Below are 72,089 nucleotides of genomic sequence, written 5' to 3' on the forward strand. Positions count from 1 at the left end.
ACACACACACACACACACACACACACACACACACAATGGAATATTACTCAGCCATAAAAAAGAATGAAATAATGCCATTTGCAGCAACATGGATGGACCTAGAGGTTATCATACTAAGTGAAGTAAGTCAGACAGAGAAAGATAAATATCATATGATATCACTTATATGTGGAATCTAAAATAGGATACAAATGAATTTACTTGTGAAACAGACTCACAGACATAGAAAACAAACTTATGGTTACCAAAGGGGAAGAAGGTGAGGGATTAGGAGTTTGGGATTAACAGATACACACTACTATATATAAAATAGATGAACAAAAAGATCCTCCTGTAGAGCACAGGGAACTGTATTCAGTATCTTGCAATAACCTATAATGAAAAAGAATCTGAAAAAATATATAAATATGTATAACTGAATCACTTTGTTGTACACCTGAAACTAACTCAGCATTGTAAGTCAACTATACTTAAATTTTTAAAAAACGAATCAATGAAAATTGGGTGGCAATGAAAGATATAGGATGTGAGAGGAAGAGGAAATGTACTGTTGTTGTGGTTCATATGAAGGAGCTGACAGACACTGGCTAAAGAATAGAGAATTAAGTATCACATGTAGTTATAGTTCTAAAGACAACCACTAGAACAAAAACCCCCCAAACTTTCCAAAATATCACCAGAAAAACATGCCCACACAGTTAAAAAGAAAAGAAAAGAAATTCAGACTTTTTTTTTTTTTTTTTTTTTTTTTGCCGTACGCGGACCTCTCACTGTTGTGGCCTCTCCCGTTGCGGAGCACAGGCTCCGGACATGCAGGCTCAGCGGCCATGGCTCACGGGCCCAGCCACTCCACGGCATGTGGGATCTTCCCGGACGGGGGCACGAACCCATGTCCCCTGCATCGGCAGGTGGACCCCCAACCACTGCGCCACCAGGGAAGCCCCATCAATGGGTAAATATTTATCGAGCACTTAGAACAGCGTCTAAGGCACATGGCAGGTGCTTCATAAGTGCAGTTAAATGAATACATGGTTGAATTTTACAACTTCAGAGCAAAATTACAGCTAGTTTGTCTCTGGTGTGGCAGAAAACAAGGGTGTGGAAATGCAGGAACTGTAGAGTAGTCATCCTTCCATCTGTGTGCAGGACAAAGAGACAGCTATTCTGCAGAGGAAAAGAATGATCCAGGTAACACAGAGGTCAGCCGAGATGAGAAACTTTGGGGACACAGAGGACATTGACTTGTGGCCATCTTGCTCCCTGTTGCCTTCCCAGCTCCTGCTTCCAGACCCTTGTGGAGCCCAGTGACGTGATACTCCCTTGGGTTCTGTAACTCACATGTGTCTCCTCCTAATAAATCCTTTCCCATTTTATTTTTCCTGCTTAAGCTAATTTAAAGTGGGTTGTTTTCACCATCAGTCAAAAGACTTGACTAACCCAAGAGACGCTGGGGTCCAGAGCCGTTGGAAGATGCTTTCTAAGTTTGCAAAATTTTTGAGAATTTTGAGTCTGGTCCAACAGCCAAGAGACTTTGTAGAAGAGCAAGGGCAATTTTGTGGCAAGGAAGCAACCAGTGGGTTTTCCTCAGCTGACTGTGGTGGGTAGGTCTGAAGTCAAACTATCACAGGGACCATCACTTGGAGAGAAGCCATGGGCAGCCAGGAATATTAAACAAAACAAAACAAAGAAAAAAACCCACAAAGGCCAATATATAGCAGTTAAAATTCCAAACTTCCCACCTCATGAATCATCAGCAAAGTGTAGAGCTCCTGAATGCTAATCAGTTGGGTACTACATTAATTTTACTCTCTAATTCTCAGTTCTACCCCATCTCACAGATGGAGTCCAAAAACAAAATAACAGCCTGCTCTATTCTGATTCAAGAACTCATTTGCTTGTGCCCTGCTTTCCCGAGAGCCCAGGGTGACTAATTGCAGACCCTGGACTTCTGTGGGCTTAAACTAATAGGTATGGCAAGTGTCTATTCTGGGATGGTGATAACCAGGAAGTGGGCAACGGGATAGGAGGCATATTCATTACACAAGCTGGAACTGAGATGAGCTTCTGCACTGGGGGGGTAAATAATTCCAGTTAGTAAACAGATTCAAACCCTGGATGAATAAAGTATGGTTGTCACTTACCCACAAGTATCTGGCACAGAGCAGGGGCTCAACAAATACTTGTTGAATATTGAATGAAGTCTGGTGAACCTCTCATTTTTCTCATATTACATGTTTCTTTCTTTGGAAGCATTTACAACAATAATGTTTTCATTTACTTGAGTATTTATTCCATCAATGTCCATCTTCCCAACTAGAGAAGCATGGGTGAAGGGGCTACATTCACATTTGCTCACTATTGTTTCCCAAGTGCATAGCACAGTGTTTGTATATTTTTTAATCTTCATAAATATTTAGTGGATAAATAATATCTTTATTTATGAAGTATATGCTTGGCAAATACTGGGATCAGAAGCCTGAGTGTTTAATTTGAGTAGAGGTCAATGACCTTGACTATGGCCATTTGAATGATCTCTTGGCCTTGCCATGAGTTTTCTCTCTTCTCTCCTGCCCAGATGGTAAGGGACTGGCACGGTAGTATTAGGACTCTTTCTTCTCTTCTGCCTGGAATGAAACAGTCAATCTTGATCAAATCAGGATCTATCAAAACTAAATCCAGCTGTCTGCCACTTCAACAAGAGAAGATTAATGATGCAGAACCAAAGGGACACGTTTTACAGCAGGAATAATGCACACATTATCTGCAGGTAATGCCATCTGGGAAGTTCCCTTCCCTCTGTGGGCCTTACCCTTTGCTGTCACTCTTGTATAGTCAACTGGCTCTTCTCTTGGACTTCTGCAGTGAAGCTGGAAAAGGGATTGAAAGGCTGGGGTCCTGCAGCTCAGGAAACCTACAGCATCCAGACCAAGCAGTGGTGCCTGTCTCTTCAGAGGCTCTGTTGAAGTTTCTGTTACAGTAGAATGAGGTTCTCTGCCTTCTTCTTCACCTTTTGTGGTCCCTCTCATTCATCACTCCTGATTTGCATAATATGACATAATGAATTTATGCTCTGAAAAGTGATCAATATCACCATGCGAAGTTTTGTGTCTTGTTGATTCTTGCTCTGCATCTTGATGAGACTTGATGATGCAGATCCAGGGATGACAGCTGAGATGTCTGGCCTGAACACAAAGAACCACATCAGAATGAAATAGGGATACTTGAAGAAACTTGTAGAAAAACGAGGAGTGAAATGGAGAGATCGTGGACTTTCAGCTGTTCACGAAGCTATGAATTGGCGTTGATTGGAAGGTGACCTGTATTCACCAGAACTCCTTCATTGGCAAGTGGCAAAAACTTAATTCAAAAAAGCTTAGGAAAGAAAAAAAAGAGGATTCTATTGACCCAGATTCCTGGAAATTCCCACTGGTGAAGGAAGAATTTAGACATGACGGGATGCAGGCACTTGGAAAATATTATCAGGAATCAGTCTTTTTCTCTTGGCTCTGTTCTCTTCTAGAAAAGTTTCATTCTCAGGCACATTTTCTCCCAGGGTGTGGCTGCTGGGAGTTTGAATCTGACATCATAGAAATGCCAGATTTATCAAATAAAAATACAGAAGGCTCAGACTTGAATCTCAGATAGACAGCTAATACATGTTTTAGTATAAGTATGTCCCATGCCATATTTGGGATATACTTATACTAAAACATGTATTAGTCATTCCGTATTTTATTTGGCACCCCTACGGTACCATCAATCCTCTGCATAGCCAACAGCTTCAGAAGAAAGAGCATGGCTCCCTCTCTCCCACAGTCTGTCCTTAAAATGATCCTGATTGGACAGCCTAGGGCATACACTCATCCCTGTGATTGGTGGGTCCATGTAATTAAAGATCCCAGTGGGGAGAGGCAGTTTAGTCAGCCAATATGTGATAAACACCACTTTGTGCAGGCCCCATTCAAGGTGCTGGAGATTCAGTGGTGAACAGATAGAGAGGCACTCTGGCTGGAAAGATACTCAACTTTCTAATTGAGGATGGGAGTGGGCGACAATGAATATGCTTATAAATAAATAGGATAACTTCATGAACTGGTAAGCGTTATGAAGATGATAAAATAGGATACTGTGGTAGGAAATGTCTGGGGCTGTTGTGGGTTGAGATGCACCTCCTGCAAACAGGTGTGTTGAAGTTCTAACCCCTAGTACTTATGAATGTGACCTTACTTGGAAATAGGGTCTTTGCAGATGTAATCAAATGAAGATGAGTTCATACAATGTCGATGTGGGTCCCTAATCCCATGAGTGGTATCCTTCAGAAGGAAACATGGACACAGACACAGAGAGGACAATGCCATGGGATGATGGAGGCAGAGCCTGGAGTGATGAATCGACAAGCTAAGGAACGCCAGTGGTTGCTGGCGACCACCAGAAACCAAGAGAGAGGTATGGACCAGGTTCTCCCCTAGAACCTTCAGAGAGACATGGCCCAGCTGCCACTTTGATTTCAGACTTTTGGCCTCCAGAACCGTGAGAGAATACATTTCTGTTGTTTTAAGCCACCCAGGTGTGGCCATTGATTTTGGCACTCTCAGGAAATTAATTCAGGGGCAAAGGTAGGCTGAGTGGTCAGAGAAGACCTCTCTGAGGAAGCAGCATTGAATTTGAGACTGGGAAGGTGAGGAGGGGGCAGCTGAAGAATACTTAAAGGAGAACGAACAGAAAGTGCAGAGCTGTGGGATCATGCATGGTGGTATATGGGACTGTGTGGCTGGAGCACACAGGAAAAGGAACAGAGAGTTGGAGCGGGGCTCAGAAAACTAGGCAGCTCCCTGGGGACAGGGAGGCTGGGGACAGCAAAAGCTGGACTTGCCACTTCCTGACTGTATAATCTTGTTTCTTCACTTCTTAGAATGTGCATTTGAGTTTCCAAATGTAAAATGTCCATGGAAATGCTTTTGTATCCAAGAGCTAGCTCCCAAGCCTTCCATATTTGTTATTTTTGTGACCTTGGATGTCCTGTGAAATTTTATTACCATTCTAAACCCACATGGACTTGCATTGTCATTCGTAATCATTTGCAATCTGTCTTGGCCATACTTCCTAAAATGTTTTTGCCTTACAGACTGGTATCCTGCCCAAATTCTCTTGGCCTCTAAGCATATACTTGTCCATTCCTGGTTTTGTTTTTACTGCCTGCTTCTGGCTGCTGATAGCTCATGGCCCAAGCCTGGCTCCATGAATGAGCAAGGGCAGTGCAGTAGTAAATTAGAGCTGCCAGTTAGCCTTGAGCAAGGGGGAGATGTGCATTGAAGCATCCATAGTTTCTCTTAGGACTAAATAGCCTACAATTGCACAAAGGTTAAAATTAGAGTTCAGCATGTAGGTGAGAAATATCTATCACTTACCTGAATCCATGAGGTTGATCCCATGACCCTGTCCTCATCAGCATTGCACTGCAGCCAACTGGCCCAGATTCACAGAGGAAACTCTTCTCTGATATTGAATAAGAATGACTTTTCCTTAAGCCGGGGGTTCTCAGGCTTGAGCAAACATCAGAATCATCTGGAGGGCTTGCTATATCACACATTCCTGTTGTTCACCCTCAGAATTTCTGATTCTGTAGATCTTGGATGGGATCTGAAAATCTGCATCTCTAACAAGTTCCCAAGTGGTACTGAAGCTGCTGGTCTGGGGACCACACTTCCTTCTGCCCTGAACTGACACAGAAAGAAGTTGAATACCAGAAAACCATCAAACTAATGGGGAGTAAGAGTGAAAACCTCTAGGAGGATAAACCTCATTCAAGAAGCAAGTCTTGATGGGGAAATTAATGCACCCAAGTCCTTGAGAAGCTTCTACTTTAGAAGACAGAATGGAGAGAAGAACTTAGAAAGGCTTTGTGGAGGAGATGACATTTGGACTGAAGATGTGTAGGTGGAAAAAGATAAGGAAAGACATTTCAAGTGCTGGGATCAGAGTGGGTGAAGGCACGGAGGCAGAGAAGTGTGAGCAACCACTGGAGGGCCCTTCAGTTTGGTTGGAAGAGTGGGTTTCACACATTTCGACCTCAAGCCCCTGTAAGACACATTTTACGCTGTGCCCTCAATGTGACACACATTTTCTGTTATACTTGTGTGTATACCTATCTATTCATCTGCAACAAAACTTCATGAAACACTTACCCTTATGGATGCAGTGCACCCTGTATTTTTGAGTCTATTCCGTATAGTGCTATACCATAGGAGGCAGTATAGCATAGTGGTTAGGAATATGGCCTCTGCCCCCAGGGTGCCTGTGTTCAAGCTTGGCTTAACCACCTTAGGCAACTTATTTAAACTCACTGGGCCCCAGTGTCTTCATCTGTAAAACAGGGATGGCAATGCTGCCTATGTCATAGGGTCAGTGTGAAAAGTCTGTGAGTCTTTGTAAGGAGTTAGCACAGAGCCTGCTTTAAGGAAAAGCCAAGTAAATATTTGCCATTTTGCTGTAAACCTCATTAAAAATGCTGGTCACAATACACTCAGTTGATTTCAGGACCTTCTTAATGAGCCACTGCCTACAGCTTGAAGAGCTGGAATAGAGGTGGGTCAGTGGGGGTAAAAGAGGGGTAGATATGGTGGTTTGGATCCATAGCAGGGAGGCTCTTGAATCCCAGAGTAAGGACTCTGGATTTTGGTCACTGTGCAGCCAGGAGCCACTGAAGCTTTTGTTTGGACACAGGGATGTGGTGAAAGTTGCATTGAAGACCGTGAAGCTGGCTGTAGCGTGAAAGTTATGTAGGAGTGAAGACAGACGGGGAGTGGAGTGGAGGTAGATGTGGTCCAGGCAAGAGGCGATGTGGACCCCTAATGAGGGCAGAGCAGTGGGAACTGGGGGAGGGAAGGAACATGAGCTCCAGAGGCCATACTGATGGCCGCGACCATCAGAGCTTGATTGCTCCTTTGGGTTGGCAAGCGAAACAGAGCTCTGTTGTATCTTTCCCAACTTGAAGCCAGCATTTGAAGACTCATATTTCCCTTGTCAACCCAACCAAGAGAAACTCAAGTTGGGGGAGTTAGCTTCCTCTGAAGATGAAAATAGAATGGGAAGGAAATCCAACGCTAGAAGGAGAGCTCTTTTTAGCCCTCTAAGGGCTAAACTTGGGTCCACTTCTCAGCAGGTCCTTGAAGCTGGCAGCAGTATTCAAATAAGATAAAGTTCCTCAAAGGCCCAGGAAAGTAACCAAAGTGTCTCTGGATGCTGAAGAATAATCCTCAGAGATTAAAGCGGCATCTGTGACCAAACCTTCACAGAAGATCTTAAACCTGAATTCAAGTTGCTAATTAGATCCTTGTTTGTAATGTTAGATCCCCTCAGAGGCTTAGTTGGGTGTAGGGAACGTGAGCAGGGGAGGGGGTTAATACCTAAGAAAGTCAGTAATTAATCTTCTCTAAGGCTTAATCACATCCTGACAATTTAAATGCTGATATGAGTTTCAAGTTGGTCTTTTCAGGAACCTGGGATGGGGGAGGATGGAGTCAACCCTGAATTTAGGCAGAGGAACATAATGCATTTGTTCCAGGGAGCTGTTCGTGCATTCAGCAGTGGATTGTATCAAATGTTTCTGGAAACTTCAAGACAGCTATGGCATGGTCCAGAGGGCATTGTGCTGGCCTCTAAAAGCATGCGGTCACACCAGTGCTCTATCCGATGAAGTGATGTCACCATTCCTGTGTCTCCTCTTTGAGGTCTTCTTACTTGGTCTCGTGTTGACACTTGTTCATTCTTTACCATGGATAACCATAAAAACAGCAAAGACAAAGTGCTTACCATGTATCAGGTTCTGTTCTAATTTCTTTATTTGTATTACTTCATTTATGGCTCACAACAACCCCGTGAAACATATTCTGTTATCCCATTTCACTTGAAGGATGAGGAAATTGAAGCACTCATGATGGACGGGATTCTCCGAGATCACAGAGCACTCACTTGGTGGATTTGGGATACACACCCAGGTAGCCAGGAAACAGAAACTCATTCTACTCTGACTCTTGTCCAGATGGCCTTTGGCGTCTGACTGTTCCTCTTCAAGCCTCCATTGATTGCCGAGGTCCCCCACTACTTGGCTACCTTAGACAGTAGTTGGAAAACTGTTGATTTTGCATCTGCAGGTGACAGGATCACTCTAGGAGATAGCTCCAGGTCCAGGTCCCTGGAGCCTCATCTTCAGCCCTTTCGAGAATCAGAACATAGGGAAAGTCTTCCAATGTGGCTGCACCTAGGGGAATTAAGGTACCTCTTCTCAGGATGAGTCCCAGTAAACTGAGGTTGGAAGAGATTAGAATATGAATAATTCCATATTCGGTATTTCAACACTCCATGGATAGTTTTTTAGAATTGAACAGACTGTTTGAAGTTAGATGGATGCAAACCAGACAAAAGTCATACGGTGCTGCAAGTGATCTAAGAAGACCTTGCAGACCTAGAAAATCCCATCCATTTAGTCACACATTCAATACACATTTATTTAGCATTTATCATGTGCTGGTCACCGCTAGGCACTATGGAAACATTGATGAGTAGGACTTAATTTCTGCCCTCACAGTGTTTATAGTCTAGAGGAGAGATAGACAGTGTAAAAATTAAAAAAAAAAAGAAGAAGTATAAAATCACAAATTGTGCCAAGTGTAATGAAGCATCACTTTCCATTATTAATAATGATGCCTCATTTTTGTGGCTTTGTTAAGAAAAAAGGTGGTTCATGTTGTTATATTTTCCATTAAGTTCACTGATGTTTTTGTCCTCCATTTTGGATAAAAATGTTTCAAATTTTACTTGGTAAGAGGCTAAGTTTCCAAAAGCAACCCCAGTAGTTCATGACCCCACATTCAAGTCAGACATGGTCACTCAGTGTATGATGGTGAAATGAGGTTCTTCCAGGGGGAAGACCCTGAGGCTCAGCCTAGCTCTTCAGTCACTCTGGGGCACTGCGTATGTGGCAGTCAAGTGCTGAGAAGGCAAAAATGGACAAAATCAGAATAAAATATATTTTGTACCTTTGCATGCCAAGCTCTCCTCTGGGCACTTTCATGTTTATCATATATCTCACATTTTCTCATTAAATCCCAGTGACATAGGTATATTTTTCCCATTGAGAGGCTTGGGACTTAGAGATGTGAAGGACTTTTTCAAAGTTGCCTAGCTGGCAAGTGGATAAAAAACATCCAGATCTTCCTGACTGGAAAGTCAGATGCTCATATTATGGATTTCTCTCTGAGAAGAAAATACAGAACATAGAACTAAATCACCCAGAATTTTGAGTATGGAGCACACTATCCAGGTGCAAGGTTGTTTCCTGACATGAATGTTAGCAGCTGTCATCTATGTTCTGTTTTCTGCTTGACGGTGTCTTTCCCATTTTATAATTCTATCGCATCACATTGCAGGGTACCGTACTGCATCACAACTCTTTCTATTTCATTCCTTTCCATACCATATCATCTCTTCCCATCCCATTCCTTTCCATTTCATTCCACTCCATCCTACTCCATTCCACTCCAGGCCATTATAACCCATCTCATCCTATCCTGTCTCACCCCTTTCCATCCTTTCCCATTCCACTCCATCCCATCCCATCTTATTCCTCTTTGTTCCATCCTTTTCCATTCTATGCCACCCCATTTAATCCCATCTCATTCCATTCCAAACAATATGAATGAATTAGGAAGCATCATAATGACTGGAAAGATTATAGGGCAGAGAGCCAGGAAAAGAGCCTTCCAGTCCCTGTCATAGCATTTAATTATGTAAGACCTAGACAACTTCATTTCTCTTCTCCCCATTCCTCAATTCTGCACCTGAAAAATTTGGTTTGATCTCTGTTTCCAATCCTGGCAGCATGTTAGAATCACTTGGAGAACTTTAAAGATATATAGACCCTCTCCCTTCCCACATCCCCTCCCTAATCCCCAGGTATTTGGATTTAGTCAGTCTAAGGTGAGTCTTGGGCACTGAGATTTTTATTTATTTTTAATTAAAAATTTTTTTAATTGTAATTTTTTTTAATTAACTCAAGTCCATTTTTTAAAATCCAGACTTCCTCAGTTTTCCCCTAATGTCCTTCTTCTGTTCCAAGATCCCAGCCAGGATCCCACATGACATTTCGTTGTCATGTCCCCTCAGGCTCCTCTTGGTTGTGACAGTTTCTCCGACTTTATGACCTTGACGGTCTGGGGAGTGCTCATCAGGTAGTCTGTAGTGTCCCTCAATTTGTGTGTGTCTGATATTTTTTTCATGATTAGAGTGGAGTTTCAGGTTTTTCTATTTCTTTTTTGAATTTTTATTGGAGTATAGTTGATTTACAGTGTTGTGTTAGTTTCTGCTGTACAACAAAGTGAATCAGTTATACATATACATATATCCACTCTTTTTGTGGGCACTGAGATTTTTAAATAAACCTTCCAAGATAAATCTAATCTACGACCACGACTGAAAACCACTGGGCTAGATGACCACTAGGGTTTCATTACTATCTACTCAACAAACATTTATTATACATTAACTACATAACTGGTATTATACTAGGATTGGGGTAAATTCAAAACAAAATCTGCAAAGACCTTGTTGACAAATTTTTTTTGTCTAGTGGACAAGGACATAAAAGATGGCAATACAGTGTGGAAAACCACAAGTTCTAAAAGTGGCTCAGGTGAAATGTACAATTAAGAGGATATACTATAAAGTGTGCACTTTTCAGGTCTATAGCCTTGTTCTGTGTGCCTTTGGGCAAGCCATTTAATCTCTGGGCTTTTCTCATCTTCAAAATGGAAAAGGGACTTGTTCTTCCAAATAGACCATGGGTTATTGAGGATGATAAGCAGCTGCCCCCCGACCCTGATGTAGGGGATTTGAAATTTAATCCATGACTGGGTGGTATTGACAGTCCTCTGAAACACTGTGAACGAGTCACACAAGTTATTTAAGATGTCTCTGTGTGCCATTTCCTCAGATGTTGTCCTAGTCTGGGCACTGAGTCTAATGCACCTCACTGGCATCTTGCCACAGGCAGGGTCCCTGTGGTCTATCCATTTCGTTTGGGCTGAAGACAGGATGATTTTGGTTCTGCTGGGCCATCTCACTATAGCTAAGGTGAGAGACTTGGTGTTCAGCTCATGGGTAAGCTCCATTGTTTCAGTTATAAGAACAGCTTATTATAATCCTCAATGACTCATCCACATGGACCAGTTGAAATAAATGATTTTAACACTCATACTCCTAAGACTTAAGTCTATTTATTAAAGGAGTCATAAACAGCTAATTTCCCCTTATCTCTAATCCTTGGTTCCATGGCAAGATGTTCACATGGGTTAGGATGTCTCTCCAGGCAGGTGTGTGGCTGGAGATTCACTGTCCTCTACAGACAGTGACTTGTGTAGGAAAAATAATGCAGTCAAGTCAGGTCCAGCTCATTTTGGGAGCGAGCAATATACACTTCACGAGCCCCACCCATGACCATATTCAACCCTCTGCCTTCTTCCTGCGTCTTTGTCAGATGCCATGAGAACTTGCTTCAGATGTGCCCATCTACCCCAGATTTGCCCTATTAGAAGTGCTTATTTTCTTTCTTTTTAAACTTTTTATTTTGAAATAGTTTCAAACTGACATAAAAGTGGCAAGAAGAGCACAAAGAAATATTTTGTAATCTTTACTCAGATTTCTCAACCATCAACAGGCTTTATTATTTCATATCTATCCCTATATTTCTATGTCTACCTTTATATACTGATTGGCTTTATCATTCTCTCTCTCTCTCTCTCTCTCTGTGTGTGTGTAGGCCTTTCTCTCCCTCCCTCCCTCCCTCCCTCTTTCCTTCTCTCTCTCTCTCTCTGAAAAATTTCAGTGGCTAGTTTGATGCCTTCCTACCCCCAACACTTCAATATGTATATCCTAAAAACAAAAACATTCTTTTGTACAACTGGAGTACAGTGAGACGGTAAATAGGAAAGTAGTTTGCAAACTGTGATGAATAGAGAGGCCTGAGGGGTCCTGACTGTGATGAGGACTATTTTCTCAGATTTCACCAGGAAGAAAGGTTTTAGGTGGTGACCAGGCGGGAGCCCCCAACAAGAATCGCCTGGCGCTTTGCATACCTGGGGAAAATTCCATTTTTTTCTCTTTTTCCAGGTCCATGGCTCACCTTTCCATCTGCCTGTGATCCCAGAAGCTCGGGGTCTTCCAGAAAGAGTTCTCAGATTTTGTCTTTGCTTCATCTCCTCCAACTCTGGGAGCTTGGCTGACTCAGCAAATTTTTGCAATTTGCACCCGTGTCCAGGTTGTTAATATATAACAACTGTGTGCTGCTGGCCTCCGAGTGAGTGCTGGAGGGCATCAAAATATTAACTTCTGTTCATGCAGAGAATTTGCTATTAACTCCAATGCTTTATTTTTAAAAAGTTCATTCACAGAAACCTGACAAGATTTTTCCAGCTTTTTCCAGCTTATTGACCTGATTCAAATATCTTAGAGGTTATTTTACCTTTCCTCACCCTATATTTCCAGGATTGTTAAAAATAAATTTTCCGCTGATTAAAAATAAATCAGTCTCATGGTAGAAAATTTGGAAAGATCAGAAAAATATAAAGAGGAAAATAACTCCTTACATTTTAACTCCTTGAAGCATATACTCTCAACATTTTGGATATGATTCCAGCTCGCTTTTCCTCCCTCCCTCCCTCCCTCCCTCCCTCCCTCCCTTCCTTTTCTCTACATTTCTAATGGAGTTAGACTATTCAGTATTTATAATTTTGAATGTGTCTTCTTCAGAAGTAACTAACTCTGCCTCTTCAAGGTCCTGTTCAATTCTCTGCTCAACGTTGAAATTACCTGCTGGTCCCAAAACCGTGGAAGCTAAGTACCAACCTTACGCCCACCTCAAACTGAGGAGGAACTTACTTGCTATGTTGGTGGGTTTGTAAATGACACAACAGAAGGCAGAACACCGGGGAGTAGCACTTTGAGATGAGATGTATTTGTGGCAGGGTCCCCACAACTCTATTTACTAGTTTTGTGATGCTGGGAAAAGTGTCCTAAATGTTCTGAGTCTCAGTGTATTCTATTGTGAAATAGGGATAATGACATTCATCTCTGAAAGTGGTTGTGTAGATGAACGGCACAGTGCATGTAGCTTTCTCAGCACGCAGGACATGCTCAATTAATGGCAGTTCAAGAACCTTCCTTATCTGTAGAAGAAATCTGCTTTTTCCTACCAGGGATCCATCCCCCTTCTCCTTATTACAGCATCCTGATACTCCTCTGGGAAAGCGCTCCTAGCTTAGTCTGTTTGCTTCAGGTAGAGCTAACTTCACCCCTTGCCCCAGGGAAGGGTACATAGCTCTTGTGAGCTTGGCCATTCACAGCACAGCCTTCTCCCTTTCACCACAGCAGTTGGCTCAGGATGGGTATGAAGGACTGAATGTTTGTGTCTCCCATCTCAAATTTGTACACTGAAGCCCTAACCTGCAACGTGATGTTATTTGTAAGTGGGGACTTTGAGAGGTGATTAAGTTTAGATGAGGTCATGAGAGTGGGATCCCCATAATAAGATTAGTGGCCTTATAAGAAAAGGAAGAGAAATTGGAGCCCTCTCTCTCTGCCATATGAGGACACACAGTGAGAAAGTGGCCATCTGCAAGCCAGGAAGAGGGCTCTTATCAGAACACGGCCATACTAGCATCTTGATCTTCAACTTCCAGGCTTCAGAACTGTGAGAAATAAATGTCTGTTGTTTAAGCCACCCAATCTACGGTACATTGTTATAGCAGTCTAAGCAGACCAAATCAAGGGGCATGCAACCCAGTCTGGGCATCATAAGATGCAATTATAAAGCTTTTGTTGCGACTTCTAGAAAGGAGAAGCTTTCTTTCCTCTGGCCTTGAGGCTGGAATAGTGCAAGCATGGAACTTGTAGGAGCTTCTGCCGTTTATCCCCACTCCTCCAACCGTTATGGAGAAGGTTTGACTGAAAATTAAGCCAAAACAATGGAAAGCAGAGTCAAGGGACAGGGAGATTGATTTCTGTCAATATTGTCTGACCAAGTGGATTCAGCCTTGCTTAAAGCTAGAATACCCAACTTTTCCTTCGAGTGAGCCACAAACAGCTACCCTTCATCCTTTCAAAGCTGGTTTGTGTTGGGTTCTGTCATCTGCGAAAGAGATTTGACCAAGATACTTTTCCAGCCACTGCTTTTCAAAATTTGAAGGTCCTGCTACTGCCTTCCTCAGATTAGGTTTACTTGTGTATCAAGAGTGGTCTATTCAGGAGACTCCTGGGGCCAAATGGTTAATATTCACTTGGGGCACCTTTCAGCCTGGATCTGAATGCGCATCTTCAGCAAATGTAGGAGAAACATACACGGCGCTTGATAAATCCCAGTGCAAGTTAACTTCTGATGGTTTGGGGTAACCAAAGTTGATGAAGTTCAATACGGAGTGTGACTTATCTTCTTATTTATTCCTAATTAGTACTGAAGCAATCCTTTTACTTATCAAGTACCCTCCCCCCCAATCTTTTCTGCCTTGCTCAAGAAATCCAGCTACTGATGCACATCTCTTCTGCTTCATTTTTAAATCTTATCCTTTTATAATTAGAACAGACATGCTCAGAAAACTAATGAGAATGTAACTTTCCTTGTTTTGATAAAACTCTGTGATGATATATATATTTCTAATCAGAACCATGTTTCAGAGTCATTTAACCCCTTCTTATTTGAGGTTGACTAATTATATAGGAATTATGTTTCATAGTTACAGTACTATTTATATATTCTTCTTCTTATGAACTCATTTCAAGTCTTCCAAACCTTATTTTGTTTCTTAATATACAATTGATACAATTGTATCAAAAGGGATTTTAAATCTCGATAAGTAGTAGTTTAGGAATAAGTCTCTTTGAGGGTGGCTATTATTAATAGCATAAAACCTAAGCAATGATTAAACAATACCCATCTTTTTTTTTTTTTTTGCGGTACGCGGGCCTCTCACTGCCGTGGCCTCTCCCATTGCGGAGCACAGGCTCCGGAAGCGCAGGCTCAGGGGCCATGGCTCACGGGCCCAGCAGCTCCGCGGCACGTGGGATCCTCCCGGACTGGGGCACAAACCCGTGTCCCCTGCATCGGCAGGCGGACTCTCAACCACTGTGCCACCAGGGAAGCCCCAGACTTTGAATCTTTTTATCTTTCTGCTCCACTATCCTTAGCACATTGGCTTTTCATAATCATAATTATTACCTAATAAATGCAAAATGATTTCTTCTGTGCCAGATACCACATCCAAATCCAAGGAGAAGGAAGGGGGGAAGGAGAAGCTTCAGTGATCCGTCTCTACTCAGAAGAGCAAAACCTTTCTGAAAAGTTCCCAGCACACTTTCGTTTTTACCTCTTGGGAAGAAACAGACATGTGGCAAGGAGAAAAGCCTAAGAAAATCATGATTCACCACTTGGTGTTGGGTATATTTTTTGCCCAGAATAAAATTGGGTTCTGTTAAAAAGGAAGAAGAAAGAAGGAGAGCTGGTGAGTAAACCACTAACATAACAGTATCTGCCACAGGTAACTGTTCCTGAATAAATAAATTCTTTTATTGGATAAAATGCATATGTTGTGTATATTCTTTTATCTTCTTACAAATATGCAAATGAATATTTAGAATGAATTCATATACAGGTAAAGTGTTTAGAGCAGTACCTATTAGTAGGTACCATGTAAAGATTTACTATCTTTTTTTTTTTATTGTTTAGGTATCTATTTATATGTAGATTCCGATACAGTTTCTAAATGTACTCTCTTCTCTCCACCGTGATTACCAACGTCTCTTCTCTCTAATTCCTGGGACACAAATTGGCAACGGGGAGAAATGAATCGTGCTGTAAGCCAGCTGTGTCCATCACTGATTGCCAGCGATACTTAAAAGTTGACTCTCCGGGACACACGTGTGGTCCTCGGCGGGGGCTCCTCTGCTGCGTGGTGCTATGATGTAGCGTCTTCTGCTCATTTCCTGTATTCCAACTCATAGACTTTTGCGAAGAAAGTCTCCTCACCAATGACCAGCTCCCTGGTCCCAGCCCGCGGCTACATTCTTCAGTGTCCACTAGCCCACCAGAGACCCCTCCTCCCCACCACAACTGCGGGAGTGCAGGCTTTATGCTGCTTCTTCCTCTTTGTCCTGGCATTTCTTCCCAGCCCTCTCCTCCCTCTGCCCAAATAGGCATGGAACCCGGGGAGATCAGAAAATGCAAAGTACATCCAACATCCCACCAAAGAATGAAGTGTCCCCAGTCTTTACTGGTGATGCCCTCAGAGCCTTCCTTTCATGTCTTGGAGGAAGGAGTGACCCTTTCTTTCCCCTGCGGGGAGAGGGGAACAAAACCATACTCACATCTATGAGGACCCTGCCGGCATCTTGGAATCCCTTCCCTTCCCCTAGACTCTGCTGGTATCTTGAAATTCCATCCTTTCCCCTAGACTCTGTTACTAACTTGGAATTCCATCCCTTCTCCTAGACTCTGTGGCTGTCTTGGAATTCCATCCCTTCCCCAAGCGATCTGGTCATACAGAAGAGAGGTTTGGGGGTTCAGTCTCCCCTTGACACTCCGAGCGGGTGTGTGGCTGCCCAATATTCTCAGTTCCCTTTAGAATGTGGGCTACTTGATGCTACTTTGCCATTTGCTAATTCTGGGTCAACAGTAAAAATTCCATTTAATATCCTGCTACTCCTGTTACTTTAACCTAATTAGAAATTATATAACTTGATAAAATGTGCATGTAAAAGGAAACAGAGCATTTCCATAAAAATGAAGTTAAATTAATCAGAAAAATTTGAATAGCCAAGTCATTTAAAAATGCTGTTCCATCAAGTATATGTGAGGTAATAGTAAGTGGTTGGAAAACAGTAGCGCAAATGGAGAATGAGTCTTCACTCTGATTGCTTCACGTGGGTTTCTACACTCTCATCCCATTTTAAAGGATTGGAAACTAGAAGTTGAAACGTAAAGGAGGTTTATACCGGAAGATGGAGGGTATCCAATCTGCAGGATGCTGTGGAAAAAAAGATATGGGCCCTATGGCTAAAGGCAAACAAATATGCATGAGTATGTTTCAGGTTGGAACACAATTTTTAAGATGGGCATCTTTCATTTTTAAAGATTTCTCTTCTTTAACCATCTTTTCAACTAGCTGGTTCTAATCGTTCTGGATTAGGGCTTTTACAGCAGCTCCCCAGCTGCCAGCCTCCAGGCGCCCTGGCAGACAATCTCCCAGCCTGTGAAGAATGTCAAGCAGATTCCTGCCTTTCTCACAAAGCCCCCTCCCCCCTTTCCCAGGCCATCATCCTTCCCCAGCAGTGATCAAGGGTTCAGCCTCCTTCTGCATCTCAGGATGCTTGCATCTATTTCTGTTGCTGGGTAAGGGCAGATAGAAAACCACGGAGGTGAAGTGGGATTAGGGGAAGACTTGGGAACCATCTGCCCTGGGTTCACTCTTGACTTTTTATTCCCCAGTTTTTCTTCAATAGCCTGGAGGAGTTAAAAAAAAAATCAGATGCTTTGTCCCTCAAGGTTTAATATTCTGTCAAAAGTCCCCCCACCCCCCACCCCAGGGCAACATAGAAGATTCAGTTTCTCACTAGCATAACTTTTCAATCTGATAAGAGTGCCTGTGTGTCTTTCTTGCTCAATATAAACTTTTTTTTTTTTTTTTTTTTCGGTACGCGGGCCTCTCACTGTTGTGGCCTCTCCCGTTGTGGAGCACAGGCTCCGGACGCACAGGCTCAGCAGCCATGGCTCACGGGCCCAGCCGCTCCGCGGCATGTGGGATCTTCCCGGACCGGGGCACAAACCCGTGTGCCCTGCATCGGCAGGCGGACTCTCAACCACTGCGCCACCAGGGAAGCCTTAAACTTTTTTTTATTAACTTTGGAAGCACTTTGCCCAAGTATGGCTTCGAAGTAATTAGATTTTATCTACTGATCAGAGGCAACAGGACACAGACAGTACTGCTATCTATCTACCTACTCACCTAGCTATCTAACTGTGTGTATGTATGTACGTAAGTGTGTATGCATTTGTGTATCCATCTTCTGTAAATTGTTGTGCCCAGCACATAGTAAGTGCCTGATAAACGCACATTGTGATTATTAATGGTGATCTTTGATAGTGTCATCAATTGATAACAATAGTTATCATGTTACTAATGATAACAATCATTATCAACTAACATCGATAGCAGTGTTATCAATTGATTGATAATTGGTGATGTTCAGTGCCTGGTAGTTTGGTCCAACCTGTTCCTGGGATTTTGTGGTTTTTGTCCTTTGGCCGACTTCAATTTTTTTTTTTTTTTTTTTTTTGCGGTACGTGGGCCTCTCACTGTTGTGGCCTCTCCCATTGCGGAGCACAGGCTCCGGACGCGCAGGCTCAGCGGCCATGGCTCACAAGCCCAGCCGCTCCACGGCATGTGGGATCTTCCCAGACCAGGTCACGAACCCGTGTCCCCTGCATCGGCAGGCGGACTCTCAACCACTGCGCCACCAGGGAAGCCCCGACTTCCATTTTTGATGTTTTTGGCCCCTTTAATCTTTTCCTATCCTAGTTCCCTAACTCCAGGCCTGCTCTGATCTCTGATCTCCATGAATTCCTGTTTATCCTCACCTTGAATCCTCCTGAGAGCTCTGTTCCTCTGCTTTGCCCTGAATCTGGATAAGAAATAACAAATAACTGCCCCGTTCCTCCATTCTTCTATCCTTTAGCCCCCAAAGAAGCTTGTGAGACAAACTCTAAAATTTCAAAGCTTCAAAAAACAAAAAAGGCAATCCATATATCTGTGACAAGTATTAATGACAGAATCCACCTGGAGTGGCTATTGGGCCATGCTTGATGGAGCGAGGGTGTTTCTGACCATAGAAAGCTGAAAGCAGCTTTGCCCCATCACTCTGGCTTCTTCTTCAAGGGCCCAGAACACCCAGCTCCTGGTTCACTGAGGCTTTAAGTATTTTCCATTTACTCTGCTGGACCCATTTTGTCTTTTCCAGACTGTTTCCTTGGTCAGAAGATTTGCAGATTGCAAAGAGCAGAGATGGTGTGTGTTGTAGGTTTTGATGGCACTTGCAGCCAGGACCAGCCTTAACTAGAGTGTGAGTAGTGATGGACTCTCCCAGTTCCTGCGAGCATGATGTGCCAGGTCCTGAAGTCCACACTGTAAGGGGCAGAAAGGGGAGAGATACACTTCAGCCAGATACAATGCAAATGATTAACACGGTTTCTGGTTGCTTCCCTGGTTCTTGCACGCTCTAGCCTCCGCCTGCTCTGCCATCTTTAGCTCTCAACCCTCCTCACACACACACCCTGCCTCACTTCCTTGCCCACTGCATCACACTCCAGAAGAAATGAATTACTTGCAGGTCCTGGGACAAGCCTCACTCTCTCTTGCCTTCAGCTCTTCATTTTGCCTAGAATACTCTCCTCTTTTCTACCATGCCTTCTCACTCCATCCCCAACCTCCTTGGCCTGAAACTCCTACTTACCCTTCAAGTCTCAATGTAGATGTCCCTCTTCCCAGAAATCCCTCTCTATACCCCAAAGATTGGTGAGATGCCCACCTAGGTGTCCTGCTTTGCTCAAAGCCTCTTTCACAGCACCACAGGGTGTTTAATTGTCTTTCCACTTATTGGTCTCTCCCACTAGATAGTATTGATAATTTCGAAGCAATTAAGAACCATGTTTATCATGATACCTCCACTGCACATCGTAGGAGCCCCATAACAATTCATGAAAGGAGTGATGGTGAATGAATGAGAAGCTACAACCTGTGCTAGGCTTATTCTGGTCCCTGCAAATTGGATCCAACCCAGTGGGGTGAAGGCCAGTCTACTGAGGAGGAGGACTGTCCAAATCAGTGCAGAGGGCATTGTTCAACTTCATCAAAGCTGTTCACCCAGGAGAGGTTCCATCTCTGAGGCCAACTTACCCTCCCAAGAAAGGGATCCCAAGTCAGAGAATAAGCACCTTACCAGGGACGGCCGCCTGGATTGAGCAGAGTAAGGAGAGGAGAGGGAGAGAAAAAGACTTCAGCACTACAAGGGTATTAGGCTTCGAGACAGCAAATTTTAGAGAATTAAGAAATCTAATCAGCCTGGTGCACTAAGAGGGAGGCTGCAAACTCCCGGGTGTGGAAGAAAGCCGGAATATCCTGAGGGAGATCCTAATTAAAACGCAGCCAATTACAATTCCTCTGACAAAGGAAAATGAAAAGACTAAGGAACATCTGCTGTGGATTCATGAAGGACTGCTCAAGGATGCGGAGTGTGAGAAAAAGAAATTCTTGACAGCACTGAAGAGGTACAAGGCATGTTTGTTTGTTCTCCATAGGGCAACACTGGTAGGGGAGGGGGCCTGGCAATGCAAAGACGGTGGTTTAGGATTGTTTTAGCCTATGGGGCAACGTAAAAGCTAAATGGGACAAGCCTCCCAGTGCAGCCTAGAATGGCTGAAGGACCCCTCCATCTCTCTTCAAGCTGCCAGGCAACCAGTGAGCTGGGTCTTAGCCCCGCCCCCTAGTGGGAGGGACTATGCCTGACACTCGCTTTCCAAGGTCTCCAGGTGTTGAGCATCTGGTCATCCCCAGGGCTCGTCTCAATATCTAGCATCCCATCTCAGTCTGCCTGGTACACAAGTCCAAAATGTGTATTTCCCTTTGCAAGGTCACGTACATGCTCGCCCAGTACAAAAGGAGAAAAAAAGGTGGGGTCCCTTCTCTGGAGCCCAGGCCCACTGGTTCTCCAGCTGTGCCCAGATCAAAGTACTCATCACTGCAAGGTGCAGAGATTACAGGACACCCACGAACCTGTTGCCCTTCTGCCTGTGCATCGAGTAATCCCCAGCGGTTTGCTCCAGGCTTCATCCCTGCTATATCACTAAAGAGAAGTTTAAAGCTGGCTAACGTATGAGCTCAGCTATCCTAGATGTGACCTTGGAATTGCTGAGCTGAAAGAGAACTCAGAAGTCATACAGCCCAATCTCCCACAAATATAGGAACATAAAATGTAAAAACCCAGGTAAGACTTAAACAACAATTTTACATAATAGTGATGGAAGTATTTCCAAAGAGTGGTATAGGAAATACATACTATCTATTTGTAGAGAAGAAAGTGTTGACCATGGCCTGGAGGAGTCCAGAAAGACCTTTCTTTGGGGATCTGTGGGATTGGTCTAGATCCTGAAAGCAGGATTTTCAAAGGTCATCATAAGCTGGGAAAACCCTCTGGAAAAGTGAAGGATGGGACAGGAAAATTCTAAGGCTGCCTGGAGGAGACTGCTTCTCAGACAGTGGTACCCAGAGACACAGATAGAGCTTACCTCCTTGATATAGTTACATCTCCAAGAGTTCCAATAATTTGATGCTGTGTAACAAACCATCCCAAAATATAGTGGCCCAAAACAACCACCATTGTGTTTTATCTCATGACTTGGTCAGGAATTCAGACAGGGCTCAGTTGGATGACTCTCCTATTCCACGTTGCATCACCTAGAATCACTCAGTCTTCAACCCATAGCTGGGCTGGACTCCAGGGTCTAATAAAACTTGTTTGCATCCCTGGTGCCTTGATGGAGGGGACTGGAAGGCCAGTCTTAGGTCACTCTTCTTTTTCATGTAGTCTTTGCACCTGCTTCTCCAAATGTTCTCTTTTGCAGAGTGGTCTGACTTCTTAAATAGCTACTCAGGACTATGAGACAATGTTTCAAGAAACCCAAGCAGAAGCAGTGAGATTTGCTATGTCACATCTTCAGAAGTCCCCCTCTTATTACTGTCACATCCTCTTAGTCAAGTAAGTCCTAAGACTGTTACAGATTCAAGAGAAAGGGTATTAGACCCCATCACTCAAGCATTCATTTCTGCAGTCAGTATGTATAGAGCTCCTATCCTGTGCCAACGTTTGGCTAGCTACTACTGAGGGTTGCAGAATTGAATCACTCATGCTCCAAAACTGGAGAATTTTATAGTCTAGTAAAGGAGGCCTATGTGCCTACTCATAATGTCCATATAGTGTGATAAGGACTAGAAAATGCAGAAACTAAATGGCAAAGGGGCATAGCAAAAAGTAGCCTACTTCAGAGGTTGGCAAACTATGGCCTATGGGCCAAGTCCAGCCTGCTGTCTGTTTTTATAAATAAAATCTTATTGGAGCACAGCCAGGCTCAATTATTTACATAGAGTCTGCTTTTGCACTGCAATGGCAGGGTTGAGTAGTTGCAACAGAAACCATATGATCTGCAAAGCCTAAAATATTTACTCCCTCGTCTTTAACAGAAAAAAGTTGCTGACTACTGAGCTACTTTAATAAGTGTGGCTGAGTGCCAGGAACTATCAATTCAAATTTGGGGCAGTTGTTCAAATTTTTTTTTTTTTTTGAGTGTGTTTGGATAGTGATCCTTCATTTTCTACTTTACTTCATTTTCAAATATATTTTATTTTCCTTATATTGTTATGTTTTATATTATGTATATATATAAAATTCTATTTATCCAAAACCCTCTCTATGCAAACTTATTATTATTGCTTGTGAAGAACTTACAATCCAGTAGTGGAAAAGTCAAGTATAAGAATAACTACAATACAAGGCAAACCCCCCCCCCCCAAAAAACTAGGCAGGCGTGTGGAAAATGAACAAGGTTGAGATTAACCATATGCCAGGCTTTATGTATATTATTCATTTAAATGTCACAATAATCTTATGTGATAACTATTCATAGACCATTTTATAAATGTAGGAACAAAGGCTTGGAGGAATAAAATAATTTGCCTAACTGATGTTAATCAGTAGGTTGTAGAATTGAAATTCAATTAAAGATTTACCATTCAATCTATTTACTGAGGTTTTATTTGTTTTCTATTGCTATATTTTTCACTTCCTCAATTTGTATTTGGTTCTTTTTCAAATCTGTTGGTAATTTTTTTGTAGTTATTATATTATTGACTCTCTTCCTTCCTTTATCTCTTCGAATGCTGTAAACATACTTAAGTTGGAAGCCCCATACCCAATCTGGCCTTGGCTCCAAAATGTCAGAATGTTGGGTAAAAGGTAACATACTGAATACTAGAAAGACTGCTTAACTTCAGTAAAACCGAGTCCTATGTTTACAGAATAGTGCTTTATTTATTATTATTGTTATCATCGTCATTATCATCATCATGATCATCATCATCATCCTTGGTTCTTGGGGTGTGACTCTGACATTTGCTATGTCTACTGACTCTCACTGACAATTATTCCTCATGTAGTTTATAATTTTCTTTTTACTACAAGCTCATCTTTAGTTGCAGCTGTTTTACTTTGTGAATCCTGTATGTCCTAACTTAAGGAGTCATTCTGTGGAGACATCTTCCTCCAGCTCAGGTGATCGGCAAAGTTCATTGCTCCTTCTTTAAGCAGTGGAAGGGAATAAAGATAATATGTTTTACTTTTGTTTGTTTTTAATTTATATGTTTCTATCAATGTCATCTCCTTTGGTGTCATCTTGTGAACAGAGATCTTTCATATTATATTTTTCTTACTGTTAGTCTTAAAGTTAGCTATTTCTATTCTTTTAGTGGTTAGATGTCTAAATATGTATATTTAACTTAAAGTAACCTAAAGTTTATCTTTGTTATCTTCCTGAACACTAAAAGGACCATAGAATGCTTTTATGCTTCTTACCCTCCAATAATAAAAATAATGCCTATTTTTAGTTCCTTTTTAACCTCACAAACAAGATGTCATTTTATTGCTGTGTACAATTCTAAATTATTTAGATTCACCCACATTTACTTTTCCCACATTTACTTTTTTTTCCTTCATCATGTCTCCTTGTATCTTATGCCTTTTTTGAGGCTCACATTTTTTTCCTTTTTAAATATATAGTTTATGAAGGTCTCTTGGTAGTAAATATTATTTTTTTCTCTGAAAATGTCTTTATTTCACTCTTTTTCTTAAAAGATGCTTTCTCTGAATACATACATTCTAGATTGACAATGATTTTCTTTCACTACTTTTGATATTATTCAATCACCTTCTGGCTTTCATTTTTGTGGATGAGAAGTCCTCTGTCATTCTGTAGCCCCTTTGACAGTAACGTGCATTTTTGTCTTCTGGGATTTATTAGATTTCCTGAACCTGTGGAATTATGCCTTTTAGTGTTTCTGAAAATTTTTCAGATAGTAATCTTCCTAAGTATGACCTTTGTCTCTCTAGTCTTTCTATTGTCTTGTGTGGAAACCAATTGGTTGATTATTAGACCTCCTTGCTCTATCCTCTATGACTCCTTTTTTCATATTTCCTGTCTTTTTGTCTTTCTTGATTACAATCTTGGTAATTAATTAAACCTATCTTCCAGTTCACCGAGACTTTTCATCTCTTCATAATCTGCCATGTAATCTACTCATAGAGTTTCTAATTACAGTAAGTCCCCTACACACAAACGAGTTCCATTCTGAGAGCATGTTCATAAGTCCAATTTGTTCATAAGTCCATCAAAGTTAGCCTGGGTACTCAACTAATACAATAGGCTATATAGTACTGTACTGTAATTGGTTTATAATACTTTTCACACAAGTAATGCATAAAAAACCACAAAAAAATAAAGAAAACATTTTCAATCTTAGACTAAAGTACCTTGAAAAGTACAGTAGTACAGTACAACAGCTGGCTTGCAGGGGCTGGCATCAAATGAACAGGCAAGAAGAGTTACTGACTGGAGGAGGGAGAGGAGGTGAAAGATGGTAGAGCTGAAAGATTGTCAGCAATAGGAGATGGCGGGCAAGCTGCAATTTTACTCACGCCTGAAGTTGATGGAACACACGTTCACATCTTTGAAAGTTTGCAACTTTTAGGTTTGTGTGTAGGGGACTTAATGTATTATTTATTCAGTTATTATTTTTAAAGTTCCATTTGGTTCTTTTTCAAAATTTCCTGATCAATTTTGATAGTTTTTTTTTGGGGGGGGGGGAGTTGATCTTTTGTCTTACTTTTAATACCATATTTTATTTCTTTAAATATGTTATTTATACTTATTTTAAAATTTCCCTTATGTTAATTCTAATACTGAGAGTCTTTATGAGTCCAGTTCTGCAATTTTGTTGCTGTCCATGTTTTAAATCTTAATCATAATGACTTGCAAAGTATGTAATTTGTTGTTGTGAGTGCGTATTCTTTGCAACATCACTCCTCAGGGACCTGAGTTTAAATTGCATTCCTCAAAAGAGGATTTGATTTATATTCTGCCAGGACCCTGGGGCACTACTACAGCACTGGACTATTCACAGCTACATCATTTTTCTGAGATATTTTCTGGACTATATAGCACATGTGAATTCTGGACCCAAACTCATGTGTGGATAGGTAGAGATTAGGGGTAGAGAGTCCTGGGGAGGCTTTAATTTGCTTTACCCAGAGAAAAGAAAATATCCCAACCATGCCTTCTGGAGGGCAAGTTTTTAAAAATTTATTTTTCCTGAATCACTTTGAGAGTCTTGTCTTTACATAGGGATTCCTAACTCAACTTTCATCCTGAGCAAGTCCTAGGTTATGTCAACTGTCCCCTGGGTGCATGATTTGTTAAAACCTAAGTTCTTGGTCACTAGAGATTGAAACTCTAGGGAAAACAATAATTTCCCTTCTGAACCATATTTCTTTATTTTCCCATCATTTTTAACCTCTGGGGAATTTTCATTTTTTTACAAATACTTTACTTAGGATTTTTATGAATTCTATGACAGGAAGTTTCTTCTGGTCACCTAGGAACTGAGGTTTCAGTCCCTGATCCTGAATGGATATCAAAACCCCATGTTTTGTTCTAATACCAGTTTGGATATTTACTTCAGCTCCTGCTTACCTCTTTGCTTTAAATTCGCTCTTTGTGGCATCTGACAATCATCCCCATTGTTTAAAAATGCAACAGCATTTTAATTTTCGTTGTCGTTACTTCTGTCCAAGAATTCTGTATGAGAAGCAGTGAAGTGTAGCAGTTAAGATCACAGTCTCTCACATGTGACTACCGGGCTGTCCTGGCTCTACCACTCTCTGCTATGCAAATTTGGACAAGAAATTTAAACCCTCTGTGCCTTAGATCTCTTCATTGATAACATAGACATAATAATCGTGCTTAAATCACAGAGTTTCTATGGGGATTCAATGAGTCAATCTATATAAAACACTCAGAACAGTCCCTGGCAAATGATCAGTTCTATCTAAGTGTTAACTAGTATCAACAGGTTATATTTAGACTAAGAGGGAATCTTCCTGCTTCAGCTCAGGTTTTCCTAAACAGATTTAACTCCTTCCAAAGTCCATGTTCTTTCCATTACACCATGAAGTCTAGCCAGGGATAGGAAAGGAGCTGCATGTGCCTAGCGAGATAAGAGACACCTACTTCCTAAATGTGGGATATAATGTAGAGGCTTAGCTGTTAAATGATAAAGCAAAATGCCACTTCATTTAATTAGGGAAATAAAAGCTAAAGTGTGTGGCTGGGCAGATTTGGATGTCTTTTGCAATGTACCCCTTACTTGAGTAATAAAAATTTGTGGCAGGATGGGTCTATGGATAGGTGTTAATTGGCCAATAAATTTAATTTAGAGGGAGGGCAGAGCCTCAGCAGCTCAACACATGTGTCCTTGTGTCCTTGGCAAAGACTTGTACAGTGTCTCACACATCATAACAACTTACTGAGCACTTGCCAGTCAAATATTAAACACCATTTGAACATTCTCCCTTTTCTAGGGACCAGATGGCTTTTTTTTTTCTATACTCAGATTCTTGTGATTAACTAGAAGAGCATAGGCACAGTTAGACAAACTGTCTTGTGACATTCACCTGGGGGTGGAAAAGAACTCTGTTACTCAGTTTCCTCAATGCTTACCATATAGGAAATCTAAACTAAAAAGTGGTAAATAACAAGATATCCAGTTGGGAGATGATCTCTTGTTGAATGACACCAGGGAGGTGTGGGGTAATGCTCTATTTTAGATTTTAATTAATTACCTGGAAGAGAGATTCAGGAGTGCTATAGGGACTTGCAGGTGTGTTCCATCAGGAGGGAAGGCAAATGCCACAGAGGAGGAATGGAACAAATGGGCTGGAGCTATGGGTGGGACTGACAGTAAACCAGGGAGGGGAAGTGAGGCAGCTTCTTTCTACCAGTTGTGGTCAACATGTGGCCCTTAATGGATGAGCTAATCAGTGAAGTGGAGTCTTGTTTCTTTAAGATGTCTGGTTTACCAGTTGGGCCCAGCTCTTTTAACGGACCTCCACCCTGTTTCCATGGTACCTGCCTGCATCACGCATACTCAAAGCAGCAACATCCAGTGTTTAAGGGTGAGTTCTCTGGAGTCAGGCAGACTGTCAAATTTCAGGAATGTAATTTTCCATAAGTTACAACCTCTCTGATGGTCTCATCTATACAGTGGTGATGATCAGGGCCAGGATGAAGCTAAGGTGAATGGGAAGCCTACAGTGCAAAATTTAAGGAGGTACCCACTCTCTAGGTTATGTCAGTTCAGGGAGGTCACTGGCTCAGCCCTGAGAATAAGTGCCTCCTTAAAATTTTAGTCCTAGGCACCCAACTTGTTCACCCTAGTCCCCTGGCTCTGCTGATGATCATATCTACCTCATATAGTTGATATGAGAATTAAATACAATTATGCACAGAAAGTAATTAGAAGAGGGTTGGCTACATGGGGACAGTGAATATTCAGATACTAAGCTACCGTATCCCCCCTTCTCATCTCCAATGTGCCAATCTTGCCAGGCTGTGGAAAGGTGACCCAAAGAATTTGTTAGAAATTTCAAGCCTTTCGAAGGGGAAAAAAGCATCTGTTAGAATGAATAGAGCCCTGTCTTTCTGGGAGCAAAAATGAAAAGACGCTCACAGTGTGAGCCCTCTGGGTAGCTGACATTTGTAAACAATAATCTACATAGTTGTATAGAGAAATGGGGTGTTTTATTTGAATAGTAGTAACTCATGAATAGTAGTAACTCATGATGACAAACACTGATTGAACCTGAACAACAGCCATTCCCCTCCCTCTTCTTCCTTCTGGAATAGACCACTTCCCACGACAGATGCTGAAAATGATAGGTGCTCACTTCCTCAAACTCCCTTGCAGCTATGGCAAGAGGATATGAACTTATTTTAAGAATTTTCTTCCCTAATGAAGAGAGATGACTCAGTATCACACAGCTGGTAAGTGGCCCCAATCTATATTTGTTAAATACCCTATCTGTTAATATCACAGCATCACTCTGTGGAATAATGGAATTGCAGAGTTGGAAGCTACCTTAGAAATTAAGCACTCATCTCTAGAAAGCAAAATGGACTCAGAACTTATTTTTGTTTATACTTTTGTGCTTGTTTTATTCTTCCCAGCCAGCTTCTGAATTCTTCTTAAGAGAGAACTTTGTCATATTGTAACTGATCAAGATAGAGAGGAGTTTTGATAGCTGGTGAGTGTCATGGCGATATCTACAGGAAACCAACCAGATCTGGAGCCACTAGTGGGGATGGAGGGAAAACCAAGATGGAAAGGGATGGTCAACTGTGGGCCTGCCTGAGTCTATTCCCTTTGAATGTGAGGCTGGTGTCATTTCTCCAATCTGGAAGCTGGCAGCTGGGCTGTCAGAAAGCTTCAGAGGGCAACTTTGGCAACAACACTGAACAGCCCTGGGGAGTCTGTCTGTAGAAGGACATGCTGGAAGCAATTGTGAGACACCTGCAGATTGACAACATGAGAGATGGTGAAAATTAATAGCATAGTGCCTTCATCTGAGGGTGCAAGGGGGACAGTGAGAAAAAGTAATCAGCAAAGCCTGAACTCAGTGAAGTCAGTTACAAAAGATAATGTGGAAGGGGTGAGTTTGGAGCTGGGAATTCAGAAAATCACTGGATGTATTTGAGCCAGGAAAGGATATTGGAGATCTTCACATTTAGTGTTTTCTAATTCAAATTATACATGAGAGGTAGGCAAACCTTTTCTGTAAAAAGCCCAATAGCAAATATTTTTGACTTTGTGGGCATCAGTCCCTGTTGCAACTACTCAACTCTGCTACTATAGCATGAAAGTGGTCATTGGCAATGACTAAGTGAACAGGCGGGGCTGGGTTCCAATAAAACTTTATTAGCGACAATAGATGGTGGGCCGGGTTGGCCTGTGGACTGTAGTTTGCCAGCCTATGCTCTGGGGGTCCAGAAAGACAGAGATATGGCATCTCTATGCCAGGCACTGTCTGGACTATGGGAATATATAGAAGAAAAAAAGCACTGACCTTTTCTCTAGGATTTTACAGTTTCTCCTCTCCTGGTTTTTCAACTCCTCTTTTATCTTGGTCACCACCACCACCATCAGCTCTCTTCATGGAGCATCTTCTACGGGTCAGACTTATTCTAGGAGATGGAAATATATCTAGATATATATGTGTGTGTGTGTGTGTGTGTGTGTGTATACACACACACATATATATATGTTATTTTAAAACTTCAAACAGTCCTGCAACATAAGTATTTTCATCTCCATTTTGCTAACTAAGGAAATGAGAGATCCAACTTGCCCAAAGCTCTGGAGCTCATAGGTGCCAGAGCTGGAATGTAAACCTAGATCTTTCTTGTTTCAAAATACCTGCTTATTTCCAGAGGCATTATGGATTTAGAAGAGGGATCTGGAGACATACTGCTTGGGAGTGAATTCTGACTATGTGACTCTGGGCAAGTTATTTAACTTCTCTGTGACTCTTATTTTCCTCACCTATAAAACGGACACAATAAAAGTACTTACTTTAGGATAGGTGATGATAAATTAACATAAGTAGATCTCTTAAGGACAATGTTAGGTGCAAAATGAGTGCTACATAAGTATTTGCTATTGCTGATTTATTGAAAGAGGAACTAGACACGTGAAGAGGAAAATTACAGTATCCCAGGTAGAATATTACAAATGTTCTTATAGTCAGTGTGATGCAACGCTTCTTAACTGTAGGCAGTTTTGCTCCCCACGGGACACTGGACAATGTATGGGTACATTTTTGATTGACATGACTGGGGAAAGGGGACAGTTACTGGCATCTAGTGGGTAGAGGTACAGAATGCTCCCAGTCTACACTGTACAGGGTGCCCGCCCCCACCCCCCGCCCTGCCCTTGCCCCAACAACAAAGAATTGTCTGGCCCTAAATGTCAACACTGTTGCAATATTTTGAACAATGAGGAAGAACAGGAGGACCATGGAGTGATGTATTTGCTCTCAGCAAAGAATTGTTTAGGGACAAAAATAGGATAAGAACCCTTATCTATAGAGTCCATGTCCTGAGTTCTTTCTCCTCTCCCACATTGCTACAGGGACAATTGTGGAGTGAGCAGTGGCAATCTGGCTGGTGGCAACCTCATGTGCAAAAGCTTATAAGCAGGGAAAATGTGAGTCTGGGACAGAACATCCTGATTCACTTGATTTAAATGGTCTCAGTGTGGGGGAGTCATGAGAAGCAAGAGAGGGAGGTGGGAAGGGGCCCCTGTGAGGAGCTCAGAGTTAGTGGCAGAGGTGATAGGGCTCCATGCTGGGCGTTTGAGCCGAGGGATGATGACTAGCTATTAGGACCAGGGAGGATCCATGCAGGAAAAGTCTGGAGTCTGGCGGGTCAGCTGACAGGTGACTGAGCCCCGAGCCCCTAGATAAGATGGGCAAGAGGAAGAAGAGGTGACTCTCAGAGACTTGGAGGAGGGGTCTGTGTGGAACTTGTCCATAACACGTGTTCTGCCTTCAGTCAGAGAAAAAAGGGAGCTAACGACCTCTGACCATGCATGCAAACCTCCTTCTGCACAGCCCCAAGTGATTCGGTGCCTGCTAATGAGGTTTTCTGGAGGGCTGTTGAAGATCATTAAAAAGCAGTTTTTGCAAACCCAATATTAGTTTTTAAGTAGTTAGCAAGGGTAAGCCCTCACTACTCAGTGTTAACCAAAGCGAGTGAAGAGTTGCCATTCAGGAAACAGAGAGAGGCAATGGTAATTCTTCAGGTCCCATGGGCAGTGGGCGGTGCTTCTGAATCAATTTTATCCCATTTATTTCCATTTGAGTCACAAAATGTTTTTTGAACACTCTTTCCATTACTAGAACTGTGCTAATCATTGAAGAATTATTAGTGATAATAGTAATAATAATAATTGTAAAAATAGAAATTTATTAAGCATCTATTATAGATTAGGAACTGTGCTAAGTGCTTTAAATAAACAGAAAACCTTCTCTGTAATCCTTCAACACAGCTGCAAAGTAAGAATTAACAACCCCATTGTGCACATGAGGATTTTGAAACTGAAAAAAACCAAAATCGAGATCCTTTGAATCTCACGATCTAATGGGACAAATGCTTAAACAAATGAATGTTATAACATTTGATAAGACTGGAAACACAGTAATAATTGTTAACATTTATGAAATACTGTTAATGTTCCACGTGCTGTTCTACTTTCTTTCCATGTGAGAGCTCATTTATTTCTCACAAGGCATTATGAGGGAATTACTATAATCCCCATTTTTCAGACAGGGAAAGTGAGACACAGAGCAGTCATAAGAAACTTGGTAAAATTAGACAACTAGTCAGAGGAAGAGCAGGATACAAGCTCGGGTATCACGTTAGTTACTCTAACCAACACTCATTTTATTCACCTATATAACAGACTTAACAAAAATATTGATCTCACAGACGTTGCAAGGATTCAACCACCCAATGGACATAAAATATTTAGCGGAATGCCTGGCATATATCGCATGCTCCATAACAGCCTCATCCAGGTGTTTTTTCACGACCTTATCCTCAACGTCTAGAACATTGCCTGGTACAAAATAGGCAATCAACAAATATTTGTTGAATATACGTTAAAATGTCGGCTATCAAGCAATCAGTATTATTGTTATTGAGGAGAGATGAAGGGTAATTTTGCATCACAATGTCTGAAGGAATTTATATGGCAACAAAGAATAAGGTGTGCTGGGAAAGATGATTTGGGGAAACTCTTCTGACATATAATCATAAGATGACTGAGACATTGCTGGTGCAAACCAGCATCCCAGGCTTGGAAAAATGCTCTTGAGATATCTGAGGGAAGAGATGTGGCTGTAGAGATGAGTGTGTAGCAGAGGTAGTTGCCATAGAAGCCAGTACATTCCCCAAACCAAGAAGGTGGACACCTGGGGAAAAAGAGCTCTGTGCTGAGAACAAAGGCCAGCCTTCCTCTGCAGCTGTAGCTCCTCCCCGTGTCCTTAGGAGAAAGGCAGCCCATGAGAGGGGAGGAGAATAAGTAGTTTGTTTCAGAAAATGGGGAAGTAATCTCAGAAATCCAAGGTGAAGAGTTTTAAGAAGGAGGTCATCAACAATATCGGACACTGTGGAATTCTATTTTAGGACTCAACTGGACAAGGGAAAACTCACAATAGGTCCTGTATAAGCAAACATACATGTTGAATGAACTTGCTGAAGAGCAGAGTCTAAGTGAACATCCAGGACTTGGACTCCAGTGTCTGACTCCCAAGCCATAACTTTGTGCTATCCCTATGTCACCTCTGAATGTTTCCCTTTCAATCCCCCAAGTTTCATCTCACACATCCCTTGAGCACACCTATGTTTATGTCCTTAATTTTTCCTGGCATGCCTATCCTCCTCTACCTATGTTGGTCAAAATTTTTGCAATGGTTTAAAAGATCCCTTATTCTTCCATCATGAAGTTGTATCTGATCCTTCCCAGCTATAACTCATCACATGTTTTTTATTTGGCTTCTCATCTATAATTCTCTTGTAACACTGATCTTATTGTGCTTTTTTTTACACAACTGATTGTCTCTTGTTCTTTTTTGACTCACTTGGGGCCCCTTAGGGCAAGATGGTTCTCTTTATCTTGGTGTCCCCTGTGACACTTAGCACAGTGCTTTGGACATAGCACAGGGTCAATAACACTCGTGAAGTTGAAATAAGACATAAACAGGGTGTATTTCTCTCCATCTATTACCTCCCAACTTATCTTTAAAGATTCGTGTTGTCTGTAGAGTCAAAGATTTCATAAAATTTAAAGAAGAGCCTAAAAATACTCTTGGGCAAAAAGAAAGATGCATGAAAGAGTGGAAAAACTTAAATGCAGTACATCAACAAGGCATTAGCTGAATAAACTTTGGTATGGCCACATGGCTATAAGAAGGAGTATGTTTATAAACAGCAGAGGAGTGATCTCAAAATATATTCTGGAAGTAAATTAAGCAAGTAAATTAAACAAAATGGACAAAAACATGTGTAATTTAAGAAAATATGGGTGAGGATATAAATTATATATGTATATATATGTATATATACGAATATTTATTTTTTAATACACCTTTATTGGAGTATAATTACCTCACAATGCTGTGTTAGTTTATGTTGTACAACAAAGTGAATCAGCCATATGCATACATATATCCCCATATCCCCTCTCTCTTGAGCCTCCCTCCCACCCTCCCTATCCCACCCCTCTAGGTGGTCACAAAACACCAAGCTGATCTCCCTGGGCTACGTTGCTGCTTCCCACTAGCTATTTTACATTTGGTAGTGTATATATGTCCATGCCACTCTTTCACTTCGTCCCAGCTTACCCTTCCCCCTGCCCGTGTCCTCAAGTCCATTCTCTACGTCTGCGTCTTTATTCCAGCTCTGCCACTAGGTTCATCAGTAACATTTTTTTAAGATTCCATATATATGTGTTAGCATACGGTATTTGTTTTTCTCTTTCTGACTTCACACTGTATGACAGACTCTAGGTCCATATTTATAATAATGCTGGGAAGATAAACCAAAAATGCAAATGAAAAAGGTTACGCATACCTCTAAGAGCAATGAAGAAACAAGATGAGGGACATAGGGGGTGAAGTTAAGTATCTCTGAATTAGAATCAACTCTGGAACCAGAAAGACATTTTACATAATTACAAAGCAAAATCAAATTTAGAAGATAGCAATCTCTAAAGATTGAAAGCAAAGTGAAATAAATGAATCTTAACTGTGTGTTCAATAACCAAATAGAGAATTATTTAGAGTGACTTCAAAACACAATAATTTGACGGCATCTCTAGTGGCATATACTCTATGGATAAAAATAGCTATAGAATACACTTAAACATCTGCAGTAATGGTAATGTTGGTGTAGTGTTAGTATGTTTATTCTGAGACTTTTGTGTGTACATTGTGGGATAAGTTGAGTGCTTATATTGATTTCTTGAGAACTAGAATTATTAGTGTGGGGGGAAAGATGTAAAGGTGTCAGGTTGAAGAGAATAAGTGAAAACTCCTTAGTCCTGAATTTGATTTAGAAGTTTGAGTATGACTCATAATGAATTTCCTCAAACGAAAAAGAAAACAAAAACCTTATTTTCTAGCTTAGTCCACTGAAAAGAACTAGATACAATGCCCAATCCTGTAGCAGTGAGTACCCCTAGCACTCACAGTGTGGTCCCCAAATCCCACTTCCAAATAGAAGAAACTAGGGCACTCTGTAGAAATGTCTGACTCCAGATCTTGAACAGACAAAATAATAAGATGAGCCTGGACCATTTTCCTAGAACCCAGAAAGTGGTTATAACTTAATGGGAATATGTCCAAAAGATTTGGAAGCCACCTTTATTAGACAACTATTGGCAAAAAAGAGACTACAAAATATATTTAAATCTGTCTTCATAAACATACTTAAGCCAAACAAGATTTTTATTTTGGCTATAATGGAATAACTGGGACAAGTCTAACCCTCCTGCTGTAAATAGCTAGAAAACTGGACAAAATATACAGGAAAAAACCTAGGTTTCAAACATTGAATAAGAGATAGTACAGAGTCTGATTCCTGAAAGATCGTGAGCTCAGTGAGTGCTCTGGATTCCTCCATGGAGGCACTGTTTAGACCCTGATGCAGCGAGGGGTATCTCAGGAAAAACATTATGGTCTTACCAAGTTGAGAAGACAAAGATCGGAGCTTGAGGAGGTGAATGGCTGGAATTTGCGGGAAAGAGAATCAGAGAAGAGAATGCAGTAAAAAGAAAGCTCCAGACATCTGAACACGGTTTTCTTGAGTCTGTTGACAAATACTAAATCACTGATACATTACACAAATGCATACGGTATAACTGCAAGGTTGGGCAAAGAACAACCAGGGAGCTGTAAGTTAAATAATTCCCAGATCCCATACAGGGCTGGAGACGTTAGAGCTCCCACCAGCTTGAGTGGAGAGTCCTTGTTGAACATCAGGCATTCAGTAGAGACCTCAGAGGGGTCTTTAGTACTAAGAATCCTTCCTTACTTTAGTAGTAAGGATAAACCAGCCTGGATTAAACTCTACTGTAAACGCAACCTAATGAAGCTTCAAAACAAACCTCAGAAAGAATGGGTAATTATCCAGTAACTTAAACACTTGCTAGAACAAAGTCCAACACTCTTTGAAGGAAGGTTACAGATGGTTTCACAGGTTATCTGTATATCAAAAGTTATCAGGTTACACACTTTAAGCATGTGCCATTTATTGTATATTTATACCACAATAAAACTATAGATTTCCGTCCTTCAAAGGAAGATGAGTGAATTGCCAACAATCACATGAAAAGATACTCAACAACACTGGAGATGAAGAAAAGGAAAATTAAAACCATAATGAGACAATACTACATACCTGCAGAATGCCTGAAATTGGAAAGATTGACCATACCATGTGTTGTCAGGGATATGAATCAACTGGAAATCATACACTGCTGATGAGAATATAAAATGATACAATCACTTGGAAAATTGTTTGATGGTTTCTTAAAAAGTTTAGCATTTACTTACCACACTACTCAGCCATACCACTCCTAGACATTTTCCCAAGAGAAATGAAAACATATATCTACACAAAGACTTGTAAATCACTTTTCCTGGGAGCTTTATTCATAATAGCTCAAAACTGGAGATAGCCCAATTGTCCATCAACTGATGACTTGATACATAAATTATTTGACATCCATATAGTGGTGATACTTAGCAATAATATAACTACTGGTACATTCACTGATGTGGACGAATCTCAAACACGTTTTGTTGAGCAAAAAACACAAGACACAAAATGCAAATCTGATCTACAGTGATAGAAATCAGGATTGTGATGTGCTGGGGACAGCTGTGGGGGTCGATTGACTGAACATCCTGTTGGCAATACCTTAAAACTTATTCGGAACCTAAACCTTTCTCACCACCAACCCTGCCACATTCTGATCTAAGTCACCATTATCTCTCTCCTGGATCGTTTGCATAGCTTCCTAACTGATCTCCTTGTTTCCACCCTGACTCTACTTTAACTTATTCTCTTTGCAGAAGATGGAGTGATCCTACTTCCTGTGGAAGTCACATCAAGTAACCCCTCTGTTCAATGCTCCCCCTTTTACTCAAACTTACTGAACTTTTTATAAAACTACAAAGCCAAGTGTGACCTGGCTCCCACTGATTCTCTGAACTCATTGTGTGCTATTCCCCTTGCTCACCCTGCTCCAGCCACACAGGTCTCCTTGCTCATCACTGAACATGTCAGGCATGCTCCCATCTCAGAGCCTTTGCACTGGCTGTTCCTTGTGTCTGGAATTCTCTTCCCTCCAGATATCCACATGGGATGCTCTCCCGTTGCTTTCATAAATATCCTCAAATGCCATTGCATTCATTGCCTACGGCTGCCATAACAAAGTCCTACAAAATGGGTAGCCTAAAACAACAGAAATTGTTCTCTCTCCTTTCTGGAGCTTAGAAATCCAAAATCAAGTTGTTGGAAGAGCCACTGTCTCTCTGAAGCCTCTAGAAGAGGATTCTTCTTTTTTACCTCTTCTTAACTTCTGGTGGTTTTTGGTAATCCTTGCAATTGCACCACTCCAATCTCTGCCTCTGCTGTCACATAGCTGCCTTTCCCGTGTGCCTCTCTCTCTTCGCATGCTGCTCTCTTCTCCATGTCTATGTCCGAATTTCCTTGTTATAAGGACAATAGTCATCAGATTGTGACTCACTCTAACCCAGTAGGACCTCATCTCAATTTGGTTACATCTACCAAGACCCTATTTCCAAATAAGGTCACATTAACAGGTACCAGGGGTTAGGACTTAGGCATATCTTTTTGGGGGGACACAATTCTACCCTCTACAGGCACTTTCAAGTGAGACCTTCTCTGGCCACCCCTCTCTAAAATTGAAGCCCTTTCCCCACACCTCCCGTCACTCTTTCTTCCTTATTTCCTTAACACCTACACTAAACAGATCACATATGTTGCTCACTTAAAAAAGATTTCTGCCTTCTTCCAGTGGAATATAAGCTCCATGAAGGCAGGAGATTGTGTCTTTTTTGTTCACTGCTCTATCCTTAGTTCTACTAGACACTCAAATATTTGTTGAACGAACAAAAGAACGTTGTGGAAAATTAGGTGTTTTGGCCACAACGCAGAACTTAATTTCTCCTGACTCTTTGCAGATTCATATTGACCTAAGCACAATTTTTCCTACATGAGAAACAACTTTGGTATATACCTAAGAGTCTCCGCAAATAGCAAAATCATCTTACTCTACTGCCTTCTCACAGGTCAGTGTGTTTGGTTCCTGCCTAACTACTATCCTTGTTCTCAATTCATTTTCCCCAAGATTGTTGGCTATTGTAGGGGATTCATAACATCCATTTCATGAAAGGGACTAGACAATCATCGCTGAGACAAGAGGAGGAAAGGATGTTCCATTATATCTTTTTTTCTGATCAATACTAGTCACTTGCTCTCATTGCCCAAGCTTTGATTCTTGAGTACTTTTATTTCCACTATCATCACCACACTAATTCTTCCACACCAATGCTTTTTGCAATCCATTGGTGGGTGGAAAAACCAATTTACTTGAATGTGACTGGATTCTTAAAAAATATACTAAAAATATAGAAGAAATTCAAGTTGTGTCAGGAAGTTTTTGTAAGTATTATTTCCAGAAAATTTTGTTTTGGTTAAGTGTGTATGTTTATGGGTATGTGTGTCAGATCTTGATGTAAAAAGTGTTCTATACAGACATTCACTCTCTCTATCTCTCTTTAATTACAGGAGGAACTTGTTAAGAATGGATATTCAATGCACCGTTTCCTCACATTTAAGTCTCCTCGCTGTGCTGTGCTTCTTGTCATTATAGCACAGTCATCACCAGGGCTACACATTAGTGTGCACAAGGGGCATCTGGGGAGATCATTAAGAGGAGCTTCCCAGGCCCCACCCATCCTAGGGGCACGGACTCCATACATCTGGGTTGAACTCAGCATCAGAATTTTTAGTGGGCTCCCTGGAGATTCTGATGCAGAGTCAAGGATCATATGTTACAAATATCCAGGATGCAAGAAGGACAGATTAAGTCAATGCAGGTGTTTATTGATACCAACATACTATGCCCAACTTGTTCAATGGTACTCATTCTTATTGGGACCACAGGTGACTTGAGGATGATATGCCTCATGTCTGAGGAAATGAAGAAGACTCCTTGTATTGAGGAAGCTTCCTCTTTTCATGGAATTACCTATTCATCCTTCCTCTGTCTATAGGGAAATTCCACCTGTGCTGGCTTATGGAGGACTCATTTCCAGATTTTGTCTCATGCAACAATGTTGTAACTTTGCCTTCAAAGATACTGTGCTGCTTCATTGTCCAGGGATTTGATAAAGGTCTTTTGAAAAGCAGTGTCCTCACACCACATGGTAGATTCTATCAAGAATGTGGGATATGAGTATCTGGAGGCTCCTCTTCTCAGCCTTGGCCAGACTCTGATGGTACAACAGGTGTTTTCCTGTTTTCTCTGCATAGGAAGGGAGATTCTAATAATAAAATACAGCACTCATGTGTAAGAAGTCACCTACCCATTTTTAAGCTTAGAACTTAACAAGGCAGGTGGCAGAGATGGTTGTGATAGTGGTTGATGAACACTCCCAGATCCTCAAAGGAAAAGTGCTGTACAAATACCTTATACTGACAACATTATGAATATATTACATCTATTATTCACTGCCTCATAGTCTAATTAATCCCTGGAATTCCCCACATCTTTGATTAATGATTACTTATTTATAGATATGTGTTACCAATCAAAGCACCAGGAAGTGAGGGGCATTTGGCATTGTCTAAAACTCATCTTGGACCTCAAATAATGGAAACACATATAACTCACTATCAGTAAGTGCCAGGCACTATTGTCAGCAGATAACACATATTACTTCATGTAATTCTCCCACAGCCCTAGAGGTGAGTAATATTTTATCCCAATTTTAGGGCTAAGAAAATTGAGTACAGTGAGGTCACATGACTTACTCAAAGTCACAGAAATTGCAGTCATGAAGTTGAGTGTTGAACCCAGATAGTGTGACTCCAAATTATGTGCAATTAACCACTATGCCGTATTTTTTGGTAAAGAAGTTTACAGTCTAGATAGGGAAGAGGTGAAACTTTTCTCTGTAATAAATAAAGGAGGAAACATTGCTTTGAATGGATGAGGGGAGTGGTAAGTACATGGTATAGATGGAGCATGTTTAAAGTGTCCAAATTAGAATATATATAATTTATTCCAATGGTTTTATGGTACCATTTTAATAAGGTGGTTAACAGTAGATCATAGGTATTTGGAGGTATGTCAGTTTTTGCTCACATTTCTTATGGGTAGATCTTCTGCATGGGCTGGGATCAATGAATCTCAGCAGAGTTTGCTCATATGTTTGCATTCACTTTTTATTGTTTGGTATTGGTAGGTTGACTTAGATGGCTTCACTCAAATTTCTGGTGGTTTTCTGTCTAGGAGCAGCAGGGGCAGCTGTGCCACACATCTATTATCATCCAGCAGGCTAGCTAAAGCTTTTTCACACGTCAGGCTAGCCCATGCTTATTCAAATGATGGCAGGTTCCAAGAGAAGCAAGAGAGTGAAAACCCCAGTGTGCAAGCCTTTTTAAGAAGAATCTTTGGTTACCTTTACAATCTACCACAGTCTGCCCTGTGCAAAATAAATTACATTCCATCCACATGCAAAATATGTTTGCTCCATCTCTGGATCCTCTAAAATATCATCCAGTTAGAGCATCAGGATTAAAGTCTAGGATCTCCTGAACTACATGAGGTCCAGATATGGATGAGGCTCCATGGGTGCAGTTCTTTGAATGTGGGTCCCCTTGATCTAGAGATCTTAAACTAGAAAAGAGATAACTGACCCACAAAATACCATACTAACACAGGGAAGGACAATCATAAAAATGAAAATAATGGGAGGCACATAGCAATCATGGTCCATAGCAATTCTGAAACCCCTCCAGGCAGATGTTGCCCTGTATACCTACTGTGGAGACAATAAGTGTTCCTTGATCAGGACTCAGTTTAACATCTTGAGAGGGACTCCAAGTCTATTATTTTTCAAGGGTCCATTATCTTGGCTCTCAACACTACCTTTGAGGTATTCTTTCTTTTCCATAAGAAATGACCTGTGTTGGCAGCTGAGTAGATTTTTTTGCTTGCTTTATGCCCACTTAAAGTGGGAACCCTAGAGGTCTTTTAGCAATTTGAGCAATATCAGTCAACTCCAGTCAAAGCTGATGGCCCTTTTACTGATACAAGTCCCTCAACACTTTGTGGGTTTTCTATGTATCAAATTGTAAGACCTCTCTCTTGCAAAAATATATAAAGCCTGTCTCTATTCTGGGACAATTGCTGTAAGATTCTTCTAAGCCCTTTTCTCTAGCTAAGAATGTCCTACAAGTAGCACATTAAATTTTTCAGAGGTCTTTATGAAATTTCTGAGAGCCACATGATTAATTCACCTTTACTTTGAAGTTACCACTTACTTTGAGAATCTTTTACTGGGGTTGAAAGACTGGGACTGGGATTGAAAAACACATTTATGTTATGATCCAGCAAATCCAGACCCTTCTGTGCCTTCAAAATTCTACTTGAAAAATGAACAATTCTTCCATTAATTACCTTCTCTTTTTCCTGTATCTGATCACAGGCATAAGCCAATTGACTCTTTCAACAATATGCTTGGAAATAATTTTGCTAAGGTCCTAAAGTACGTTGGCTATCGTGTATTACCACAGATGTCAGTGTTACTAATTGTTCCACCACTATATATCATAGGTAATTGTTTTGATATTTCTATTGCAGTTTCCTCACCACATTTCCAGTTTCCACTAACTGTTTGCTTACCACTTTCCTAGTCTTCACTCACATTTCCCTTGCCTTTTCTCCAGGCTCCATCCGTTGGTCCCAAAGCCAATGCCACAGTTTTAGATTTTAGTTATAACAGCTCCCAAATTTTAGGTATCCATTCCCATACCAGTTAGCTTTTGCTGTGTAATAAACCAGCCCAAAACTCACTGGATTAAGATAACAACCATTTTTTCCAGCTTCTGATTCCATGCAGCAACTATTTCTTTTGGTTTGGGCCAGCCAGCTTGGCTGACCTTTGCTAGGCTTGCTCATGAGCTTGTTGTCACCTGGTAGAGTGACTGGTGACTGAGTGAGTCATCTGTGACCTCACTCATACACCTAGAAGTTGAAAGCCCATCAGTTGGGGCAACAGGGGTAACTTGGCTAGGCTTGCTCACATGATAGCTGAGTTTTAAGAATAGATAGAGCAAGCCCTAAATACATAAACACTTTTCAATTCTCTGCTTGCCCTGCATTCTCTGTTGTCTTATTGATCAGTCAAGTTATATGGCTAAGCCCAGAGTCAGCATGGGAGGGGGCCACCCAAGGGTGTGGTCACAGGGAGGGTAACTATGGCAGCCAGTTTTGCAAACAATTATCACAGATATAAAGATGGAGAGAAGGAAAGATGGAAGGATGTATTTAAAATCCTATTTGAAGGACATTGTCACTGTCAGAGATTTATTTTGTGCTTAGAAGAGGCAACCAGCTCCGAGAAAGTGAATGCTTTGAAATCTTGTCCCTTACTAAGTGAAATAAATCAGAAAGAGAAAGACAAGTATCATATGTTATCACTTATATGGGGAATCTAAAATATGGCACAAATGAACTTATCTATGAAACAGAAACAGACTCAGAGACATTGAGAACAGATTTGTGGTTGCCGAGGGAGAGGCGGGGAGAGAGGGATGGACTGGGAGTTTGGGGTCAGTAGATGCAAACTGTTACATTTAGAATGGATAAACAACAAGATCCTACTGTATAGCACAGGGAACTATATACACTGTCCTGGGATAAACCATAATGGAAAAGAATATAAAAAATGAATGTGTATATGTGTATAGCTGAACCACTTTGCTGTACAGCAGAAATTGCACAACACTGTAAATCAACTATACTTAAAAAAAAAAATCTAGAGAAAAAAAAAAGAAATCTTGTCCCAATGGCTTAGCAGGTGGTACAACTCACTGTCACTTGCTCTTGGAAGATAAGAAATATAAAGCAATGGAACTCTAGTAACCTGAGGTGTAACACTGACTTTTGGACATTCAGGACATCTTGAGGAGTGAATGGCCTAGAGAGTTCCTTTCCTTTATTGCAAATACACAGAACTGATTTCAATTTACATAGAGTGATTGAGAGAGTGACCAGGCTGGGCTATCTAGTCTGTTCTACCTGTGAAGAAATGAAATGACAAGGACAGTGAAAGAAGAGGTCACATTTTTGCAGAGAAGTCAGGGAATGCAAACTCTCGCAATCCAGGGCTGAATTTAGGTATGCATTTCCTTACTGATGCACTATCAGAAGTGGTGTGGTGAAAGTGAAATTGAAGCCAGCACTCTACTTCAAATATAATGGAAAGTTAATAGATGTTGAGGGGATGAAGGTGCTACTCTAGAAACCTACAAATCATTACAAACATTGTTTCTCTGGGTAAAAGTGTTCTCTGTTCCAAACAAATAAATGACTTGGAAAGTAACATTTTTAGGTAGAACAGCCTCCTAAATTGGTGAAAGTCTGTCTTAAAATGTTCTCCCAAGGAATGGGATATTAAATTGTTCCTCTCCTAAACAATGGAATGCCTAATTATTTCTCTTCCAAATAGTTTCATGCTCAATTGTTCCTCTCTCAAGCAATGGCACATTCAATCCATCCTCTCCCAAACAATGGAGAGCACTCGGTTGTTCCTCTCCCAACAGTTGAATACTCAATTGTTCCTCTCCCAAGCAACGAACCATTCAATTATTCAGGTGAATGCAGTTGGAAAGATTTCATTTCTAGCAGTGTAAAGCAAAGCTCTGCCCACAGCACTGTTTTGGGCCCCGATTGCTTCGTTGGAGTCAGGCAAGTTCATGGTTATTATCATGATCCTTTGGGATCATTTTGAAACTCTCTGAATAAGAGATTTTCAGTAACTTATTGGAGCTTCACATTCTCCTGCCAACCAAGCAAAGTAGACAAGAATGGTCTCTCCGGGGCTTCCCTGGTGGTGCAGTGGTTGAGAGTCCGCCTGCCGATACAGGGGACACGGGTTCATGCCCCGGTTCGGAAAGATCCCACATGCCGCGGAGCGGCTGGGCCCGTGAGCCATGGCCGCTGAGCCTGCGCGTCCAGAGCCTGTGCTCCACAACCGGAAAGGCCACAACAGTGAGAAGCCCGCGTACCGCAAAAAAAAAAAAAAAAAAAAAAAAGAAAGAATGGTCTCTCCATTTAACATTTGAGCTTGTGGATACCATTACGGATATGTCACAACTGAGGGGAAACTGAACAGAATACTTTAATATCAGATCTGTATTCATTGAGCTCCTGCTACAAAGCTGAGTACCATCCCTGCTCTCAGGAAGCTCACATTCTAGTTGTCTAGGGAGATACAACACGAGAGAATCATTTGGGTGGTTGCCAACTGCCCGGGCAACTCAGACGATGCAGAGCTCCACTCTGCCTGGAGAGTTGGGAAAGGCCGCCCAAAGACGACAGTCCTCTTTGGGCCTTGAAAAATGGGAAGTATTTTGACAAATGCAGAAGACTAGGAAGAATACATCTGGGCAGAGAGAAAAGCACAAGCATGGTGTGAACATTCCCAGCTTAGGATGGTGGAAAGCTGTAGCTGGTATTGGTTTTGGATGCAGGCAGCAGTAAGCGGCAGCTTGAAGCAAGCAGCAGCGAGCAGTAGCAGGAAGCAAGATCTTAGGTCCCGGACCGGAAGTCCTAACCACTGGACCACAGGGGCCAGCAGCTAGGGCCTGGGTCCGTAGTTCTTACCTGCCTTGTCAGAAAAAAATTCAGGCAAGCAGGCAGAAGGTAAAGACCAAAGTAAAAAGTTTATTGGAAAAGCAAAGTACATGCGGAAAAACGCATGGGCGAACTCTGAGAGTCGCGCCTTTGCGAAGTTTAAATCCTTTATGAGGGGGCAGTCTTCCGGGTCTTTGTCTTCTTTTTGGCCAATCGTATTGTTTTGACCCCATGGCTAATTTGCCTCTGGACCCTCCCCTGGGTGTGTACGCACCCTTTAGTTAAGATGGATCCCACTGCAAAGGCCTCGGGGAGGAGATAGCAGGACTTACTATGGTCTGGCATCTCCTGCCTTTTTGACCCCGTGAAGGCTTCTGTGTATGCGTAGTTTTTCCCTTGTCCCAAGGATGGGAAGTGTGTGACCTGTTGATCCTTTAATAAGGTTTAGTCCCACTCTGTCCCTGCCATAAAAATGCCCAATATGTATGTATATGTATGTGTATATATATATATATATATATACACACACACACACACACACACATATAAAACAAATATACTTTATCTATCTATCTATCTATGGAAAGAGATCTATTATAAGAAATCAACTCCTGTGATGATGGAGGTTGACAAGTCCAGAGACCCGCAGTCAGCAAGCTGGAGACCCAGGAGAACCAATGTTTCAGTTGAATCTCAAGGGCTGGGAAAACGCAATGTTCCAGCTCATAGGGAGTCAGGTAGGAGGAATTCTCTCTTATCTGGAGACCTTTTTCGTTCTATTCATGCCATAGATTGATTGAATGAGGCCCACATTAAGGAAGGACAATTTACTTAAATTAGTCTAGGCCCCCCCAAAACACCCTCATAGAAACACCTAGAATAATGTTTTAGCAAATATCTGTGTGTTCTGTGTCCCAGCCAAATTGACACATAAAATTAACCATTACACATTTTGAGGTAGTTAATATTATTATATCCATTTTACAGATGAGGAAACCAAGGCAGAGAGATATTAAGTGATTTGCCCACAGTTATGCAGCCAGCAATTGGCACAGCTGGGATTTGAACTCTTCTAAATTAGAGCAAAAATCACTCCTCTTGTCCTCTATACTATATTGAATTCACTAAAATATGTGTAGCCCCTCTCCCTACTGCTCTGGACATTTAATTTGCAGTTAGCTTTTCAACATGAAAAAAAACACTGCCTCAGACAAAATTGTCCATGTGTGTGTTTCTATTTATTTTATTAGGATTAATTTAAAAAATAGAATTAAGAAGAGAACGGAGCATGAACATTTTAAGGATCTTGATATAGACACTATTGCATGTTACCCTCCAAAATGTTTTTACCAATTAATCCTCCACCAGCTGTAAATGGGGGCACTTATTTCACGATGCCCTCCTCAACACTGAGCATTTGATATTTAAATCCATCATTGACAATTTGATAGGTTAATATGATTTTAATTTTTATCCTTCAAATTATTAGTGAAGTTCAACATTTTCTTCCTAGTTATTGGACAAATGTAATGCTCCCACGTGTTGATGACCTGATTTCTCTATTTTTCTAAATGGTTTCTGAGACTTTTGCAGGGACGTGTAGATGACAAAGGAAAAATAAAAGGCAACTTCCAGCAACAAGCCTCCTCAGGATGAAACAATATGCCCAGAGAATCTTCATAATGATCCCTGTCACTTGGTGGGGAATGGTATTTAGTAGACAGGTGTGTTAGGCAGGTGTGGTTTGGCATTTTCTGGACCAGTGCTCCTCAAGTGTGGTGTGTGGACCAACAATATCAGTGCCACCTGAGAGCATGTTAGAAATGCAAATTATACTGAATGAGAATCTCTGAGGGGTGCATCCCACTGTTAGTTCTGGGTTTTAACAAATTCTCTAAATACCATAAATACCCATATATATGTGTATATATATATATATATACCACATCTTGGCTGAGTAATATATATATAACACATCTATGGTAATATATATATATATATATACCACAACTATGGCTGAGTAATAGTCCACCATATATATATATTACTATTACTCAGCCATAAAAAAGAATGAAATAATGCCATTTGCAGCAACACAGGTGGACCTAGAGATTATCATACTAAGTGAAGTAAATCAGAAAGAGACAAATATATGATATCACTTATATGTAGAATCTTTAAAAAATGATACAAATGAACTTATATACAAAACAGAAATAGACCCATAGACTTAGAAAACAAACTTATGGTTACCAAAGGGGAAAGGGGAAGGAGGGATAAATTAGGAGTTTGGGATTAACATATATGCACTACTATATATAAAACAGATAAATAACAAGGACCTACTGTATAGCACAGGGAACTATACGCAATATTTTATAATAAACTATAAGGGAAAAGAATCTGAAAAAGAATATATATATATATGTTTAATATTTTTATATATATTAATTATACAAATAGTAATATATATAACTCAATCACTTTACTGTACACGTGAAACTAACACAACATTGTAAATCAACTATACTTCAATGAAAAATAAATAAATAAAATAAAAAGAAGAGAACTTAAAACAGCTATTCTCAACTTTGGCCAAATAACATAACCCTATGTGGCGTTTAAACATACAGATGCCCAAAAAGTTTCTAATTTGATCATTTGAGATATTGGGAGTTTTAAATGCTGCCCACATGATTCTAATATGCAGGCAACTTAAGGATCACTGCTAATGGTCATTACTTCCCAGTCTTTCCAACTCTTGTGACTGCAGACCATAGGACAGACACAAGCCTCATGGCTAATCCACATGGTCTAGATAGCTATTTGAATTCCAGCCATCACATCCATGTTTTGGGAAATAGAATGGAGGAAAAGGAGGTAAAGGATGGACATATCCTTTGATTAACTTTCAAGGCAAGTTCTGGGGAATCCACTCTATAGTCCTCTGACTGCTTCATTGGACAGAACTAAATCACGTGACCACAACTTCCTGCAAGGGAGGTTAGGAAATGTAGTTATTTAGTTGGGTAGCTATATGCTCAGCTACAAATCAAGATTCTGTTAGTAAGGGAGAAGAGGATAGAGGATGGATATTTGGAGACAATTAGCACACTCAGTGACACTAATGTGCTGGGCAGTTATTTTCACCTTATGCATCTTTTCAGATAAGAAAAGTGAGGTGGGGCTGCTAGATAAAGTATAGGCTGCCCAGTTAAATTTGAATTTCAAATGAACATTTTTTTAGTACAATTATGTCCCCGATATGGTCTAGGACATACTTATGCTAAAAATTATTCATTGTTTATCTGAAATCAAATTTAATTCAACTTCCTGTATTTTTTCCTTGCTAAATCTGGCAACTGTAAATGGAGGTTTAGAGACTCACTCAAGACCACTTTTCAGTTGCGGAGATTGACTTGAACCAGATCTGTTTGTCTCTGGAGACCAGGTAATATTCATCCACCCTTTGTAATTTTCAACATTCACCCCCCTGATGTCTTTGTTCTGATGTCCTCCCTCTGAGACAGAGGTCACTTAGCTACTTTCTACAGATGAGAAACTGAGGCTCCAAGTACCTGGGATAATTTCAGCTCTATCACTTACAAGCTAGTTAACTCTGGACAGATTATTTAATTCCTTGTGTTGAAGTTTCCTCATCTGAAAAAAAAAATAGTTCTTACCTTACAAGATTGCTGTGAAGATTAAATTAGAAAGCAGATAAAGCTTATAGCACAAGGTTTGCCACAGAGTAAAGCTTCAATAAATATTTGGAAAACTGAATTGGATTCTCATAGTCCTGCTGTTGTAGATGTGTAATTTGATCCAGATCTGCCTATTGTAAGCCCATTGTAGTGCTGGAATAGTTATGTAGCTACACACGATTATAGACACTCTTAAGGTGAATGAGAATTCCATCACTTTTTAGATTGGTGGAGTCAGTGAAGATTAACTCCTCTTCCAAACCTAGATTCTTAGGAAAATCTGTTGTTTCTTTTATCAGATCTCTATTTCTTTCTATGTGCTACTGTAAGCAATCCTTCTTCCTTTTTCCTTGATCAGTCTTGCCAGAGGATGGTTGAATTTATTAGTCTTTAAAAATAACTAGTTTTTAAAAAATTTTATTACTCAACTTTATAGTTGTTTTTTCTATTTCTTTATTTTTTAATATTGTCTCTACTGTTTCATCCCCTGTTTCTCAGGTTTTTACTGTAATTTCTTGGGCTTAAACTCAGTTAATTAATCTTCAGTATGTTTTCTTCTAGTGTCAAAATTATTTAAAAGATTATGTACATATTCCACTACACACACACACACACACACACAATTTTACATAAATGTATGAAAGTAGTCATATACCTGCTTTTCCTTAGTGTGATCTTTGTTTGTTTGTGGTTTTTAAAAAATCTTTATTGGAGTGTAATTGCTTTACAATGGTGTGTTACTTTCTGCTGTATAACAAAGTGAACCAGCTACATGTATATATATATTCCCATATCTCTTCCCTCTTGTGTCTCCCTCCCACCCTCCCTATCCCACCCCTCTAGGTGGTCGCAAAGCACCGAGCTGATCTCCCTGTGCTATGTGACTGCTTCCGAACTAGCTGTCTATTTTACATTTGGTAATGTATATATGTCCATGTCACTCTCTCACTTTGTCCCAGCTTACCCTTCCCCCTCTCCATGTCCTCAAGTTCATTCTCTACATCTGCGTCTCTATTCCTGTCCTGCCCCTAGGTCCTTCAGAACAATTTTTTTTTTTAGATTCCATATATATGTGTTAGCATACGGTATTTGTTTTTCTCTTTCTGACTTACTTCACTCTGTATGACAGACTCTAGGTCAACCCACATCACCACAAATAATTCAATTTCATTTCTTTTTATGGCAGAGTAATATTACATTGTATATATGTGCCACATCTTCTTTATCCATTCATCTGTCGATGGAAACTTAGGTTGCTTCCATGTCCTGGCTATTGTAAATAGAGCTGCAATGAACATTGTGCTACATGACTCTTTTTGAATTATGGTTTTCTCAGGGTATATGCCCAGTAGTGGGATTCCTCGGTCGTATGGTAGTTCAATTTTTACTTTTTTAGGGAACCCCCATATTGTTCTCCATAGTGGCTGTATCAACTTACATTCCCACCAACAGTGCAAGAGGGTTCCCTTTCTCCACACCTTCTCCAGCATTTATTGTTTGTAGATTTTTTGATGATGGCCATTCTGACCAGTGTGAGGTGATACCTCATTGTAGTTTTGATTTGCATTTCTCTAGCGATTAGTGATGTTGATCATCCTTTCATGTGTTTTTTGGCAATCTGTATATCTTCTTTGGAGAAATGTCTATTTAGGTCTCTGCCCATTTTGGGATTGGGTTGTTTGTTTTTTTGATATCGAGATGAATGAGCTGCTTATAAATTTTGGAGATTAATCCTTTGTCAGTTGCTTCGTTTGCAAATATTTTCTCCCATTCTGAGGGTTGTCTTTTCATCTTGTTTATGGTTTCCTTTGCTGTGCAGAAACTTTTAAGTTTCATTAGGTCCCATTTGTTTATTTTTGTTTTTATTTCCATTTATCTAGGAGGTGGGTCAAAAAGGATCTTGCTGTGATGTATGTCAGTTCTGCTTATGATTTCCTCTGGCCTTACATTTAGGTCTTTAATCCATTTGCAGTTTATTTTTGTGTATGGTGTTAGGAAGTGTTCTAATTTCATTCTTTTACATGCAGGTGTCCAGTTTTCCCAGCACCAATTATTGAAGAGGCTGTCTTTTCCCCATTGTATATTCTTGCCTCCTTTATCAAAGATAAGGTGACCATATGTGCATGGGTTTACCTCTGGGCTTCCATCCTGTTCCATTGATCTATATTTCTGTTTTTGTGCCAGTACCATACTGTCTTGATTACTGTAGCTTTGCAATATAGTCTGAAGTCAGGGAGCCTGATTCCTCCAGCTCCGTTTTTCTTTCTCAAGATTGTTTTGTCTATTTGGAGTCTTTTGTGTTTCCATACAAATTGTGAATTTTTTTGTTCTAGTTCTGTGAAAAATGCCCTTGGTAGTTTGATAGGGATTGCATTGAATCTGTAGATTGCTTTGGGTAGTATAGTCATTTTCACAATGTTGATTCTTCCAATCCAAGAATATATGGATGGTATATATATGGTTGGAAACAGATGGTATATCTCTCCATCTGTTTGTATCATCTGTAATTTCTTTCATCGGTGTCTTATAGTTTTCTGCATACAAGTCTTTTATCTCCTTAGGTAAGTTTATTCCTAGGTATTTTATTCTTTTTGTTGCAATGGTAAATGGAAGTGTTTCCATAATTTCTCTTTCAGATTTTTCAATCATTACTGTATAGAAATGCAAGAGTTTTCTGTGCATTAATTTTTTATCCTGCTACTTTACCAGATACATTGATTAGCTCTAGTAGTTTTTTGGTAGCATCTATAGGATTCTCTATGTATAGTATCATGTCATCTGCAAACAGTGACAGGTTTTCTTCTTCTTTTCCAATTTGGATTCCTTTTATTTCTTTTTTTTCCTCTGGTTGCTGTGTCTAAAACTTCCAAAACTATGTTGAATAATAGTGGTGAGAGTGGGCATCCTTATCTTATTCCTGATTTTAGAGGAAATGGTTTCAATTTTTCACCATTGAGAATGATGTTGGCTGTGGGTTTGTCATATATGGCCTTTATTATATTGAGGTAATGCCTTTCTGGAGGGTTTTTATCATAAATGGGTGTTGAATTTTGTCAAAAACGTTTTCTGCAGCTATTGAGTTGACTATCTGGTTTTTCTCCTTCAATTTGCTAATATGGTGTATCATCACATTGATTGATTCGTGTATATTGAAGAATCCTTGCATTCCTGGGATAAATCCCACTTGATCATGGTGTATGATCCTATAAAGGTGATGTTGGATTCTGTTTGCTAGTATTTTGTTGAGGATTTTTACATCTATGTTCATCAGTGATATTGGCCTGTAGTTTTCTTTTTTTGTGACATCTTTGTCTGGTTTTGGTATCAGGGTGATGGTGGCTCCATAGAATGAGTTTGGGAGTGTTCTTCCCTCTGCTATATTTTGGAAGAGTTTGAGAAGGATAGGTGTTAGCTCTTCTCTAACCATTTGACAGAATTCTCCTGTGAAGCCATCTGGTCCTGGGCTTTTGTTTGTTGGAAGATTTTTAATCACAGTTTCAATTTCTGTGCTTGTGATTTATCTGTTTATATTTTCTATTTCTTCCTGCTTCAGTCTTGGAAAGTTGTGCTTTTCTAAGAATTTCTGCATTTCTTCCAAGTTGTCCATTTTATTGGCATATAGTTGCTTGCAGTAATCCCTCATGATCCTTTGTATTTCTGCAGTGTCAGTTGTTATTTCTCCTTTTTCATTTCTATTCTGTTGATTTGAGTCATCTACCTTTTTTCTTGATGAGCCTGGCTAATGGTTTATCAATTTTGTTTATCTTCTCAAAGAACCAGCTTTCAGTTTCATTGATCTTTGCTATCATTTCCTTCATTTCTTTTTCATTTATTTCTGATCTGATCTTTAAGATTTGTTTCCTTCTGCTAACTTTGGAGTTTTTCCATTCTTCTTTCTCTAATTGCTTTAAGTGTAATGTTAAGTTGGTTTTTTTTTTTTTGAGACGTTTCTTGTTTCTTGAGGTAGGTAGGATTGTATTGCTCTAAACTTCCCTCTTAGAACTGCTTTTGCTGCTTCCCATTGGTTTTGGGTTGTCGTGTTTTCATTGTCATTTGTTTCTAAGTATTTTTTTTATTTCCTCTTTGACTTCTTCTGTGATCTCTTGGTTATTTAGTAATGTATTGTTTAGGATCCCTGTGTTTGTACTTTTTACAGTTTTTTTTCCCTGTAATTGATATCTAATCTCATAGCTTTGTGGTCGGTAAAGATATTTCATACAATTTCAATTTTCTTAAATTTACCAAGGCTTCATTTGTGACCCAAGATATGATCTATCCTGGAGAATTTTCCATGGGCACTTGAGAAGAAAGTGTATTCTGTTGTTTTGGATGGAATGTCCTATAAATATCAATTAAGTTCATCTTGTTTAATGTGTCATGTAAAGCTTGTGTTTCCTTATTTACTTTCATTTTGGATGATCTGTCCATTGGTGAAAGTGGGGTGTTAAAGTCCCCTACTGTGATTGTGTTACTGTCGATTTCCCCTTTTATGGCTGTTAGCATTTGCCTTATGTATTGAGGTGCTCCTATGTTGGATGCATAAATATTTACAGTTTTTATATCTTCTTCTTGGATTGATCCCTTGATCATTATGTAGTGTCCTTCTTTGGTCTTGTAATAGTCTTTATTTTAAAGTCTATTTTGTCTGATATGAGAATTGTTACTCCAGCTTACTTTTGATTTCCATTTGCGTGGAATATCTTTTTCCATCCCCTCACTTTCAGTCTGAATGTGTCCCTAGGTCAGAAGTGGGTCTCTTGGAGACAGAGTATATATGGGTCTTGTTTTTGTATCCATTCAGCCAGTCTATGTCTTTTCGTTGGTGCATTTAATCCATTTACCTTTAAGGTAATTATCGATATGTATGTTCCTATTAACATTTTCTTAATTGTTTTGGGTTTGTTTTTGTAGGTCTTTTCCTTCTATTGTTTTGTAGGTCTTTTCCTGCCTAGAGAAGTTCCTTTAGCATTTAGTGTAAAGCTTGTTTGGTGTTGCCGAATTCTCTTAGCTTTTTCTTGTCTGTAAAGGTTTTAATTTCTCCGTCGAATCTGAATGAGATTGTTGCTGGGTAAAGTAACCTTGGTTGTAGGTTTTTCCCTTTCATCACTTTAAGTATGTCCTGCCACTCCCTTCTGGCTTGCAGAGTTTCTGCTGACAGATCAGCTGTTAACCTTATGGGGATTCCCTTGTATGTTATTTGTTGCTTTTCCCTGGCTGCTTTTAAAATTTTTTCTTTGTATATAACTTCTGATAGTTTGATTAATATGTGTCTTGGCATGTTTCCCCTTGGATATGTCCTGTATGGTACTCTCTGCGCTTCCTGGACTTGATAGACTATTTCCTTTGCCATGTTAGGGAAGTTTTCAACTATAATCTTTTCAGATATTTTCTCAGTCCCTTTCTTTTTCTCTTCTTCTTATGGGACCCCTATAATTTGAATGTTGTGGCATTTAATGCTGTCCCAGAGGTCTTTGAGACTGTCCTCCATTCTTTTCATTCTTTTTTCTTTATTCTGCTCTGTGGTAGTTATTTCCACTATTTTATATTCCAGGTCACTTATCCCTTCTTCTGACTCAGTTATTCTGCTATTGATTCCTTCTGGAGAATTTTTAATTTCATTTATTGTGTTGTTCATCATGTTTGTTTGCTCTTTAGTTCTTCTAGGTCCTTGTTATATGTTTCTTATATTTTCTCCATTCTATTTCCAAGATTTTGGATCATCTTTACTATCATCACCCCGAGTTCTTTTTCTGGTAGATCGCCTGTTTCCTCTTCATTTGTTTAGTCTGGTGGGTTTTTACCTTGCTCCTTCATCTGCTGTGTATTTCTCTGTCTTTCCATTTTGCTTAACTTACTGTGTTTGGGGTCTCCTTTTCACAGTGTGCAGGTTCATAGTTCCTGTTGTTTTTGGTTTCTGCCCCCAGTGGGTGAGGTTGGTTCAGTGGGTTGTGTAGGCTTCCTGGTGGAGGGGACTGGTGCCTCTGTTCTGGTGGATAAGGCTATATCTTGTCTTTCTGGTGGGCGGGACCATGCCTGGTGGTATGTTTTTGGGTTTCTGTGAACTTAGTATGATTTTAGGCAGCCTCTCTGCTAATGGGTGTAGTTGTGTTCCTGTCCTGCTAGTTGTTGGGTATGGGGTGGCCAGCACTGGAGCTTGCTGGTCGTTGAGCGGAGCTGGGTTTTAGCATTGAGATGGAGATCTCTGGGAGAGCTGTTGCCATTTGATATTACAAGGGGCTGGGAGGTCTCTGGTGGACCAATGTCCTAAACTCGACTCTTCCACCTCAGAGGCTCAGGCCTGACACCCGGCTGGAGCACTAAGACCCTGTCAGCCACATGGCTCAGAAGAAAAGGGAGGGGGAAAAAAGAAAGAAGAAAAGAAAAAAAAATGAAATAAAATAAAGTTATTAAGATAAAAAATTTTTTTTAATTATTATAAATTAAAAAGTAATAAAAAATGAAAGTGAGAAAGAAGAGAGCAACATAACCAAAAAACAAATCCACCAATGATAATAAGCACTGAAATCTATACTAAAAACAACAACAACAACAACAAAAAAAAAACGGATAGACAGAACCCTAAGACAAATGGTAAAAGCAAAGCTATACTGGCAAAATCACACAAAGAAGCATACACATACACACTCAGAAAAGGAAAAAAAGGAAAAAAATGTTTACATATATAAAATAAAAAGAGAAAGTAATCAAATCAATAAACATATTTACCAATGATAATAAGCTCTAAATACTAAACTAAGATAAACATAAATCCAGAAAAAAATTCTATGCAGAAAGCAAACCCCAAGTCTACAGTAGCTCCCAAAGTCCATCACCTCAATTTTGGGATGATTTTTTGCCTATTGAGGTGTTCCACAGATGCAGGGTACATCAAGTTGATTGTGGAGATTTAATCTGCTGCTCCTGAGGCTGCTGGGAGAAATTTCCCTTTCTCTTCTTTGTTCGCACAGCTCCTGGGGTTCAGCTTTGGATTTGGCCCTGCCTCTGCGTGTAGGTTGCCTGAGGGTGTGTGTTCCCCGCCCAAACAGGACAGGGTTAAAGTAGCAGCTGATTAGGGGGCTCTGGCTCACTCAGGCTTGGGGGAGGGAGGGGTATTGAATGCGGGGTGAGCCTGCGGCGGCAGAGGCCAGTGTGACGTTGCAGAGCTTGAGGTGCGCCATGTGTTCTCCCGGGGAAGTTGTCCCTGGATCACGGGACCCTGGTAGTGGCGGGCTGCACAGGCTCCTGGGAGGGAATGTGTGGATAGTGACCTGCGGTTGCACACAGGCTTCTTTGTGGCTGCAGCAGCAGCCTTAGTGTCTCATGCCCGTCTCTTGTGTCTGCGCTGATAGCCACAGCTCATGCCTGTCTCTGGAGCTCGTTTAGGCGGTGCTCTGAATCCCCTCTCTTTTCGCACCCCGAAACAATGGTCTCTTGCCTCTTAGGCAGGTCCAGACTTTTTCCCATACTCTGTCCCGGTTAGCTGTGGCGCACTAGCCCCCTTCAGGCTGTGTTCACACAGCCAACCCCAGTCCTCTCCCTGGGATCTGACCTCAAAAGCCCGAGCCTCAGCTCCCAGCCCCCACCCACCCCAGCGGGTGAGCAGACAAGCCTCTCGGGCTGCTGAGTGCTGGTCAGCACCGATCCTCTGTGTGGGAATCTCTCTGCTTTGTCTTCTGCACCCCTGTTGCTGCGCTCTCCTCTGTGGCTCCGAAGCTTCCCCCCCACCACTCCCCGTCTCCACCCACGAAGGGCCTTCCTAGTGTGTGGAAACCTTTCCTCCTTCACATTCCCCTCTCAGAGGTGCAGATCTCGTCCCTATTCTTTTGTCTCTGTTTTTTCTTTTTTCTTTTGCCCTACCCAGGTACATGGGGAGTTTCTTGCCTTTTGGGAAGTCTGGGGTCTTCTGCCAGCATTCAGTAGGTGTTCTGTAGGAGTGTTCCACATGTAGATGTATTTTTGATGTGATTGTGGGGAGGAAGGTGATCTCCATGTCTTACTCCCCTGCCATCTTGAAGGTTCCTCTCCCCTTTTTCATTTCCAAGGAGAGTTTCAAGTGAAAATATGTTCTTTCCTTTCAAAAGAGAGCAGTGTGTGTGGTGAGTCTGGCTTCCAGCCACTGGGCCCGCCACTGACGCTCCTGCTTCTGCTCCCGCCTTAGTACGGTCTTTGTTTCCCACATCCTTAATCCTTTTCTCCCTCTTGCTCTCACTGTATACTTAATTACCTATGTTGAATTCTTCCATATTTCTCTTAGTATCCACATGATTCTTTATAGATATTTATTATATATACATACATATCAAGAGTTTGTTGGTATTGTTCACCTTACACAAATGGAGTCATAATATGCAATCTTTCAGGCATCTTGCTTTTCTCACTCAACAGTTCCTTATGGAAATTCTTCCATGTCCTCAGATAGCTTTAATTAATTTTCTATAATGAATTACATAATATTCTATGTAAATGTCCCATAGTTTACTCAGTCATTGATCTATTAATGGACGTTCACTTTATTTCCAGTTCATTGACACTTAGAACAACACTGAAATAAACACCCCAGGATTCATGCCCTTATGTACTTATGCTTTCATTTCTATAGGTATATACTCTGAATTGAAATGGCTCATTGAAGGGAATATGTATTATTAATTTTAATAGATGTTGGAAAAATTGTTTTCTACAAATGCTTTGGCCTTCACATTTCTGCCAGCAATATGTGAAAGCACTTCTCAGTTTATCCCCATTGGCCACACTATAGTAATTTGATTTCAGGAGCTTTATAGTATAGCCTGAATACTCAGTATTCTTCTTTTTTTAATGGATACTCCTGGGCCTTTGTTCTTTCATATGGCATTGAAATGTGTATAAAGATGGCAAACTTATCAATGTAATAGAATGGAGAATTCAGACATTGATCCCAAAATATTTGGGATAAAGAAAGGTTATTTAAAATCTTTTGGGTTTGATTAGGTACCTGGAAGAAAATAAAAATAGGTTTTCATAACAGATTGTCTTGGTCTCCTCTGGCTGCCATAACAACATATCATAGACTGGGTGGCTTAAAAAACAAAAATTTATTTTCTCACAGTTCTGGAGGCTAAGAATTCCAAGATCAACCTCATGAAAATGCTTGGTTTCTGATGGGGATTCTCTTTCTGGTTTGTAGATGATCATCTTCTCACTGTGTCCTCACATAGTGAAGAGAGAGCAATATCTCTCTCATGTCCCTTTTTATAAGGGTACTAATTCTATAGTGTCAGAGTCCCACCCTAATGGCCTCATTTAACCTTAATTTCCTCCTTATAGACCATATTTTCAAATATAGTCACATTGGGGGCTGGGATTCAAAATATAAATTTTGAGGGGACACAATTCAACCCATAGAACGCACTATGTACAAAAAATCTATATAGATTAAAGATTTAAATATATACATAAAAAAGAATGAATAAAAATCTTACATGGTGTCCAGGGAATAACATGTACAATCGGGGACCTTGAGAACTTGCTAACCATAGTTACAGGCCCAGAAGCTTTAAAAGAAGAATATTTGTCTATATAAAAATGTTAAACTCTGTATGACAAAAGATACCATAAACAAAATCAATGGAAAGAATCAATAAATAATAGATCTGAAGATTTTAATATTGCTAATAGATCAACACGGTATCTATAAAATAAAAATGTGCTTATAATTTGACAAGAAAAAGGTAATATAACAAGAAAATGGATTTCAAAGGGTGATTCAATACTTCTCTCTCTTTTTTACACATAGGGAAGAACTCAATGAACGTTTACATATGTATATGACTGTGTAGCTGTCATACTAGTCAAAATATAGAATACCACCAACACCTCAGAAGATTCCTTCCTACCCTTTCCTGGTCAATATCACCACCCCAGAGGTAACTACTATTCTGATTTCTATCATCGTCGCTTAATTTGGTCTGTTCAGGAATGTCTAATGAGATCACATAGTGTATACTTGTATCCATCACGGGCCAGTCAGAAGATGGAAACTACCGGCTTCTTTTACTCAACCTAATACCTGTGAGGTTTATTCATGCTGTTCTATGTTTGAATGGTTTCTTATTATTACTGTGCAGTATTTCATACCCAGTATATCAAATTTTATCACTTTTTCTGTTGGTGGACATTTTGGTCATTTCTAGGATTTGGCTGTTATGAATAAATTGATTTAAAAATTCTATACATATCTTTGGTGGACATATGCGCTCATTTCCTTCTACACATATGTAGGAGTGGAAATTTTTGGTCACTTATGACACAGAAGTGCCACTCTTGAGAAAATCTGGAATTCATCTTTTGAGTTTTAGCTATTCTGGTGGGCATGAGCTAGTGTCCTATTGTGATTTTAATTTGCATTTTCCCAATGTTGAACAACTTCACAAGGATTTATTGGCCATTTGGGTGTTCTTATTTGTGAAGTGCCTATTAAAGTTTGTGGCCTATTTTTACTTATTTATTTATTTATTAACATCTTTATTAGAGTATAATTGCTTTACAATGTTGTGTTAGTTCCTGCTGTATAACAAAGTGAACCAGCTATACGTATACATATATGCCCATATCCCCTCCCTCTTGCGTCTCCCTCCCACCCTCCTTATCCCACCCCTCTAGGTGGTAGCAAGGCATCGAGCTGGTCTCCCTGTGCCATGCAGCTGATTCCCACTAGCTATCTATTTAACATTTGATAGTGTACATATGTCCATGCCACTCTCTCACTTGGTCCCAGCTTACCCTTTCCCCTCCCTGTGTCCTCAAGTCCATTCTCTACGTCTGAGTCCTTATTCCTGTCCTGCCCCTAGGTTCTTCAGAACCATCTTTTCTTATCTTTTTAGATTCCATATATATGTGTTGGCATACAGTATTTGTTTTTCTCTTTCAGACTTACTTCACTCTGTTTGAAACTCTCTGTGTCAACCGACCTCACTACAAATAATGCAATTTCATTTCTTTTTATGGCTGAGTAATATTCCGTTGTATATATGTGCCACATCTTCTTTATCCATTCATCTGTTGATGGACACTTAGGTTGCTTCCATGTCCTGGCTATTGTAAATATAGGTGCAATGAACATTGTGGTACATGACTCTTTTTGAATTATGGTTTTCTCAGGGTATATGCTCAGTAGTGGGATTGCTGGGTCATATGGTAATTCTATTTTTAGTTTTTTAGGGAACCCCCCTACTGTTCTTCATAGTGGCTGTATCAATTTACATTCCCACCAACAGTGCAAGAGGGTTCCGTTTTCTCCACACCCTCTCCAGCATTTATTGTTTGTAGATTTTTTGATGATGGCCATTCTGACCAGTGTGAGGTGATACTTCATTGTAGTTTTGATTTGCATTTTTCTAATGATTAGTGATGTTGAGCATTCTTTCATGCATTTGCTGGCAATCTGTATATCTTCTTTGGAGAAATGTCTATTTAGGTCTTCTGCCCATTTTTGGATTGGATTGTTTGTTTTTTTTGATATCGAGCTGCATGAGCTGCTTGTAAATTTTGGAGATTAATCCCTTGTCAGTTGCTTCATTGGCAAATATTTTCTCCCATTTTGAGGGTTGTCTTTTTGTCTTGTTTATGGTTTCCTTTGCTGTGCAAAAGCTTTTAAGTTTCATTAGGTCCCATTTGGTTTTCTTTGTTTTTATTTCGTTTTCTCTAGGAGGTGGGTCAAAAAGGATCTTGCTGTGATTTATGTCATAGAGTGTTCTGCCTATGTTTTCCTCTAAGAGTTTTATAGTGTCTGGCCTTACATCTACGTCTTTAATCCATTTGGAGTTTATTTTTATGTATGGTGTTAGGGAGTGTTCTAACTTCATTCTTTTACATGTAGCTGTCCAGTTTTCCCAGCACCACTTATTGAAGAGGCTATCTTTTCTCCATTGTATATTCTTGCCTCCTTTATCAAAAATAAGGTGACCATATGTGCATGGGTTTATCTCTGGGCTTTCTATCCTGTGCCATTGATCCATATTTGTTTTTGTGCCACTACCATACTGTCTTGATTACTGTAGCTTTGTAGTATAGTCTGAAGTCAGGGAGCCTGATTCCTCCAGCTCCATTTTACTTTCTCAAGATTGCTTTGGCTATTCAGGGTCTCTTGTTTTTCCATACAAATTGTAAACTTTTTTGTTCTAGTTCTGTGAAAAACACCCTAGGTAGTTTGATAGAATCTGTTTGATTGAATCTGTAGATTGCTTTGGGTAGTATAGTCATTTTCACAATATTGACTCTTCTAATCCAAGAACATGGTATATCTCTCCATCTGTATCATCTTTAATTTCTTTTTTCAGTGTCTTATAGTTTTCTGCATACAGGTCTTTTGTCTAGATTTGCTGATATTTTGATTTGACTTGCTTCTTCTCTGTTCAGGAAGGATATTGAGCTTAATTTGTTTCTTACAATGTTTTCTTCAGGTTTTAGGACAAGATTATACAGAACTATAATAGAAGTTAGCAAGTGTTCTTTGTTTTACTGTTCTCTGGAAGAGTTTCAAAAAGGTTTGTATTATTTACTTGTCCACTATCTGATAATGAAGCCATGTAGTTACAGCATTTTTCACTGTGAAAATTTCACAGAAATTTTCAATTTCTCCCAGTAAAAGTTTTGGTAAATTGTGTTTTTGAAGGAATTTGTCCATTTCATCTACTTAATAAATGTATTGGCATAAAATTTTTCATAGTATTTTCTTACCCTTTAAATACCAGCAAATTCTATAAGAATGTAACTTTTTATTTCTGATACTTGTAATTTGTAGTTACTCTTTGTTATATTTCCTAATCTCACTAATGTTTTATTCATTTTATTGATCTTTTCAAGAATCATCTTTTGGCTGTGTTAATTTCTCTATTTTATGTCTATATTCTCTTATAATATTTTGTGCTTCTGTTTTTGTTTTCTTTAACATTCTCTGGGCTTAATTTGGTGTTTTTCTCAAGTTTATTGAATTGGAAGCTTAGATAATTGATTTTCAACTTTTCTTCTTTTTCTAAAATATGCACATAAATATATACTTTCTTCCCAGGTCCTACTTTCACTTCATTCCTCAAATTTAGATATTTAGCATTTGAGATATTTAGTGTTCAGATAAAACTATCTTCTAAATTCCATTTAGATTTCCATTTGCACATGGTTTATTTTGAGATGTTATCTAAGTTTCAGTCACTTGGAAATTTTCTAGTTATCTTTCTGTTACTGAGTTTGTCAGAGTATACACATTAATTATTTCCTTCCTTGGAATTCTTTTAAGACTTAATTTGTAGCCTGGAGTATAGTTTATTTTGATAAATGTTACATATGCTCTTGCAATAGATGTGCATTCTGAATTGTTGGATGTATCCCATTTGGTCAGATTGGTCAGATTTGGTCATATTGTTCCAATCTTCTATAAACTCACTATTTTTTTATGATTGTTTTATGATTTACTCAGATACATGTGTTAAAATATCCAACCCTTATTGTTGTTTTGTTTATCTCTCTCATTAGCTCTACTTAAATTTGCATATATTAGAGGTTTATTATTAAGTACTTTCAACTTGAGGATAGCTATATGTTCTAATTAAATTGACTCTTTTATTATTGTATTATATGTTTCTCTTTTTCACTCACCATAACTCTTCCCTTAATGTTACCTTCATCTGATATTAATACAGCCAAACTTTCTTTCTTTTGCTTAATGTTTAAATATCATGTGATACATATTTTCCATCCTTTTACTTTCAAACCGCCCCTTATATTTGAAATGTAATTCTTGTAATTAACACATAGGTAGGCCTTGTTTTCTCTTACTCCAATCTGGAAATCTTTTAATTGAACTATTTATTTTAATTCAATGCAGCTACTGATAAAATTGAGATTAAGGTTATCAAATTTAGCATGTTGGTATTTTTATATATGTCCTTTCTGTTCTTTGCTCTATTACTCCCTGTTTACATTTGGGGTATTTATTATGTATTTTCACTACTCCATTTTGCCTCCTCTAATTTTTTTTCTATTTTTCAACATCATTTTTTGTGATTACCTCAGAAATTACCAAATGCATTCTAAACTTATTATAGCCTACCTACAATTAATATTTTATCACATTCAGAACACTCCTTCATCCTTACTGTTGTTTAACTCCACTTATCTCTTTTTTATTTTTTTCTATTATTACCATATATTTCCCTCAGCTTTTGTTATACTTTTCACAAGGCATTGCTATTATTGTTGCTGTAAATTATCCATATATTTCTTAAAGTGACCTATATATTTACCTTCTCCAATGCTGGTCATTCTTTCTTGAACTGTCATGCATCCATCTGGAGTAATTTTTCTTCATTCCAAAAAGCTACATTTTTTGTAATGTGAGTCTGTGGACCACAAATTCTCTCCGTTTGTGTTTTTCTGGAAATGTCTTTATTTTACCTTCATTTATGAAGGACGATTTTTCTGAGTAGAATTCTAGACTGGCAATTGCTTTTTTCAGAGCTTTAAGAGGCCATTCTTTTGTATTCTGCCATTGCTGGTATCTGTTGACAAGTAAGTTATGTTTCTCACTTTTGTTTCTCTGAAGGCAGTTTCTTCTTTTGGTTTGGAATTTTTAGATTTTCATTTTGACTTTGGTGTTCAGTGTGAAGTTTCTTAGGAGACTTGAGGTGAGTGAGGAGGACCTTAGAGTAGCAATGTTGTTTCCTTGTCTGCTGCGTCATGACTGCCTCCCATCATGAGTAATGGATGAGACCTAGATGGTCCTTCACAGATTTTGCAGTTCTAAGATCTGTGGGTCTCTAACTCAGCAGGATGGTGGAAGGAGCACTGCACTGAGAACCGAGGAGTTTGGGTTGAAGTCTGAACTCTTTCCCTACTTCCTATGACCTCGAGCGGTTCAGTTTCCTCTCTGAACCCCAGTTGTCTTGTTTTTGGGTTTTTTTTTGCGGTATGCGGGCCTCTCACTGTTGTGGCCTCTCCCTTTGCAGAGCACAGGCTCCCGACACACAGGCTCAGCGGCCATGGCTCATGGACCCAGCCGCTCCGCGGCATGTGGGATCTTCCTGGACTGGGGCACGAACCCGTGTCCCCTGCATCGGCAGGTGGACTCTCAACCACTGCACCACCAGGGAAGCCCTCCCAGTTGTCTTGTTTATAATAACAGAAAGGTGGGCTGTGGTTACCAGTGCCCCTTGCTCTACCCTTCTGTGGTCTGAGGTCAGGGTCATTAGAGTCATGAAATCGAGGGAAGACTTCTGCAGCACTGGACCAGGAATCATGGATTCTGGATTCTGATCCTGTAGTTTAGTAACTAGAAGTGGATAATGATGATGATGATGATACCAACTCTTCACTGAACATTTATGATGTTCTAGCCTCTCTGTATGTACTTTGCCTGCACTATCTTGCTTAATCCTCAAAATAAACCTCAAGGTAGCTTTTATTATTTTCCATTTTACAGATGCAATAATGGATCCACAAGGAAATGAAGTAACTTATCCCAGGCCACAGAGTGAGGAAGAGGAGGAACAGAGACTGGAACCTGAGGAGTTTGGGCCCATAGTACTTCCTGCCCTCCTGCCTTTGCTTACACTTAGTCACTTCAGCTTGAGCTGCAGCTTCATAATGGAATCATTATAATGGATCAATGTTTACAGCACTTTAGAATTTATAAAAACATTTAAAAATCATGTTCATCTGATCATGTCCTCTTAACATTTGTTTTATTGCCTCGATTTTGGAACTAAGAAGACTGAAGATTGAAAAAGTTAAGTGACTGCACAGAGTCACAAACTTTTTAGTAGCAGAGACGTTACTTAGATGGGTGCTCCATACTCAGAGTTCCGGCATTTTTTTCGGCAGCATGGCAGCTAACTCTGTGAAAAGAGAAATAATCACCTCCCCACGGCCTGCTTCACACCTGAGAATGTGAGAAAGTGCTTTGGAAGGTGTAAAATATCCTACAAACTTGTGTCCTCCTGGCTTTAAGTTCAAAAGCACTTTCCAACGCACTCCTTAATGAGCTGGCTGTGGTACTGAAGATGGGAAACGACGCGGGCAGCTGGTCCTCTTTCCCTCGGGCGTTTCAGTTGCTTGAGTCTCTGACACCCCGCAGGTCCCCATGGTGAGGTGGATATGACATGTTAATTCTGCAGCAGGCTGGCCTGGAGCAAGCCTGACAGCCATGTAATGAGAGGGACCCTTGTCGCTGCTGGCAGAGAGGGGGAAAGTTAGATATGACAAGCGGATTATCAGAGACAAATTGTATTATGAAGAAAGCAAAGTGATATCTCTTGGTTTCCCAGGAAAATTGTTCTATCCACCTGGAATGACTTGGTAGCAGGAGAAGGGACTGATCAGGAGGGCATCAGGCAGGCTGGTGAATATTTTGCCATAAGAAAAATTCAGGATGCCATTGGATGTTGACAATTGCACAAAATAAACAACAGGAATGATTGCCCCTATTTTCTTAGGGTTCACAGAATCACAGAACCCATAGGGGCTTCACAATAACTGACACTGAATCCTCAGTAGCTCTTGTCCACCCTGACCCTGATTCTTTAATGCAGCTCCTCCTGCCCCCATCCCCATGACCCACACAACCAATGACCTGTAAGGTGGAGCTGGGAACATGCCAACTCCCTTGGTGACAACAGTGTCTAGAGGAAACAGTCCAGTTCACCGTAGATCACATGGCCTGAGAGCAATCTCCCTAGAACGTTTCTTCCTGCCCTACCCTAGTTCTGTTCTAATTTGTGCCTGAATTTTGACCTGACTCTTCACCTTTAGACTTGGTTGACTTCAGTTTGCCTGGATAGGCTACTTCAAAGCAGTAAGGGTTTTGCTTTGAACTTGCCTGTTCAGCTGTTTCCTCTCTCTTATGATAAGACATCTCAGTCTGGCTGTCACCTCTTATCATCCAGATGCCAGCACACTCCACTTGACTGACACCTGGCCAGGTCTCCCCTCCCATGCCCCTCTTAGACCCAGACTCTTTCCCAGACTTAAGGGTATTGAATACGAAGTTAACTCTTATCCTCAGTGACTTACTCCAGGCCCCAGAGCAAGGAAGAGAATGAAGAATTTGCCCAGAAATAGAGTTGTGGGTAATAATACCAATACTGATATGACTACTATCACTGTTGTTACTACTGTTGTAATAACAGTTACCAATGTACAGTGAGCCCTCAGGTGCTGGTCTGAACACATTCTCTGTGGTGGGTCTATTATTATCCCATTTTGTTGATAGAAAACCTGAGATGTGGAGGTTAAGTAATTTTCCAAAGATCAAAAGGGTAGTCAACATTCCAGAAAAGAGTGTGGTAATGGGGATTTACTTTTCTGTAGCCCATGTTGATCCAAAGTGAGAGAAGAATAGTAGGAGTCTCTAGGTAGTAAATTAAGAGGGAGCTCTGGTATTTCAAGCAATGGGAAGTCGACTCAAGGTGGTTTACAGGCAGTGATCAAAGAAACTAGAAGGAGAGCAGGTTTCAGGGTTTGTTTCATTTAGGGGCTCACCATGGATATGGGGCTGCAGGTCCATTTCCCCCCAGGTGTCTTGGGGCTGCAGGTCCATCTCCCCCCAGGTGTCTTGGTTCTACTCCTTTGTAGTTTGTCTTTGATCTCAGGCTGACTTCTCATGTCAATAATATAGATACTGGGCTTCCCTGGTGGCGCAGTGGTTGAGAGTCCGCCTGCCGATTCAGGGGACACAGGTTCGTGCCCCGGTCCAGGAAGATCTCACATGCCGTGGAGCAGCTGGGCCCGTGAGCCATGGCCACTGGGCCAGCGTGTCTGGAGCCTGTGCTCCACAACGGGAGAGGCCACAGCGGTGAGAGGCCCGCGTACCGCAAAACAAACAAACAAACAAATAATATAGATGCTGACAGCTCCCAGGGCTACCTTTTCCCCCACTCATATCCAGGAGCAGAGAGATGACTTTTTATCTACCAACCACTGAATAAAAGTCTTGAAGCTCATTCTCTTGTGACATATCAGTCCTAAACCCACAGGAGAATGCCACATGCTGGTTGGCAGATGCTTCAGAGAGCATACCACTTTGGCCTGTGTACCTTGCCTCCCAGGTTCAAGAGAGCACAGGACTGAGGTGACCACATTTGAGTGTGCAACCCCTGGATTTTGTGATTTCATGAGCCCTTTCATCTCTGGCATCATAAATATCTACCAAAAAAATGGTGAATTGTGCCAGAAATACCTACTTCTTAGCCATCTTGTCATCTCTGCAACTGTAATTCCTAGGAAGTGACTGAAGTCCATCCACCTCCCCCCATCGTGGGAGGTGGGAAGAGGAATACAGACAACTAGCAAGGGGGAGGAAATGGGCTGGAGGCCAGGAGTTGCTTTCTGTAGTCACTCACCAGTCTTTGAAAGGTGCTAAGATGGAGGTGCTGCTGAGGTCTCCTCCCACTCTGTTTCTTAGGACTTGAAAGACAGAGTAGATGGAGAATGTAGATAGAGCATATAGGCTACAGCCAGAGTCACTGGCAAGCAATAGGGGCTCAGTGTGAATAGGCTAATAACTCCATCATCCCAGAAAGGACATCAGAATCCCCCACTTATGTTCGAGGCACCTGCTCCCTCTGGCCACTGGCCAACCTCAGATCATGGGGGGAGCTGTGCTGATGGGTAGGCTTCTGTCCCACCAGAAAAAATACAAAAATGCAAGGACTGGGGCATGACTTGGTCTCAAGTTGGCATCTTCTGAAGGCTTGGGCCTCTTATCTCCTCTCTGTTCTATGCTTCTGTTTCCTACAGGCCTCTTATTTCTGACCAAATGAGTTGGAATCCATTGCCTGGCCTTGACCTTAATGTTGACCCAGTTTTGCCTTTTAGTTCCCTTGATTCAGCTCCTTTAGGTTCATCCTTGACTTCTGAATTCTAACCCTCAGCTGTTTTCACTCCTTGCAGTTACTCAGGGGATAATCATGACAACAGACACCATTTATCGAGTTCCTACTCTATGCCTTGAGTTTTACAGAGATTTTCTAGCAATACCTAGAAGTTGGTTATTATTATTTCCATTTTACCTATGAGAAAACAGAGGCTCAGAATGGTTAAATAACTTGCCCCAAGTCTCTCAATTTGTTAAATGGCAGGGATGGAGATCAAAGTCATTTCTATCTGACTTCTATATCCTTTTGCTTTTCACAATATTCCACCATACGTCACAGAACAAGTGAGAGCAGAGAATCAGGTTGGAAGACCATCTTCAGGTAAGAGGGGATGGATGTACACACGGCTCCCACTCCATTCCCCAGGGTTTTGTCTTCCGTTTGGGTCTCTTCCTGGCTGGTTCCTCCTGTGACACCATGCCAAGCACCCAAGGGCCACAGCTACCCTTTCAATAGTTGAATCCGAGCCTGACAAAACTCCCTTTTCCTCTATCCCTTTAACACAACTGAGACAGGCTGGTAATTTCAGAAAGAGTTTTACTAAACACTAAGGGAAACTGAAAGGAAATAATTGCAGCGAATACAGGCAGTGTAAAAATAGCCAACGTTCCAAATACATCTTTCTGGCTCTAAGAATCACAGTGAGAACAGCAGAAAGCTTTTCTGTTGTCCAAACCTAATGCTAAAGAAGCTGTCCCCCCCGCCCCCCCCGCCAAAGCTGCTGTAAAGTCCATTATACTGGAGCTCAGCCATGTTCATACCTCTGCTATGGGCTGGGAGTCAAGGTTCTGACTGGGGAAGAAGGAATGAGAAGGGCAAGGCATGGCAGCAGGACCCACATCTCCCTGAATAATCTCATCTAGTTCCATGACCTTGATCACCACCCATATGCTGATGCCTCTAGCCGGGACTTCTCTCCTGAAGCCTACTGGACATCTCTGCTTGGATATGCCATGGATAAATGAACTCCTATAAACTTAAACCCGTCAGCTTTCTCCCTCCCAAATCCTTCTTACTCCACCAGTAAATGGCACCACCAACTACCCAGTTGAGCAAGAGAGATACCAGGATGAAAGCCATTCCTGACTATCGCTCCATGCACAGCTGGCCATTAAGTTCTGCCAGTTTTGTTTTGTTTCCAAAATCTCTGCAAGCTTCGCTATCGCCTCCACTACTACCCACATTCAAGTCACCTTTATCTCTTACCTGGACTGTTGTGTTGTCTCAGCCTCCCTCTTAACTAGTTTTACTACCTTTAGTTTTACCTCCTTGAGTCTATTCTCTATGCTTGGGGTAAAACTTTTTAAACACAAATTGGCTTATGCCAATTTTCCTACCTGAAACTCTCCAGGAGGCCTCTGTTGCCCTTACAACAAAATACGAAACATAATCTGACCCTGCTTATTCCTCCAGGCTTATATCTCAGACAACCCTATACTTCTTTTACTTCATAACTTGTACCTGGTCCCTGACCTTGTCATTCTGAACCACGTTGATTTCCTCTGATGTGCTACTTTGACATCAGGGCTTTGAATATGCTCTTCTCTCTGAATGGAATACCCTGGTCCCAAGCCCCCTTGCCTACTTTCACTTGTTAGGTTAACTTAGATGTAACTAGCTCCCAGATGTTCTCTGTATCCCATAAAACTGGAGTTAAATGTCTCTCCTATGGGTCCTGAAGTAATATTTATCACTTTTAACATCTTCTAGCTTTTATGAACATCTGCCCAGTAACAGGGGTGTGTGGGGAAAGTGACCTTGTTATCTGAATCATTGATATGTCACCATATATTATCCCAGTGACTGGCACAGGTGGGGCAGCACTCAATAAACATCTGATAAATGGATGAATTGATGGATGGGTGAATGAAAATAGGGGGACCAGAACTTTGGAGGGGTGATAACATGATTAAACATTGGTATAGAAAATATCAGTAGACTGGTTCATTTAACAAACATTTCCAGAATATCTGCTCTGTATCAGGCTGCTTGCTGGGCAATATGGACCCAAGACACAGGGACCAGACTTCTTTCTCATCGGCAAGACCCTGATCTTGGACCACCTGGCTCTTGTTATATATTTACTACTGTGAATCTCACTTTTAGCAGGCCTAAGTACTCCAAGCAGGTTCCTAGGGGTCTTGTCTGGCTCAGTTTATAGCAGCAGAATTAAGTTTTAAAAGAAAAATTAGCTCCTTTCTCTTTCTTCTTCTCTCCTTTCCCTTTGTTTTTCTTTTTTTAAATTTCCTCTCCTTTCCTATTTAAATGAAAACCTATGCCATGCCTGTCATCCCCCACTTTCACCTTCCTCTTTTAATTCATTTGTGATGCTCCAGATCTCACTTTTATTGTGATTTACTTAATGTGAAATGTATTGATGGGACCAGAGCTAATGCACTTCCGAAGGTGCTGTGTGAACATCATAATTGATTACCCAGGATCCTCCGTGATTGACAGATTCCCAGTGGAACGTCCAGGCAGAGGAGAGCGCTGGTGAGTTGGAAAGGATTAGAGTTAATTCCTCCCAGACACCTCCTTGTGATGTTTCTTGGTCAATAAGAGATTAAATAGGGGAGAAGGTTTAAACACAGTCCTGACTATTCTCATCACCTGCTAATACCTTCCTCTCCATTCCCACAATAGGCCCTGGTGCCGGGGTCTTCGGCGTGTATCCACTGACACACACACAGCACTCAAAGGCCTTGTTTCCTGCTCCCGGACCTGTCAGGAGAGCCCTGAGCAGCAAAAACTTCTTGTGTTGTTTCTAGGGAGATGCGAGGTGTGATCAGAAGCTGCATGGTCTACAGGGTCAGTGGGAGGGCAAGGTAGGAAAAGAGTGAGTTATAGGCACAAGATAGGGAGAGAGGAAGTAAGAAAGCAGCGGAGCTTCTCACCATCATCTTGTCATTACTGTGTTCTACAGCCCCAGTGGTTATGGCAGACAGACTCTAGGGTGGTCTCTGTGATCCTCAACCCTGGGTGTTTACACCCTTGTATGAGTCCTTCCCTTTCAGTGTGGATGGGCCCTGTCACTTGCTTCTAACCAATGGATATGTCAGAGGTGATAGGACCTCCTTCGATTATGTTATGTAAGGCTCATTTTGCTGACCAGTTCACTCTAGACTCTCTTTCTCTCTCTCTGTGTCTGGCTTTGAAGAAGCAAGCCACTAGGAATCCTACAACTGCAATGAACTGAATGCTGCCAACAACCTGAATGATCTTGGAAGAGGACCTCTAGCCTCAGATGAGAACCCAGCTTTGGCTAACACCGTGAATGTAGCCTTGTGATCCCTGAGCAGGGAACCATAAGCCATGCTGGAACTCCTGATGCACAGAGACTATGAGATAATAAATGTGCAAGGTCACTAAAAAAAGTGTAATGTCTGCAGTGGCAGAAACCAACAGTGATAGAATATGAATGGAGCAGTCCCTTTTCCTTCTGGCCTTGAGCACCAGGGTCTGGATGTTTTTATTTTCTTCAATCATCAAAAAGGTCTCTTGGGAAAGGACAGTAAATCCTTTCATACTAACGTGAACTTGACTAGCTACCCTCCCAACAGAGGCACTCATACACAGGGAGCCTTATAAGCTGTGTCTCCTTGTAAAAAAGTCTGCTGCATATTAACCCCTTATCAAATATATTAGGAACTCATACAACTCAATAGCAAGAAAACCAAAAAATCTGATTTAAAAATGGGTAAAAAACTTGAATAGACATTTTCCAGAGAAGACATACAGATGACCAACAGGTACATGAAAAGATGCTTAATATCACTAATCATTCAGAAAATGCAAATCAAAACCACAATGAGATATCACCTCATGCCTGTTAGGATGGCTATTATCAAAAAGACATAAAATAACAAATCCTGATAAAGATAGAGAAAAGGAACCCTTGTGCACTGTTGATGGGAATGTAAATTGGTACAGCCAGCATGAAAAACATCATGGAGATTCCTCCAAAAATTAAAAGTAGAACCACCATATGATCCAGCAGTCTCACTTTGGGTATGAATCCAAAATGAAATCACTATCTTGCAGAGATATCTGCATTCCCATGTTCACTGCAGCATTGTTTATAATAACCAAGACATGGAAACAACCTAAGTGTCCACTGATGGATGAATGGATAAAATAGTTGTGATATATATACATATATATATATGTATAGTGGAATGTTATTCATCTATAAAAAAGAAGGAAATCCTGCCGTTGTGACCACATGGATGGACCTTGAGGGCATAATGCTAAGTGAAATAAGTCAGACAGAGAAAGACAAATACTGTATGATCTAATTTATATGTGGAATCTAAAAAAGCCTAACTCATAGAAATGAACAGTAGAATGGTGGTTACAATGGGCTGGGGGTGGGGGAAATGGGGAGATGTTGGTCAAAGTGTGCACACTTCTAGCTATAAGATGAATAAGTTCTGGGGCTCTAATATCCAGCATGGTGACTATAATTAACAATGCTGTATAACATACTTGAAAATTGTTAAAGCCTAGATTTTAACTGTTATCATCACCCACACAAAAAGATGGTAATTATGTGAGGGATGGAAGTGTTAACTCACATTTTTATGATAATTTCAGAATATATACATGTATCAAATTATCACATTGTACACCTTAAACATATGTTATATGTCAATAATATCTCAATAAAGCTGGAAAAAAAGATTTATTGGTCATTTGTGACTATTTACTTTAGATAATTCATTATGTCTTGAATTATATCCCCTTTTTGGGGGGGTGGGGAGGTGGGTTGTGATAGCACTTTTAATTTTTCTTTCTTTTAAATTACTCTACACTTGACAGATTTTCATGATCTGCTATTTTCACTCTATTGGGGAGAAGATTACTTTCACTGTTAACTTCAAAATCCCTTTCTCAAAGCAAATCCTCTTTAAGCCAGAGTGGGTTGCCCCAGGCCAGAGGCTCCAGACTCACTCAGATTCCCAGTTAAAAGACAGCACTGCATCCCTGGATCTCTTGTGGATGGAAGCAGAATTCTGAGAGGATGCAGGTATGAGCACCGGGTTTGGATATCTGGATAAGAACAGCTTTTACTCTTTTCACTTAATTTGAAGGAACACAACCTCTAAAATCAGAAAGAATTAAATATTACTGTCTCTGAGCTATTTGCTGGCAGTGAGCAAGTTATTTAACCTGTCTTGTACTGGTTCCCTTTTTTTTTTTTTTTTTTTTTTTTTTGCGGTACGCGGGCCTCTCACTGTTGTGGCCTCTCCCGTTGCGGAGCACAGGCT

Source organism: Hyperoodon ampullatus (assembly GCF_949752795.1).
Source record: "Hyperoodon ampullatus genome assembly, chromosome: 11".
Classification (NCBI taxonomy): Eukaryota; Metazoa; Chordata; class Mammalia; order Artiodactyla; family Ziphiidae; genus Hyperoodon; species Hyperoodon ampullatus.